Raw genomic sequence first — 72,089 nt, 5'->3', positions numbered from 1 at the left:
AATTCCTAAGCACTACGAACGTCAACCCTTATGGGTGTTCGCGTTGTTAAGAAACTAGCTCAAACGAGCTAAGACCGTTAAAAAAGGTATTTAATGCATCATGACCGTCCAACTTAGCCATCCTAGTTGGACGGTTAAGATCTTCCCTAGAATGATCAAAGAGGCGCCTACATGCACATTGGCGTCCCGACTTTCCCATTCTCAATCGACCTTCCCACGGAAATTTCATAGAGCAGTAAATCGATTGCCCAAATTAAGGCAAACGCGCTTGTTTCCAAAACCCTAATTAGGGTGCGGCGGTAATATATTGTCGCAAATCGATCGTGACCACTCGTTTTCGCCAGCCAAACCCAGTGGCTTAGATATGATTTTAGATGACCCGAGAGATGTCAACACGCTCACTGGAAGTTCTTCATTACATATGGCCAATCGGCCTACTCGAATCAGCACACGACGCTTGGATTCTATTAGTTAAAACAGGGTGGTCGTGCGGCCAACAAACCCTAAATCAGCGACAGCTGATCGCTGTCTCAAAGCCATCTCGTCCGTCCTTCTTCGCCGACTTGGCCGAATGGCTTAGATTGAGTATTAAGCGATCTATGGGGCATGGCAATGATCGTCGGCCACCCTCCTTCCGCAAGGAATAATCTTCCAAGCTATGCCTTGCCCGTGCGGCTCCGGACGATCGCCCAAAAACGACCCCTCGCGCTGCTTCAACAGCACCCAGTAACTGCCGCAAATCGTCTCGACCACTCAACTTGGCCAGCCGATTTGAGCGATCCAGATCTAATTTAGATTTACCGTTAGGATTTTAGAATGATACCATCTTCCACTCGCTTATAGGGAGCGATCGACTAAGCAATAGCTCATCCTTGGAGCTACCAAACGATCGCCCAAACATGTCCGGTCACGCTCTTCTTTTAAGACGATCGACTCGCGACTAACTTAGACGAGCTTTAAAACAACGATGCTTCATAGATTATATTGAGTTGCTTAAAAGCGATGCTTTACGTGCATCGAGTACATACGATATCTTATATCGGCTTCACAAAAAACTTAGTTCTTTAACCTAATAGCGTCACGTGCTATTCTTTGCGGTAAGTCCCACGACTTGTCCCACAACTTGACCCACTTACTCGAGACATCAAACATGTCACAAACTGGTGGATGCTCACTGGGGTGTTGGTCTGGCGGTTTACAGCGTGCGGCGTGCAGCGCGCCCATTACGAGAAAGTGTTAGGAAAATACGGACGATCAGTAGTAATGAGAGTAGTGGGTGAAAGAGTGACCGATTTTCCCTCATAATGGAAACGTGACGATCACCACCACCTACAAAACCCCACTACTCCATTACTCACTCTCTTTCACTTCCTATGAGATCAGAGGTTTTCGCTCAATGACTTGTATAAATAGGCTTTTAGCTTATTTCAACAACAACACAGAAAACCAAGTTGTTGTTAACAACGTATCCAGAAAACACCCATAACTGATAGCTTACATTATGCAAGCCAGTTCAACATTATGATACAATTCATAAACATCCACACCTTCATAATTCAACATTCTGATCTCAAACACCTTCTTCGCTTCCCTCCCTAAGATCAACCCTTCTCCACTTGGTGATTGAATTGAATATGGAACGACCATTTCTTGGTTTAGGCCAGAGTCTTACAGATTGATCTCTCGAATATAAAAGTACTCCCGTGCAGTGCATTGTTTAGGGTTTGAATTCGTTTCTCATTAACACACCCAAATTTACCAAAAACAGCAGAACCAGTTTTTACCCTCAAACAATTGGCGACCACAGTGGGAGGTTGATCTATCGGTTGCAAAAAATCGATTTCAATCTTCATTTCAATCTTCCTAAATTGAGAACGGGTAGATCTTAGTTCTAAAACTCAGTCATTAACCTGATTTCATTCCAATCACTAATCTCAATTTAAAACTCAGTCCTTAACCTGATTTTATTCCAATCACCAATCTCGATTTCCGCTCCGTGGTGTATCCCTACCAGTTGAATTCTCCGAAAATCACAAGTGATCAGAATCCAATCACTATGGAAGACATGGCCAGGATGTTAGAAGATGTTCTCGTGAATCAAGCTAACATCGCCGAGCAGCAAGACGAGATGCTTCATATTCTAAGGAATGTAAACTGATTTTCGGAGGAATCGGCAAGCTTCCACCTAGCAAATTCCATCAACAATGCATACATCAGACATGATAAGAAAGGAAACAATCCACAAGATTCAATCAACAGCAAGGAGCCGAAATAGTCTCACGGGGAAACGACTCGCCAAGAGAGTCATGGTACCGGCGAGATAAAAGATAAGCACCCAGCTTACGAAGATTTATTAAAATATCTGTATATAGAGACCCTCGTAGAAGTCCGGAAGGTTATTCAACAATGCGCAGCCTCAACTACTCATATTATGACAGAAGCACCTGAAGAAGGAGAAACCAACCAAGGCCTTCAAGAAAATAAAGATTGCACTAATGAACGGTGCTTAGTTCCACCACCTCATAGTGATACTGTTACCAATGCAGAGTCCTTGAGAAAAGATATGCGTCTACAAGATCGCCGAGCTAAACGGTATGCATTTGCATCAACATACGCTCGCGTCTCTACTCCGCCCTTGAAACGAGCTTCGTACCAAAGTCTGCGGGAGTTCTCAAAATGGAAGCCGTTAACGCAAGAGAAACCAAATCTGGAATACCCGCACTTCTCATTTCCAACAAGGAAGATTCTGGAATTACTAGAAGTTTGGGTGCGAGACGGGGAAGTTCAATTACCTCCCATATGGTGTCCTCCAAATGATTAAGAGATGACTGATCCGAGGTACTGCCACTGCTACAGATTCATTCATCGCTCTACCAGTGAATGTAACGGCCTGAAGCATATTCTCCAAAGGAAGATTAACTCAGGAGAGTTACCCCTTTCTCCGAAGATTAACGTGCGCAGTTTCATCGAACCAACTACGGGTTTCTCGAGGCGAGCCATAACAACAACTTGGATTCGAAGTGATCACCTTTGGAGAATTCAAGTCTCGTTCAACCGAGATCTTGTAAACAAGTAAGTTTCTTAAACAATTTTACATTTTAAAATCATGATGAGGCCTTGACGCATGCGTCCCACATCGAGGAAGGGAGTCAATGATGAAGTTGTTCTTAGACACCACATTATCTTTCTTTTACATGGTTCCCTTTTTATGCAACATTTGCAATTTTTACGAGATACTTAGAATGATCGAATTCAAAACTAGAATGCCGGCTTTCAGCGGATTCAAACATAATTCCTTTCAGGAAGTCATTCATAAAATCATCTTAAAAATAAACCAATTCAAAAATTCAATCACCTAGTAATTCAAAAACTAGAAAATCAAACTATGAAAAGAATTCCTCGCATCACTCAAAACACCTAAAAGGGAAATATAGAAGAAAATGCGCAAGTATTCAAGGGAAGTCTTTCAGCAACAACTCGTTCTTTTTGGAAAGCGCGCCTTTCATTTTGTGGAGAGCGACCTGCTTCAGCTTCAATTCCAAGGATAGCCTCTCGATCTCCTCATCTTGCCGAATGAATTCCACGGAGGGAACTTCGTTTATTTCATTTTGCAGCTTCTGGATTTTAGAAGCCCTTCATAGAACCAGAAAGCATTAAATTCAAACTTCATAAACACATCTAGGTGGAACTCCTAGTTTGAAACTACCTCCTCAGAAACAGTGCACCCAGTCACGCTGCTCATGACATGAATGGAGGATAAAGCTTCTTCGACACGTCGTACCAACAGGCAATACAACCTTCAACCTTCTGTAAGGTTTCATTGAAGCGGCAAGAGAAAAACCACCGAGATACAACATCCTGCGCGTCCAAAATCGCCCACTTCAACTCTAGTACCACATGCGACTGCCACAATGATAAAACAACGTCCAAAATATTCCATATCTGGCTCGACGGCAACAACATCTATGAGGGGCGCTTCCATAATTTCGTCTCCCGTAGAAGAAGTAGTTGCGTTACCAAAGGAGGTTGCGCCTGGGATCTAAGAGGTACATACAGACTCTCCATGTAAAGAGCTTCATCATATTTGCAGAGCCTATTAGTTAAGTCATTCGCATGAGGGAACTTCCCAACTCCTCAAAGACACGATCCAAAGATGATAAAGGCAAAGGAGCGTCGAGACTACTTAGCACTACCCATCTCAAAGATGCTGAATTTGGAGAGACGCAAGACCGTCGTCATTATGATTCCAAGATGCCCGAAGACGTAGACATATTCAAGGGAGCAGACGTATTGTTTAAATACCATCGATATGCCGGGATGTTTATGAAACAGAACGTAGACACAAAGACGGCCTCATGATCAGCAACTCGTACGATCCTCATCAACATTGAGTTCAACTCCAACTCTCATCCAAATTATTTCTTCAGAAACCCAGTGGGACAAAATCTATTAAGATAAGATGAAAGCTCAGTAGATACTCGTGAGCAGGGGACTGTCTCCCTCTTCTCCATTCCATGAGGAAACACCAAGGAAGCTATCGGTTCCATCATCAGCTTCTCCCTCCAATAACGAGACGATCTCTACCATTATATGAAGACTACCAAGTTCGTGCAAGTAGCTACCGCGCCTCTCCCTGCCGGTCTATTCTGATCACATCTGTTGCCAAGAATCGTTGTTGCTCGTTGATTGATACCAACCATCTGATCATGTGAATGCTATTAAAACACTTTGGAGTGGTAGAGTGATAGACAACAAGGTTTCCATACCTGATAGTGAACATGATGTAGTTCACCCTTCTGAACCCAACCCACAGCTGCTAGTTCCAACTAAGAGGGAGTCCAATTTTAATGATATATTGGAGGTTTTTAAGCAGGTAACTATCAACCTTCCACTACTAGATGCAATGAAGCAGATTCCCTCTTATGCCAAGTTTCTCAAGGATATGTGTACGCGAAAGCGAAAGCTTAATGTCCAGAAGAAAGCCTTTCTAGCTAGTCAGGTGAGTTCTATTATTCAGAATACCACTACTCCTAAGTATAAAGACCTAGGTTCCCCTACCATTTCTTGCACAATAGGTAAATATCGTGTTGAGAAAGCGTTGCTTGACTTAGGAGCTAGTGTGAACTTACTACGATATCATGTGTACCTTAAGCTAGGACTTGGTGAGATGAAACCAACCCAGATGACACTTCAGTTAGCTGATAGGTCCGTTAAAATTCCTCGTGGTGTGATCGAGGATGTTCTTATAGAGGTTGACAAGTTTATTTATCCAGTGGATTTTGTTATCCTAGATACCCAACCTGTCCCTGACCCAAAAAACCAGATACCGGTAATTTTAGGTCGCCCGTTTTTAGCTACATCCAATGCGATCATTAACTGTCAAAATGGTATTATGAAATTGTCTTTTGGTAATATGACTATTGATCTGAACACTTTTAATATTAGTAAGCTACCCTCTGAACTAGATGACTCGAACATAGAAGAGGTGAACATGATAGGAACATTAGTCGAGGAGTCATTACCAAACACTTTGTTAGAAAATCCATTAGAGAAATGCCTAGCTCACTTTGGGATTGATTTTGATGATGATAATGTGATTAATGAGGTGAATGCTTTGTTAGATTCAACCCCTTTGTTAGATACTAGTAATGGATGGAAACCTAAAGTCGAACCACTACCAGTTTCTAAGTCTACCATAGTTCCTTCGTTAGAAGAGCCTCCTAAGTTGGACCTAAAACCATTGCCAGATTCCCTGAAATATAGGTTTTTAGGCCCGTCTGAGACTTTACCTGTGATTATTTCTTCCGTCTTGGATAGTGACCAGGAAAGTAGGCTAGTAACCGTCCTTCAAAACAACAAGGAAGCTTTAGAGTGGACCATAGCTGACATTAAGGGGGATAAGTCCCACTGTTTGTATGCATCAGATCTATTTAGAGAGTGATACCAAACCTTCTAGGGAGATGCAACGTCGACTAAACCCTAATATGAAAGAGGTAGTTCGAAACGAGGTCCTTAAGTTGTTAGATGCAGGAATTATCTACTGTTATTATATGGTCAGTGATGAATGGTTCTTACGAACAATAGATATGTATTCTAATCCTGTTGACGCTTGGTAACGGCGAAGGATTCCTGGATCATCTATTTTATTTATATTTATCTTACAACCAATCCCCCTTTTGTTATTTACTTTATTTTGATGATCAAATAACCTATCAATTGCACAGCTCTCTGTGGGAATGATCTCTTACTACCATTATATTACCAGTTAATTAGTGGGAAATATATTTATTAATTTGTGGAGCCTACGACTGCCCATACAAATTTTGGCGCCGCTGACGGGGAGCAGCTGCGAATTGATTTGTTATTTGTTTAGCTTATTTTTATTTTTTAGGTTTTTGTTTTATTTTCTCTTTTACTCTTGTGAGTCGTCATGTTTCCTTACGGAAATAACATGTACGAAGCACATGACCAATCAACATATAATAGTGGTAATCGATATGGTTTTCAATCTCATTCATATGACAACTACCAACCATCTTATGGGTATAATCAGAACCAATCTTTTGGATATGATCAATATCCTATGAAACCTTACGGATATTCTCATACATGTCAACAACCTTATGACGGGCATGTAAGCGAACAATCATAAGGATGGGAGGATAGTAATGCTTCTAATCCTATTTCTTCAAGTGTTACAGGACAAAGGTGTACCAGGATGGAATATCTTTATGTGCAAATAGAAAAATAGTATGAAGGATTAAAGCAACGTCAACAAAGGTTCCTTACAATTGGACAGAAACAGTACGAGCAACTTCGGGAAATTCTAAGGGATGTGGACAAATTAAAAATACAAATGGCTCAACTCAAGGAGACAAGGAATGAAGAAGAAGTATGGTTCCAAAACCGAAACAATTCTGAAATTCCTATGGAAGATTCTGATGAAGAAAAGCACCCTTTTGAAAGTCCTTTCATTTCCCAATTCCAGATCATAATAACGATCACTCGCCTATTCAAAAGGAGGATATTGGGTATGACATATCTATTGTTATAAACGGTGTAACGTACTCAAACGAAGAAATTAGGAGTTGCATCAGTGAACTAGACGTTTTAGGACAGGATTCCAGTTCGGATGACGAGAGTGCTGACGAACCAATTGAAGAGATTGAGAAAGAAACAAATTGATTGATTGCGTGGAAGACCCAATTGAGCTAGATAATGATAGTTTTATAGAGGACCACGATATACTTGAGGTAAATAATTCACTGTTAATTAAGAAAGATGAGGATCCGAAACAAGGTTTGTCTAATCCTTTGCATAATTCTATATCTATTGATCATTTTCCTCTAATCGAAATAGAGTCTAAAAGAGTTGTTAACCAAATTTTTAAGAAAATACCTCACTTAGGATTGGAGTTGTGTGCTTCTAAAGTTTTAACGGATTATTTTGCTTCTAAGTATCCACCACTTGCTGTGTTTGATTCGAGTATTGTGCAGGTTCACCAAGCTGAGGAACCTTTGGAAGTTCCCGAATTTTATGTTCTCTATCCACTTCCGAGTGTAGAAAGAACTAATTGTGGGTGAAACTTCAATAAAGTGATAGCTTCAATATTTATATTTTGTGATAACGTTTTTGTGAAGCTATTATTTGAATTGCAGATTTTTATTTGGAAGGACTACCAAATTTTCAGATTATTGGTGTACAGACGATAACAATAACGTCGGGCTGACGACGTTAAACCAAGCTCTTGGAGGGAGGCAATCCATCGGTTTTTTATTTCTAACCCGTTTTGTTTTTAGTTTTCTTACTTTTTCATATCATATTTTTCCTTCCCATCTTAGATTTTACAAAGTCCTATATCTATAGTGAAAGTTTTGATGAATTCTTGTCAGAAAATTCTGAGTGCGCAGTTGTGACCAAAATAGCTCTCGAGACTTCATACGGAGTCCGATTTGAGTGGTTGGCCCCAAATTTTAAATAGGACAGACATACCTTTATTTTACAAAAATAAAATCTTAATTTGGAGTCTGTTAAGTTGGAGCGATAGTCCTGGACATTTGAGTTTCAGTATTTTATTTTTCAGAGTGCATGTCAGTCAGTCTGGAGGCCATAAAAGTCAGACCATTTTTCTAAATACTGTGCTCTTTTGACACCTTATAAAAAACTGTAGATGAACAACTTTCGTTTAGGATGTTTTTTCTAGTTCCATACTCATTTGTACAGTTTTCGAGTTTAATATGTTGTTGCGTCACAAATCAGAACTTTTGGTTTTGCACATTGAGGACAATGTTGAGTTTAAGTGTGGAGGAGTAGCTAAGCATGTTTGTCTTTCTTATAAAATAAAAAATAATAAATAAATCACACTTTTTGATTTCTTGCATTCTTGAGACTCCATTTTCTGGAGTTAATTATGAGCTATTTAGGATGACACACTAAATGCTTTTAGGTTGAAACAGTTCTTCCAGCTATAGATTAAGTTCCATTTATTTCAATCCTTAAATATATACGTTCATAATTGAATGCGAAAATAAGCTATGGTAGTCGTTTGAAAGATTCATCCTCGCAATTAATCATTACTGAATCACGTTCTTTTTATTTTTGCAGTTTTATGTTTCTCTAAAGTGATTTGGTGGGATCCTGATAATGTCGTGGATGTTGTAGCAAGGTAATCATTGGTTGAGTATATAAAAGTCCCATAGACAATTGTCTTTCACTCATAAAGAGTGAGCCGAAAATATATATATTATATAAATAAGGCTCCTCTTCATTTATCGACACTAATAAATGATAGCTCCGGAATTGCTGACTAATCATAGTCGATGAAAACAAAAACCATATCATCATTATATAGCAAGTCAAAAAGACTATTGATGAGGTTCTTGACACTTAGGTAGCAGTATGTGTGAAACGTTGTCCCTGTCTTCGTCGCCTAAGAAATCGTGGAATGCAGGATCCAAGGAAACTATCATGTACTTGCTGAAAAGGAACATGCGCTTAGAGTATCTAATCATGTGGTCGAGTTAAATGGGTGCTTCTCTCAACTATTGCGCTATAAATCGAATCCTTTGACGACATTCATACAAGTATTGTGGGTAACAACTTTCACTTTAATCAACATTTGCACACTTCACTTTTCTATTTTCATTCTCTTATCTATCCATGTGATTTCAGTATGCGAGTGTTGTGACAAACATTGCAACAACTACGATGACTATCTTAATAGAGTTTTTCAATCAGGTTGAATGACACACATAAGTAATTGCTAATATGTGATGATTGGAATGTATGTGGGATGTTTGCAGCTAAATAACATATGCAAGCTAATTATTTGGCTTTTTTCTTTGTATGTATCCTTAGTGGTTCTTCCAAGGCGAGAGATTGGAGTAGGTTTTGTGGGTATACCTCTTGTAAGCCCTCATGACAGGAAGTTGTTGTATTTAGGATTATTTTTATTTAGTTTTCTCAAGGACTAGAAAAATCTAAGTGTGGGGGAATTTTATAAGTGCATAATTCATATGATTTTTGTGTCCATTCCATACTTGCTTTAGTTATTATTCTTGCATATTTTCGTATTATTACTCTTGTTTTCTCTTATTTTCCTCCAATAGGTGAATCATCCAAAAAGGAGCTACAAAGTTCTGAAAAGATCTATGAAGAGAAGTATTTCAAGAATCCAAGTGCCCAAGTCCAAGAGAAGTGGAAGAAGTGCGACGAAAATGAGCAAAACGCTCAAAATGAAGATACGGGCCAAAGACGGATCTTAACTCATTCAAATTAAGGATTTCTCATCATCCTCTTGAATATAATTGAAAAATAAAAATAATGAAAAAAATTAGGTCATTCCGAGTTCGGATGAAGAAGTTGTGGCCAAAACAGTTTTCATCAAATACCGAAGACAGTGAAGTCCGCGAACTAGGTTCGCATACTGGGTTCGCAGACTTAATTCAAAAAAATTTTGCTGGGTTTTTAAGTTCCCGGACTGGGTTCGCGCACTTAACAAATGGGAAACGTGTATTCACACCTTGGAAGGCCTAAGGGCACGTTTGGTTTCGTTATGTCGTGTTTTCGGGCCGGGTTCTTGAACCGAACTAAATACTTGGACGCCAAGTAATGTAGACCTGTAAAAAGGTATTAGGTTGTGTAAAAGAATATCAATGATACATGTGTATCTTCCTCTCCCCGGAAATTAGTGATCCTCAAAACGAATTGAGGATAGAATTGTAATTTTGGGAAAGAATACGGATTTTTAGGCAGTATTATTAGATAAGGAAATATTCCTAGACAAGGTAACATTCCTAGATAAGGAAATATACCTAGAAGGGAAATGTTTCCTAGACAAGGTAGTATTCCTAAAAATGGAAATATACCTAGAAAAGGAATTGTTCCTAGATAAAGAAATAGATTCCTAGAAGGTTTGGGAAACCATTAAAGCTTTAAATAGAGATGTTTAGCTCATAGCTAAGACATCTGCAGTGTAGTTTGTGATACAAACACACTTAGATCTAGGGTGTGGTTCGTGATACAGACACACCTAAATCTAGAGAGTGTGGTTTTACCCCTAGAAAAGGAGGTTTAACACGCACACCTATAGAGGAGTTTGTGAGGAAATTGATTATTGTAAAAGCAAGCTTAGCAAACAGCTTAAGGTTGATCCACTGTTTAGAGAGATTGTGAGCGTAACAAAGAGAGAAAGTGTCAGGAAAATACGGACGGTCAGCAGTAATGAGAGTAGTGGGTGAAAGAGTGACCGATTTTCCCTCATAATGGAAACGTGACGATCACCACCACCTAAACAACCCCACTACTCCATTACCCACTCTCCTCCACTTCCTACGAGATCAGAGGTTTGCGCTCAATGACTTGTATAAATAGGCTTTCACCATATTTCAACAACAACACAGAAAACCAAGTTGTTGTTAACAACGTATCCAGAAAAAACCCAAATCCGATAGCTTACATTATGCAAGCCAGTTCAACATTCTGATACAAGTCATAAACAGCCACACCTTCATAATTCAACATTCTGATCTCAAATACCTTCTTCGCTTCCCTCCCTAAGATCAACCCTTCTCCTTCACTTTGTGACCGAAGTAAATCTGGAACGGCCATTTCTTGGTTTAGGCCAGAGTCTTGCAGATTGATCTCTCGAATCTAAAAGTACTCCCGTGCAGTGCATTTTTTAGGGTTTGAATTCGTTTCTCATCAACACACACAAATTTACCAAAAATAGCAGAACAAGTTTTTACCCTCAAACATCTGTGTGATACAGATTTGTTTATTAAAGTCTTCGACTTTGGGTCGTAGCAACTCTTAGTTGTGGGTGAGATCATCTAAGGGAATCAAGTGCGTAGTATCATGTTGGGATCAGAGACGTAAGAAGCGCAACTGTACCTTGGATCAGTGTGAGATTGATTGTGGTTCAACTACAGTCCAAACCGAAGTTAGTTTGTAGTAGGCTAGTGTCTGTAGCGGCTTAATACAATGTGTGTTCAATCTGGACTAGGTCCAGGGGTTTTTCTACATTAGCGGTTTCCTCGTTGGTGTCTGTGTTATTTCTTTTACGCATTATATTTTGTTATATAATTGAAATATCACAGGTTGTGCGTTGAATCGATCAATTGGGAAATCCAACCTTTGGTTGTTGATTGAAATTGATTGATACTTGAACATTGGTCTTTGGTACCGTTCAAGTGATTTCTCTTGTATTCAATTAGACTCGCATATTTCTATTTTCTTGAGTAAGTATTGAATCAAGAAAGAGAGATATAACTCTTTGATATACTTTTATTAAGATTGAGTCTGACTGTCTAGTTGATTCTCTTAAAAGTATCCTGGAGTTAGTCCATACAGATTGCTAATCAAAATATTGGGTGTGGTTGTTAGACCCCCTCTTTTTCAATTGGTATCAGAGCAGGCAAACACATTTAAAGACCTTATAAGTCTGTGTTTGTAGCGATCTGACTTTATGGACAATAGTGCTATCTATGATAAACGCATCACCATAAATAAAAGTTTTGTCTCGACTGTATCTATTAAAGAGAAAGATTCTTCAATCTCAAATATAGACGAACCTAGTGTTCTGGTGAGACAGACAAACACTGATATGTGTTGTTCCGATTACCCTTCAAAAGAGTCTATCTCAATTCCATTGTTCAATTTCAACACACCTTAGACTTAATTCTCAAAGGTGTAACTGACATTCGTATGTATAAACCAATTGGTTTTCGTACTTACCCCTATGTATGCTACCAGGAAAGTCAGTTCAACGAGTTTCTCGAATGCTCAAAAGCAGAACAGACGTCCTAACAAAAATCGTCTAAGGAAAGATCAAGTCGTTTCCTCTGGAGACAACATTACCTTTGATGTGAACGAAATACCAGGAGAAAGGAGAAAAAATGATGATATGAGAAACAATCTGAAGGAGATAATTGAAGGCTACAAAGAAATTGTCAACAGGTTTTCAACCTCCTCAAGTCAAAATTCTTTTGGTAAGAACTCGAACTATGTCTCATATTTTGATGACAGTAATTTTGATGATAATTTTTCACATCAAAAGAGATTTTTTCCTAGACTTGAAAGGAAAAGGAAACTCAACCATGAATTTCGTTCATCCACTGAGCTGAAAGCTCATTCTTGTGCTAATTAATCACAAGGGTTAAGCTTGTCAGCTAGTTTCACCTAACCATGTTGAACATAATCTATATACACGGTTCGATTACGGTTTACCTAAATATGGTGTATATCTTATATATGTGAATAAGATTCAAATCTTTCATCTAACGGTGAATATTGTTTGCTTGGTTCCAAAGCTATCTTAGCTTAAACCTAAAGCAACCTAGGCTTTAAGGTCTATATAAGGGTAACTCTTGGCAACTGGGATCTTTGAATCATGATACTACTTTTTGGCGTGTCCTAGTTGTATCTAGGTCGTCCTCTTCAGAAATAATTTTAGGGTTTAGCGACTACAAAGACTTCACTGGGATTCGTGAACCCATGTCCAGTTATCTTTTATCTTGATAACTTGTTTATCTTGATCTTGATTGTTTGTAGAGCCTTGCTCCATCAATCAAGATAGATAGTAATCAACAAAGTCTCTTCGTCTCATACTTTGTTGATTCTGCAAGTTTTATACTTGTGAAGTGAATAATAATCTAGGATGCACTTCGGGTTGCATAAGTCTGGATTTTTAGGATAGCCAGACTTTTTTCTAAGTTGCTATCGATTTCCATCACCTGGATCTATTGTTTGATCTGATCATTTGTTTATATCGTAAATAAGGAAATAAATAATAGGCTTAATTTGTGGGAGGTAAATTTGGTTTAAAGTCTTCAATTGAGTTGAAGAAACTCTTAGTTGGTGTGAGACCGTCTAAGGGAATCAATTGCGTGGAGTCCTGTTGGGATTTAAGAGGCATAAGGAAAGCGACTGTACCTGAATCAGTGGGAGGCTGAGTTCGGGCTCAATTACATCCCAGACCGAAGTTAATTGGTAGTAGGCTAGTGTCTGTAGCGGTTTAATACAGCTTGGTGTTCAATCTGGACTAGGTCCCGCGGTTTTTCTGCATTTGCGGTTTCCTCGTTAACAAAATTTCTGGTGTCTGTGTTATTTCTTTTTCCACATTATATTGGTTATCTTTATAATTGAAATATCACAGGTTTTACGCTGATCAATCACAATAGCTAGGTCCAACCTTGTCAATTGGATAAGACTTGATCGATTCTTGGATATTGGTCTTTGGTATCGTCCAAGAACTTTCTTTGTAGTTAGGTTCACAGATTGAATTATGTAAACGTTCTAACAACAAGAGAGAAAGAGATATAACTCTATGCACTTTCCTTGATTGAGCTTTTACTCTCGGAGTTGTGTTGAGTTTGTCCATACAAATTTCCTAAGAAAAAGTTTGCGGTGTATTTTGGTACCCCCTGCTTTTCAGATTTGACATGATAATTCTAGTCGGAACCCCGCCTATGATGGAAATTCATGAACTTATACCCGTAATCATGTAGAGTTCCTTGAATGTATAGGTCGACAGTTGAATAACCTAGTTGAGTATACATCTGAAGATGAGAGATATATCTACAATCTGGGATAGTGAGTTTACCCATTATATAGATAATTTAAAATTTATCTACATATATAGCTATAAGTAATGTTTTTTCCTTATATAAGGCTAGGTTCAACATTTTTCGACCTAGATATAATAAATTTTTTACTCTTGTTAAGGATTGGTTATAAGTTATCGACCTAGACATAACTTCATATTTCATTTTCCCGCGGTTTCCTTTCAGATTTATTGACTTATTCGTAGGTAACATATTTAATATTTTTTTTGACTAATAATCATTCTCAGTCCAGAACAGAAGGCTGAATCAAGTGCCTTCCATTCATGTGGTGGGGCGAATTTTGATGTTGTGTTATTTTTTGTAGATCTAGTTGTTAGAGCACTGCTTGGTCGAACTCGCAAGTGTTGTTATGTCAAGCTTGTTTGTCAAGTTTAGTTTCCAAAACTATAAGTCTTGATTTCTAGTCTACTTATAGGTATGTCTCGTATTAGGATAGGATGTGTAGTTGAGCTTTAGAGTTCACGGCGTTCATAGATTGAAGACGAAGAACTACTAAGGGGAGCTTGTGGAACTTCATCAACAAAAAGTATGTGGAGACTTGAACTCATCTATCACTCAGAAGTCTATTTCTATTCTATCTCATATTGAGACAAAAGTCGTATAGCTATATAGACTTTACTTTATACACATTTGATATTTTGAGATGAGTTTAACTCTCTTACATATTTCTCGAAATATGTGTTGGTAAGCTTTCGCTTTAGCCAAGTTCATCTTTGATTCTTGACTAAAGTCAAAAGATGATCATGTGAAAATCGCTTGGTAACATCTTACATGATTTGTATGAGACAGTCATTTGATGTAGACTCTGAAAGTTTCATATTGATCTATTGATCACTTGAAAATTTCTTTTAAGCTAATAGTTTGTGTGAGACAGCTATTCCCGTCTTCTAAGAATGTTTCAATGATTAAAATGAAGTTTAGAATAATTAACCATTGATTGGATATAACACAGTATGCGTACTTGTATGCTAACTATTGCAAGTTATTCCAAGTCCAGGAACCATATAGTATGCGTACCCGTGTGCGTACTGGTTTATCAGTTGAAGTCCGGGAACTTAGTATGCATACCCGTTGCGTACTAGCTTAACAGCTCAAGTCCGGGAATTTAGTATGCACACCTATTTGCATACTAAATCAACTGAGTTCGGTCATGAACGACGTATGCGTACCCGTTCGGAACTCTAAGTATGCGTACCCATTTGCATACTTGAGTGGGTTAAGTTCTAAAATCGGTTTATTTATAGTAGGGTAGAGTCTGTAGCGGCTTAATACAGTGTGGTGTTCAAATCTGGACTAGGTCCCGGGGTTTGTCTGCATTTTCGGTTTCCTCGTTAACACAATTTCTGGTGTCTGTGTTATTTCTTTTCCGCATTATATTTTCTATATAATTGAAATATCACAAATTGTGCATAGTTCAATCTATTGGTGAATTCAACCTTTGGTTGTTGATTGAAATTGATTGACACTTGGATATTGGTCTTTGGTACCATCCAAGTTATTTCTCATATTAATCCGGCTCACAGATTTGTATTTGTTCAATTGCAGAGTGATTTGAGAAATTGAGATATAAATCTTCGATATATTTTTCTTGATTGGGTTTGATTGTCTAGTTGATTCTCTTGGAATTATATTGGAGTTAGTCCATACAGATTTCCTAAACGAAATATTGGGTGTGGTTGTTAGACCCCCGTTTTTTTTCAATTAGTATCAGAGCAGGCAAACACGTTGAATACCTTATAAGTCTGTGTTTGTAGCAATCTGAATCTATGGACAGTAGTGTTATCTCTGAAAAACGTATCAGTAGAGACAAAAGTTATGTTTCTGTGAAATCTATTAAAGAGAAAGACTTGTCTATCTCACATATATATGAATATTTTGTTCCTACTAAACAAACATTATTGATATATGCTATCCTGATTATCTTACTGACGAATCTGATTCTGAAGTAAAAAGGAAAGCAGCCCGAAAGAGTGTAGCGATTCTAAAACTTGTTAGAATCCAAGCAGTTGAAATCAATAGGCTGAAACACAAGGTCAATACAATGGTTGGTATGATAAAAGATCGTGATTCCCAACTAAGGATTCTTCGTGAGGAAAATGTTGTAGTTTGTTCATCCTGAACCTTACTCGAGGCTAAACTCAAGGAAGATGCCCGTGAAATTGAAAGACTATTGAGTAATCTCTCTATTCAAGACAAAGGATGTTCTGGGAAGTCTGTCATACCAACTACTTCTGACTCTGTTGTGGTATTAGAAAACATGACTAATACTAATCATGTTTCTCTAATGAAACCAGATTCAGAAGCTAAACTAAAAGCCCTTCTGATGAGATTTTGTACAGTGGTAAATAAGGTTGTCGTTCACTCGGACGTTGTTGCGAATGATTTTAGGCTCAAATATAGAAAATACTAGAAATAAGAAAATATATACGCAAAATAGTAGCATAATGGAGAGATACTGGGATTCGAGATTTCACTATTTTTCATATACATGGGGTTTAAAATTTAATTCTAGGCAATAATGGCTAAAACAAAAGAAGTTGTGACTCTAATTCTTTGCCAATAATAGAATTCATAAAACATTAGTTGTAAGTTGTAAGAATGACACATCAAAAGTAATTAAAACTAAGCATGTGACATCAGACAAAATAACAAATAATTAATAGAATTCATAAAACAATTAAATTTTATGCAAATAGTTACAAAAGAATTAATTTTAATTACCACATGGACGAAAAACAGCTTCCTCCGTCGTCCCAATGATGGGGTCTAGCTCCACATCGTAAAAGCACATTCAAAAAGATAAGTCGCACCTCAAATAGTGTTTTTATTGAAGAAATGAGAGAAAAATAATAAAACCAGGATTTGTAACACTTATAATTGTTACAAATAACGGTTACAGTGAACGATAGAAAGAAATTGTCACAGTCACTGTAGCACAACGACTGTCTTTAATGGTCTATGTTCTTCGTTCTCTTCTTCAATGGCAGCAGCAGAGACAAGCTCTGCAACTCTGATTTCTCACCCTATTTCGTCCCCTAACTCTCTATGTCCCTTCTCTGTGGTCCGAGCACCTATTTTATACTCCACTGTATCATCGAATCTCTGTAATGAATCAAGAATATTTTCTTTTACTAGGGAATGATATTCTTCCTTATTTACGTGATTCTTCCCTTGTTTATCTCCTCCATGCATCTGTTTTATCTTAACACACTCCTTACACGTTGAACACAACTCGTAGACAAGAGTAGAACTCGTGAAAGCATGGTATATTCATGTAATCTCCTCGAACAAACTTAACAAAACCCCGTGAAATTCTCGTGCTCTATTTTCTCTAATCCACGTAACCATCCCACTTTCTTCGAAACCGAGACACATACCTTTCCTGTTTCAACCAAATAGGCCCAAACTAGTCCAAATCCCGTGAAGAAATCCGAGAACATCTCGGTCAAATCCAACCCAGGGAATTTCAACAACCCGTGAACCTCTGTTTTCTTCTCCCGGCTTATTTATCCCAACTAGATAAAATCCATCGAGCATAGCAAGCCTGTTTATCCCAAACAGGTCCTTTACGATCGATTCCAGAGATTGAATCTCTTTAATTCATGACTAAAACTTCAAGCCTAATTCTGCACTATTTTTCCGGCCATTTTCTGATTTCGAATTTGGGAATAAGATGTCCTCCCCCTAATCTTGTATGGGTGTCTCTTTATCACTTCCATTATGTTGTGTAAATAGTAAAGAAGGTGCCCTTTATCCGTTGAGGTGCCCCTTAGTAATTGAGGTGTCTTTTATCCAAAACTGAGGTCCATTTAGCAGTTGTCCTCCGGGGTTACTTTAACAACTTTTCGAGCCGATTTTTCCAACAATGTTTATTTTCCAAAAATACCTACAAACAAGTTTATTAGTGATAAAATGAGTCCCAGCTAATGCATTTATGAGTGAAAATGCCTCGCACTTTCGTGCTTATCACCTTCCTATTGCTAAAGAAGTGCTTGGTTCTTCCACTGATCATGGATTTACCACGTCTCATGGAAGGAAGAAATCTTCTAACGATGTTTCTAATGCTACACACTCTAATCAATCAAGGTTATCATAAAGTATGTCTTTTTTGTGATTCAAAAGGACATGTTCAACGGAAGAACAAACTGAAACAATTAGTTTAGTCGACTTCAACATACCTTAGATTTAATACTCAAAGGTGTAATTGACATTCAGATGTCTAAACCTATTGGTTTTAGTACTCTCCCCGTGAATTCTTCCAGGAAAGTCAGTTCAATATGCTTAACGAACGTTCGAACCAATTGTAGTATTAATACAAATCGTTCAAGGATATTTCAGAAAGGTTCTTCTCAATCTATTGTGAAGAATTATGTTCAAGATGTGAAAATGGTACCAATAGGTGGAAGCAATAGTGGATATATGAAGGACAACCTTAATCTGATAATTGAGGGATACAAGGATCTTATCAACAGGATGTCAAAATCCTCCATACAAACTTCTTCTGGTAAGGATTCGAACTTATTCTCATACTTGGATGATAGTAAGTTTTATGATACTTTCTCGCATCACAAAGGGTTCGCTCCAAAAATTAGAAGAAAAAAGAGGATCAACCCTGGACAATATTCATTTGATGAGCGTAAAGCTCATAATTATGTTAATTAATCATAAGGGTTGAATTCTTACTCACAAAAATCCTGTTGACTAAGATTTACTAATAATCAGGTATACTTATTGGTAAAATACTTTCTGCTTAGTTGAGTTATTTTCTTATCGTCCATAGCTAATTATTGTCTACAGATAAGCTTTGCCTAAGTATTGTTTGTGTCTCGAGAATCTCTTCGATGACCTTCTTTTTATTTTGAAAAAGTTTTTGTTGCAACTAAGTTTCCTGCTACTCTTATGCTCTAAAATTTTCTCCCTGTGGAAATATAAAATTTATTAAGCAAAAAAATTGTGAAAGAAAATCTTCATGTAGAAATTTTTTGTTGTATTCGTTTTACTTTGCAAAAGGGTACATTCCGATTTTAGTTGTTTTTTTTTTGGTTCGAGTTGTATTCGTACGGGTACCCATGGTTTACTTATCACGAGTTTTTTTTTAGAAACCCTAAAATCCACCATCCCTAAGAAACCATTTAAATACCAAACCTATCGAGTCACGTATGCGTACTCTAGGTTTTTTTTATCAAGAATGTATTCACCTTCTCACACTTGTGATTTTAGAAGAGGTTTTCTTGATAAAGGTATTGCTTTCGAGTCCAAAAGGAGGAAGAAAAGAACCCTAGTAGAAGTTGATGGTCAAAATCTTGATGTTGCATGATATTATGCCTATTATCATCAAGATATTGAGAATGATGAGATTGTTTCGGCTGAAGTGGTTCATGATTTTCTTAAATACTTTGAGGAAGAAAAACTGCAGCTCGTTGATACTATGAAGGGTCTTGATGTGTTAAGAACTGAGTTGAAAAAGGTTAACTCTGACATTGTTCTCATGAAAACACATGTTAAAGATCTTCTCAATGAGGATATCTTCTCTGAAGAAGCAGTGGATGCTATTAATCACAAGCTCAAAGGTCTCAAGACTCGTGAAGGTTCCGGAAAAGCTCTTTGATTTGACTTCATGTTCGGTTTTGATGGTTTAGGAGTCTTTTGGTTTTTAGCTTGTTGGTTTTTATTTTTGTCTAGGAAACTTCTTATGAGAATTTATTCTTGTCTTTTAAAAAGGATAACAAGCGTTTGGAATAGCCTATATTGTGATTACACATTGCTATTGGCAACGATTTTGATCTTGCAATATTTTTAGATTTATTTATTTAAATTCTAAAGTTTATTCGGAAGATGATTTTGCAGTATTAATTTTTATTGATTTTATATATTGCAAATAATGTTATGGGATATGTGTGTTTGCATCCGTTAACTATGATTGTCATTGTGCAAATATTGATGGAGAATAGAATGAACTTTTGATGACAAAGATTAAGTCTATTGAGTCATTATGCAAATACTGATGAAAAATAGAATGAATCTTTGTATATTCCGCAGTATTGATCTTTCCCTGATCCACTTATATGTGAAAGTACTGTATGGCTCCGTAAGTTCTCTTATGTTGAGCATTTCCGATTGAATTAATCATGGGTTCTCTTGTGGTTAGTTTAATTGAGTTTTCTGGATACAAATTCATGTTTCATGTATTTTGTTAATGTCCAAAGAAATCCTTCTTTTCTTGTGAAAGTAAGGTCGCTCTTGTTGTTCTTTTGGGAATTACATTTTATGGGGGAGACTTCTTAATTGAACTTGTGCTTAATTGCCAAATCTTGTGGGGAGTGCGACTGTGTAACATCGTAGGAGTTTTCTTGTATCTTTATAAACTCCTTGATGAATACACTAAGTTTCGACTACGTGAAATCATCGAAACAAAGTTGATATGTTCTCTTTTAGTCATGAAGTATCTCTAATGAGAATTTCATTATGATCCCGCTAGTTTTCGTACCTTTGCCAATTTATATTGACAAAAAGGGGGAGAATTATTGTGTAATTCACACTAAAAATACATATGGCTTACAGATCATCATGTAAGGGGGAGTGGTTTTCATTGTGAAATGAAATATTCACTAAAGGGGAGTGATACATATTATCGTAGTATTATTGTCAAAGTTGTGATACAATTGAACTTTGATGTTGTGTAATAATACTATGAAATTGTATAATAATAATTGAGAACAATGGTTTTCTTACTGTTATGTCTACGGATCTTCAACAACTATGATGCTGAGTTGAACACGTTCAGAATCACTGTAGTACTTGGAACTGACGAAGATTTCGAGTAATGTAGAAGAACCAATAAAATCAAGCATTTGGATGAGAAGCTACAAAGTTTATTTATTTTATAATCTATATGTATTGATAGTTTTGTCACTAAAATTGACAAAGGGGGAGATTGTTAAAGCACTGCTCGGTCGAACTCGCAAGCGTTGTTATCTCAAGCTTGTTTGTCAAGTTTAGTTGCCAAAACTATAAGTTTTTATTTTTAGTCTACTTATAGCTATGTCTCGGATTATGATAGAATGTGTAGTTGAGATTTAAACTTCACGACTTTCATCGATTAAAGACGAAGAACTACTAAGGGGAGCTTGTGGAACTTCATCAACAAAAGGTATGTGGAGACTTGAACTCATATATCACTCAGAAGTCTATTTCTATTTTATCTCCTCTTGAGACAAATGTCGTATAGATATATAGACTTTACTTTATACACATTTGATATTTCGAAATGAGTTTAACTCGCTTACATATTTCTCAAAATATGTGTTGATAAGCTTTCGCTTTAATACATTTCATCTTTTATTCTCGACGAAATTCAAAATATGATCATGTGAAAATCATATGGTAACATCTTACATGATTTGTGTGAGACAGTCATTTTATGTAGACTCGGAATGTTTCGTATTGATCTATTGATCACTGGAAAATTGCTTTGAAGCTAATAGTTTGTGTGAGACATCTGTTCTCGTCTTCTAAGAATGTTTCAATGATTAAAATGAAGTTTAAAATAATTAACCATTGATTAGATATAGCACAGTAAGCGTACTTGTATGCTAACTGTTGCAAATTATTCCAAGTCCGGAAAACATAGTATGCATACCCGTATGCGTACTTTATCAGTTGCAGTCCGAGAACTTAGTATGCATACACTTATGCATACTGGTTTATCAGTTCAAGTCCGGGAATTTAGTATGCATACACTTAAGCATACTAATTCAACTGAGTTTGGTTGTGAAGGAAAATATTCATATCTGTTCGCATATTGGCGGACATACCAAGTCCGGAACGCTAAGTATGCGTACCCGTTTGCATACTTGAGTGGGTTAAGTTCTAAAATTGGTTTATTCGTGAACAAATACATTTATATAATAAGGAATGCAATCTTTTGCAAATTGTGACTATAATGTTCATAAATTGATTCGAGTGAATCAAAGTCGATTTTGCTTCAATGGTGTCTTGTATACTTCTATGAGAATATAAACAATTGAACAACTCTTTTAACTATTTTCATTTGAGTCATTTGAACAAGTTGTGATAAAGATGAATAAGGTTGATATGAAAGTGTTCATATGGCTAACTTCGGTTAACTATTTTTGAGCCGACTAAGTGTACACGTTTAGATACGGTTACATATATCTAAATATAGGTACATTTCATTTGTGTATAACAAGCTAAGTTCAATCTAACGGTTATATGATATTAACTTGAATCTAATCAGGTTTTCATCTAACGGTGAATATTGAATGCTTTGTTACCAAGGTAATATTGATTGCAAACCCTAATTTGAAGACTATATAAGGGAGAACTCTAGCAACTGGGAAACCTAATCCCTACACCTCTTGTGTGATACTAATTGCGACTATAGTCGATTGTCCTTTAACCTAGGTTTTTTCTAAAACCATTATAGGTTAACGACTTAAAGACTTCATTGGGATTCTGAAGCCAGACCCAACTATTTTCTCCGTAGTTTTGTGTTCTGATCTTAAGTGTTCTATCGTATTGAGTACTATCTTCTCTATGATTTTCTCGAGATTCAATCTCCGATAGGTAAGATAAAAAATAGTCACAAACATCTTCGTCTCATCGTTTGTGATTTCACAATATCTTGTTCCGCTACCATACGGTTAAGGTTTTTCATTTCTTTCAATTCTTTTCTTTGACTTCTCCTTGCATTTTTGGTTTGTGGTCTACCGGGAGGATCTCCCTTTGTTGGATATTAACTTTGTGTTGTCCACGGGCGAGTAATTAGCCTTAGTTGGATCAACAAGACTTGCCGGATAGCCGAGTTTCCACGTGAGTAAGCTTAGAATTCCTTTGCCTCATTCGTATCCCATGGAATAATTCTTTTCCATTGAGCTTTTATCAAAAGCCTTCTTGATACTATCGAAATCACTCTTGGAGTATTGATCCATTGCCTCGGTGACCATAACCACGTCTCCTTGGTTAGACTCGAGGAGATATTTAAATCTACCATGAGCGGACTCTGTTACACTAGTTGCTTCATTCCCGTAGTGTATATATCGATTTCTCCATGCACGCACAAATTTTTCCTTGTACTTATCCAACCGTTGCTTCCGACAATATGAGACGGCAGTTTGATACACTTCGTTACAATTGACAATAAACATGTTCAAATTCTTTTCGTACGTATCCTCGGTAAGAGAACAATAAACTTTCTCCCAATCTCTTAGAAATTCCAACCACTTTTTATGATTTTCATCATATTCTTTGTCTACTCGTTGTTTAATCTTGCCTCTTTCATCTTCTTCTTATTCGGGTGATAGTTTGTTATTGCGAACATCTTCCTCTAGTTGAACAATCATTCTCTTCTTAATATCTGTCTTAGTAGGTTCAAACAAAGCATGACAATATTTTATCACATTTTGACGTATATGATATGTACATATGAAATTTTGTGCATCTGGGTAGACGCCGGATATTGCATTCATTAATGCATCGTCGTTATCGGTTATGATGACCCTCGGAAGATGATTTTCCTGGAAGAATAATTTCAATTATCGTAATGCCCAATTATAATTATAATCCTTCTCGTTTTCCATTAAACACCAAGCCAATGTGAATGATACCTTGTCCGATGTTTTGAACAATGACATATTGTATTTGTTTGTCTTGTAGGTGCAATCCATCATAAGAACACCAAAATACGTATGAGCCAATTTTACAAGCAAAGGATGGGAAATGAATATTTGAAGAGGCTTGTTGTCCGGCCTTCTTTTAATGATGCGCGTGTAGTTGTGATCCCAAGCTATCTTCTCAAATTCTTTCATAACGCTCCTACCTTCCCATTCCACCTTTCTAATAGTTGCTTGTACTCTATAAATTGTACTTAGACAAAAAACGTTCGTCCGATCCTTTTCCTTGAAGCCTCTGAGAATTTGTCCTGGTTTGATACATGCTTTGGTCAATATCTTTACATCCTCCATTTCATGAGGTTTAGCTTCACAACTAGGGAGTAACCAACAAAATCTTCCGGATACGGGTGGTTATGGCGGCCGAATCACATCATACAATCCCATTCATTGTCTCTTAAATGGAATACAAGCTTCAATGGGCAGTTATCCTACCCCGTACGAGTCTTGTATACCCTATTAGTCTTCTTTGGATATACATAACCCTTTCTCTCGTGGATATTCTTCTCCTTGTATACCCCACTTCTCTCGCAAGCCATCTCAAAACGAAACTTTGAACCTTGGGTATTCCTCATCAACACACACATGTTCTTAAGAGCCGTCTCTTTAGCACAAACAATTGCTTCCTTTTTAGATTTTATTCCCTACACAAGGACAACAATGAAAGATTATAAGTCTCACTATAAGCAATCCATTTGTACAGTTCAAGATACTAAGTGAAAAGTAGTCTTTGGTAACATACCGGTGGCATTTTATAGTATTCCAACATATCACGACCAAGCGGTCTTGCATTTGTTGGATCAATATATGTCACAATCTAAGGAACGAACGAAAAGAAAATTAAATTAGTTCCAAAAAAAAGTTTAAAATATTATGCTCGACCAAAGTTCCGGCATGGTCAAACTGAATCGAAACTGAAGACCAAATCTGAAATGCTTCTGGCATAAAAATGTCATTGGAAATCAATACCGGAAACTTTAGTACCGGCATGCTCATTACCTATGGTTCCATGCTGATACAAACTGCCGGCTTGGTCCATAATCAATCAACCACGCCGGTATTTAACTTTCAAACTCACTCACTCCTGTATGTTTTCTTGGAGGTACCGACATGGTAACGTTAGAATTGAACCGTGCTGGTAGCATATTCCGTAAAAAATTATGTAGTAGGTAAAAAGTAACTTTTGTACTGGCACGGTTTTTTGGTTGAATACAATGCCGGCTTGCATTTCAAAATGGGGGATATTATTGGCCGGCATGGCTGTAGTATGAATACTATGCCGGTAATAGTGCTACCGGCATTGTATTCATACTACGTCCATACCGACACCAAGCTATTTCAGCTGCAACAATGGTGGATTCAAAGAAAAAAACAAATTTTCAACACATTGTCACCTTTACCTGACTGAGTATTGGGAGTGATTGTATGTTGAACTTGTTTACTTTCTTGGGTTGGTTCTTCACGAAACACTCCATGCTCATAAAAATCCTGATCTAAGGGCGTTGGTTCCACAAATGATTGGAATTGTGAATTGTTTTCATTAGCAGAAGATTCAATATATGCTCCTTGTCGTGGTTGAGCTAAAGATTCAGTAGCAATCATCCACCATTTTCATCAAAAAAAGTTCTCTCTCAAATTTTCTCCCTCATTCTACTCTCACCTCACCCAAATAATAATACACACCAATCATTTATCAAATAATATTATAAATTTCCTAATAATAATTAACCTCTAAACCTGATTAGTGCGGGTAGATTAGGAATTAGTTAAAATATATAGATAAGGGGAGACCCTGATTTGATATTTAAATCCAGTTTTTGTCATTTTCCTCTATCCCCCAATTAATATAAGTATCTCCCAATTGCGCGTTCTTTTAATACATATATCCCTCATATTTCGAACAAAATAACTGCTTTTCTTAAACTTAGATGCCTTTTTTTATTTTCCTAATTTTATTTCACGTTACAAACCAATCTTGCATTCCTGAGATTAGACTTTTTCTCCATCAAGTTTTATTTTGTGGTGTATTTACAACATGAATCTTGAAGTATAGCAATTTCTTTCCGATTCGAATGAACTTTGCCCTATTTTAAAAAATAAAATTATTTGTATTTTTAATAATGATTTTCAAGAATAAAACATGCTCCTACTTAACATTGTTCTGGATTCACCGCTGGCCATACTCATGGGAAAAATTGTCTTAAAATGTAAAATGATTATTTGGGGATATTTTTGATTTTTTTCATAGCCGAGCTAAACCTAATCGTTTGTCTTGGTTAAATTGTTTTTCGTGGCCAAACCTGAATTTATTTTTTTGCATACAGAGAACGGATGCTTGACTAAGTCGTGAAAAAAATCCTAGATAAACCCAACATCGAGATTACCAAAAAATCATGCACTTTTGAGGTTAACACTTACTAAATTAATCAAGCTAAAACCAAAAAACAAAAACAAAAAAATACATAATTTGTTAGGAATTCTAAAAAAAAAGTAACTAATTTTATTTTATGAACCATTTTTGAGTTTTAAGACGATTAAATCGTTTAAGATTTGGAAGAAGAATAAGGAGGAGGAATACATAAACATGATTTTTTTTCTTTCTTTTTTGTTTGAATTAGACTAGGCTTTAGATAAAACATTAACCCATTCATTGGATGTAACTAGGACACTCGTATCCCTACACGGTTAATGGCATAATTAGAAAATAGTCCTCATATATGGAAAATGCAATGCCAATCTAGAATTAAATTGTTCATTTGGAAACTTTGTTCTAATTCTCTCCCCTTAAATAATAGATTGGCTAGGATTACACATAAAGTTTCACCCCTTAGCTGTCTTTGTAATAATGCTCAGATTGAAGATCCGCTTCACTTGTTTTTGTCTTGTCCCTTTTCATCTGCAATGTGGTTTGCTTTGTGACTGCTTGTTTTGTTACTAACTCAATGCAAAACTGGATTGAAAGATTATTTGTTTCTATTAATTGTTGAGAAGTGGCCGAGAAAGTGGAAACTATCGTTTGGTATATCTGGAAACATAAATCTAAAGTTAGTATTGAGAAGATATTACCCGATCCTTTATAAATTGTGAAGGACATAAAATTCCACTTATGATATTTCTCAATAAATGCACGCAAATGAGTGAGACTAAAATTTCAGGATTTATTTTTACCTGACGCCTCTTTTGACTTTTTTACAGGAGCATATGGGATAAGAGCCATCCTCATCGATGAAACCGAGAGATGCATTTATAGAAAAGCAATATCAGGCTTAAGTCTTATTCCTATGCACATGCCAAACATCATATTTTTCCATATATGCACCCACTATGGGTATACCAAAGTGCCAAACATATATGCATATATGTCAATTATAACGTATGGGCATACATGACAGACTTTCCATCGAGCGATAGAGTGTCCATCGCTAGATGGTCATAATATCGCTCGCTGGTCATTCCAGCGCTAGTCATTGCATCGTTCGCTGACTTGATCATCGCTTATCAGTTTCTCATCCAACAGCTACCATTTTTTCTCTCTATAAATACCAAATTTCAAACTCATTTCAACTCACGCCAGAATTTCTCAATCTCCATTTTTTTTCATCACTCTTTCAATTCCTCTGAGAGCATTGCTGATAATATGAACATGACTGAGTTCGTAGCAAACAAACATGCTGACGAAAATCAAAGAGTTCTTAATCGTGCCAATGTGCAAAGTGAAATTAGAAGAAGTCAATTTGGGAGGCGAAAACCAAAATTCACTACTGCGGAAGATGAATGTATTTGCAAGAATTATATTTCTTTTACTGAGACTTTATTCGGAGATGCATTACATCCCCAAACATTTTGGAAAAGGATTTTTGGGAAATTTCAAGAACAAACAATGAACCTCAACAATCGTGATGTTTCAGAGGTGAGTCAGCGCTTCATTACAATCAATCATGAAGTTACTGGGTATGTTGTTTTACTTCAGCAAGAAGGTCCAAATTTAAGGGATGGTGAAACCATGATGGAACTTCAACAAAGGGATCGTGCGGAATATCGTCGCATCTATGAAAAAGACTTCCAGTTTGGAAGTTGTTTCGAGATTTTAAGATACTTGCCCAAATATTGTCCAATATTATGTTTTAATTTCTCAATTGTCCACTTAAGTTCTTATGTTTTAATTTCTTAATTGTCCAAGTATTAAGTTTTAATATTTGTTTAAACTATTAAATGTATCTCTAATTAAAATGTAAGATTGGATTAAGAATATAATTAAGCTTAATTTTCAACAATACTCGTCAAATTTTCAAATTCATTAAAATTCTATATAATCATTAATAGTCATTTTACAAGACATAAAACTAGACAATAATAATTTGAAATATAGACTTTAAAATAAAAATTTGGGACAATGTTCTTCATCTTGTTAATCTTCTTCATTTCACCAAACTTCCAATCAATGCGCTCATGAACAGAGTTTCCTTTGTTTATCTTCTTCTTTGGCTTCAAATTTGTTTTGCCTTGATTTTCCTTTCCTTGAACTATTCTTTGCCTTTTCTTAGTTGCAGTTTTTACTTGGTAAATATCCAAAACATGTAGACTTCTTTGCCTCTTACCTATTTCTTTATAAGTAACACATATCTTCTTAACGACACCTTCAAGCACTACTCCGGAAAAATCAAGTTGTGTTGTCGAATCAAGTTGGGTTTGAAATTTTGCCATTTGGGAAAATAAAAAAAAATAAATTAGGTTGAGGAAGAGAGAAATAGAGAAATTTAGATTAAGAAAGAGGGAATTAGAGAAAAAAATTTACACAAAATTTTTGGGTAAGTTCTTGATTTGAAAATTACCTATTTATAGCGATAAAGAACTAGTTGTTGGCGCTAGAGTCAATACCGAGCGATATTCATGGCAGCGCTGGCAATAAAGACTTTATCGCTGGCGATATTGTCAATAACGTTCGCTAGAAAATCTGTCGCTCCGTGGTTTTCTCATGGTGGTGCAACTCGTTTGTCATGCCACCTGGTATGCCAAACAACATTTTTTTTATCATGTGCATAAGAATAGGCCTAACCATATGACCCGAGGAAACCGGGTGCATTGCTCTTAAAAATTTATTGAGAAGACTAATAAATTTACATTGTGAGAGACTGTAAATATGTTTTAGAATCCTTGATGATTTACAATACCAATATTGGTTGGAGAGCTAAACAGATATTAGAAGTTTGTCGGTCGTTATTCGGTTGTTTCAGAAATTGTTTCAGAAGTTGTTTCAGAAATTGTTCCAATATTGGTTGGAGAGCTAAACAGATATTAGAAGTTTGTCAATCATTATTCAGTTGTTTTAGGAATTGTTCTACTATTTCCTTTAAGAGATCATATTAGTTTAGTTGATGTTTTATCCAAAAAAAAGTAGGAAGCCATTGGTGTCCTCTTATTGAACTGTGAACTTGTCACAAGGTGACACTATTAGTTTCTCCTAGTCTCTTTGCAAGGGACATTGCCCTATTTGGTTTAAGTAATGAAATTCCCTTTTTTCAAAAAAAAAAAAAAAGGAAAGACAAAAAGATCATCACCATTCTGTGAAAAACAAAATTGGTATCCCTTCTTACAAGTTTTTTTTTTTTTGCTAGAAAAGAAAGATATAGTGATATAGTGAGGATTACATCAGAGTTAGGCTAAATGGAGGATTACTGTCCAACCATTCACATAATACATTATATCTTCAAATATATTTAATTGCTTTATGAGCCAATCCACTAACATACTCAGTTTTTGCATAACCAAAATTACTAAGGAGAAAAAGGCAATCCTCTAAGACAGTATGATTGACCCAGCTAATATGGTAAATATTGTTATTACGAAAAGAAATAGCATTCTTAGCATCACTTCCGAGACAGAACTTCTAGCTTTGACCCACTCAATAGCTTCACATAGAGATAAATATTCAGATTCTTCCGGATTCATGGCATACCTGAGATTGTCTTGCATCCTTCGATAAAACATCCATTGCCCCGGACAAAATTTGTACCCCTTGTTAGCAGCCATCCTTCTCAAACTCCGAAGGTGCTACACTTCCCCTACTCCCTTCCCCCATTAGGTGTCATCTTTCTTAGCCCTTAGTCCCTGGATTGAAATTAGTAAGGGGTCCATTATTATTGGATTTAATCAATAGATGCTTGGCACATAAGCGGAGAAAGGAGTGGGGGAAGGGAGTGGGTGATGTATATCATATTCGCTTAGACTCGATATTTGCCTAAGAGTGCACAGGAACCGAGCCGGACCGGCGGACCGTCCCGGAACCGGTGGAACTGTACCTGTTTTTGTACCGAACCGAGGAAGGGGTACAGGTACCGGTCCCAAAATAGGAACCGGGGATAAGCAGGTACAGGTACACAATCCTGCCCTTGTCCCGTACCGCCCCAGACCGAAGTACCGAATGCTGCATGTGGGTCGGCTTTTGATCGCTGGTTTTGGTGGTTGTAATTTGTAAGACCATCTTCCATAACTCATGAGCTGCATGGAGTGGAGCTTCGAGGATTCAAGCTTGTGAAACAAAATTAAGGCTACGCATATTCTATGATCGTTTGTCAGTCTCGTGCTCAATTACTGTGACCCAGACGACCATGGAGTATTCTGTAGATTTCGAGGAGGATCAAGACTTTAGTCACTAGACTAATCAGGCAGCTGATTATTTAGCTGGTATTCATGGGAATGTGGAGTTTTTGCATATTCTCGAGAAATCAACTCAAATGACACCAACAATTAGTATACTATTAAACAAGAATAGGATAATTAATTAGTCAATGAGAAAACTCGATTCCACCATAATTTTTGATTTTTTTAATTGAGTTCCAGATCTGAGCTTATTGGTAAGTAAAACAATTTTGTTTAACCGTGCTCCACTAGGTCATCACAGATTCTTTTTAAGGGTTAAATCAAATCCAGGTCTGGATCAGAGAAATTAATTAACTTAATCATAATTTTGAGATTTATTAGCTCCCACTTTCCCATCCATTTTTATTCAATTCATCATCTTAATTACTGCAATGGTAATTGAAGGAATGTTAGAAAGCAGCGTAACTGGGATCTTGAAGAGCTTGAATTCTGTTGTTACTCAACATATTTTCTTAATCAAAAGATTTTTTTTTATCTCGTATCGAGACTAGTATCGGAACCGGTATTACAGTGTACCGAATGGTACCGGAACCGAGATACAAGATACAGATACCTGTCCAAAATTTTGGAACTGAGATTAGGAAGGTACTCGGTCTCGGCAAGAACCGAGCCGAACCGTACCGTGTGCACCCTTATATTTGGGGAAGCAAAATCTTTACTGCAGTATTTTATTCCGAGGAATCAGTTTTGGGCTTGGTCTGGGCTTATACTCTTCTTCGGTCCACCAATATATATACCAGCCCCGTGGATGCATTTCTAGATTTTTTTTCCCAATCCTGCAATTCACCAAGCAAAAGAGAATGAAACGAGCATTCGATGACCTAACCAGTGGTGGCGCCACCCCAATTTCCGCCACCAATATCAAGAAACCTGTCTTCTTAACCAAAGCACAACGTGAACAACTAGCAATTCAACGTCGTGAAGAGGAAGTAGCCGAACAAAAACGCCGAGCAGAACAATTAGCTCAACAACAACAAAACCCTAACTCCTCCTCCTCCAACAACCACCGCTCTGCTCGCGCCTCTTCTCCATCTCATGATTCTCGCCACCACCGTTCTCGTGACAGAGAACGTGATCGTGATCGTGAGCGTGAGCGTGAGCGTGAGCGTGATAGAGAACGAGACAACGAGAGAAGAAACCGAGAACGGGAAAGAGAAGAAGAGAGTAGATCTAGAGAAAAAAGTAGGGTTGAGAAACAAGTGGAAAGAGAGAAGGAGAAAGAACTTGATGCTATCAAAGAACAGTACTTAGGTACTAAAAAACCTAAGAAGAGAGTGATTAAACCTAGCGAGAAGTTCAGGTTTTCGTTCGATTGGGAGAATACAGAGGATACATCGAGAGATATGAATGCTCTTTATCAGAATCCACATGAGGCTCAGCTTTTGTTTGGCAGAGGGTTTCGAGCTGGTATGGATCGTAGAGAGCAGAAGAAATTAGCTGCCAAAAATGAGAAGGAATTGCGAGAAGAGATTAGGAAGAAGGATGGTATAGAAGAGCGTCCCGAGGATTTGGCGATGCAGAGACAGAAAGAAGAAGCTGCTGATTTATACGATACCTTTGATATGAGAATTGACAGGCATTGGTCTGATAAGAAGCTTGAGGAAATGACTGAAAGAGATTGGAGGATTTTTAGAGAGGATTTCAATATATCGTATAAGGGTTCAAAGATTCCCAGGCCTATGAGGAATTGGCGTGAGAGTAATTTGAGTACTGAGTTGTTGAAAGCTGTGGAGAAAGTTGGGTACAAGACTCCGTCCCCGATTCAAATGGCTGCAATTCCTTTGGGCTTGCAGCAGCGTGATGTGATTGGGATTGCCGAGACTGGTTCCGGTAAGACTGCTGCTTTTGTACTTCCTATGTTGACTTATATATCTAGGTTGCCTCCTATGAGTGAGGAGAATGAGGCTGAAGGGCCTTATGCTGTTGTTATGGCGCCTACTAGGGAACTTGCACAACAGATTGAGGATGAGACTGTGAAATTTGCTCATTATTTGGGCATTAAAGTTGTTTCTATTGTGGGTGGACAGTCTATTGAGGAACAAGGGTTTAAGATTAGGCAAGGCTGTGAAGTTGTAATTGCAACTCCTGGACGTTTGATTGATTGTTTGGAGAGGCGTTATGCTGTTCTGAATCAGTGTAATTATGTTGTTCTTGATGAGGCTGATAGGATGATAGATATGGGTTTTGAACCGCAAGTGATGGGAGTTTTAGATGCGATGCCTTCGAGTAATTTGAAGCCGGAAAATGAAGATGAAGAACTTGATGCCAAACGTATTTATAGGACCACTTATATGTTTAGTGCTACAATGCCGGCTGCTGTGGAGCGGTTGGCTAGGAAGTACTTGAGGAATCCTGTGGTGGTCAATATTGGAACTGCTGGTAAGGCTACTGAATTGATAACTCAGAATGTAATCATGATAAAGGAATCAGAGAAAATGCCAAGGCTGCAGAAGCTGCTCAATGATCTGGATGACAAGACCGCAATCGTATTTATCAATACTAAGAAATCAGCTGATTTTCTTTCCAAGAATCTGGACAAGAACGGTTACCGTGTGACAGCTCTTCATGGAGGGAAGTCTCAGGAGCAACGTGAAATTAGTCTCGAGGGATTTAGGAACAAGAGGTTCAATGTTCTTGTTGCGACAGATGTGGCTGGGCGTGGAATTGATATCCCTGATGTTGCGCATGTCATAAACTATGATATGCCAGGGAATATTGAAATGTACACTCATCGTATTGGAAGAACAGGTCGTGCTGGTAAGACTGGTGTGGCCACAACATTTTTGACTTTGCACGACACGGATGTCTTCTATGATCTTAAGCAGATGCTTACTCAGAGCAACAGCCCTGTGCCACCTGAGCTGGCTAGGCATGAAGCTGCGAAGTTCAAGCCGGGGTCGGTTCCTGACAGACCTGCTCGACGAAATGACATGGTTTATGCCCAGCATTAGTGCCAGTTTAGCTGCTAGAGTCGATGATACTATTAAAAACTGATGGCAGATATTTATTTTGGGCGGAAAAGTCTGCATATAGAATGCATGATTTTCTGAGGTACTTTTTTTCGTTTCTGTCTTTCTAGTTATTAGTTTTAATAGTAGATTTTTAGTACTTATGCAGGATGTATGTTTCCTATAATTGTACGCTATGCATGATACTTGATCTTGGTCATGTGAAAACAATTTCGCTCTATCCATGGTTAATTGTTTTGAAACTTCTTACAACTGGGTAATTGTCCCCATCACCTCTCATTCCATTTATGTCTCTTCTTTGGGTTTCTCATTCTTGCATATATAAGCTGTGTATTATTCCAACCAAAACTGTGGAAAATTGCTGCATTGTAGTACACAACTTTAAATTATGTATAGAAGATGGGGTTATGGAATGCAAACAGCCCTATAACAGCATTTGTATTATACTCATGTGCCTTCGCCGTGATAGTTTGCTTAACTGCACCTTCTACGAGGGTGTTCTGAAATGGAAGTATTGTAACTGGTAGAAACCTGTCGACCAACTCATCTTTTGCTACTGCAATTTTGTATACTTTCTAGGTGGAATGGAAGGCCGAAAAGTGAGCAGACTTGTTTTATGAACTAATAGTCCTTTAAAAACCAGTGCATGAAAAGACTGTATTTATCTATATTGGAACATGCTTTTGGTCAAATTCAGCTTGCAGTCTTGTTGTGTTTAGAGGTTACTCCGACATTTCTAATTAATCTAGTAATGAAAACCTATAGACAGTCTTTTGGATTTGCTTATAGTTTCAATCGATACAATACAAAGGATCAAGTCATATGTTGTGTTCTTGAACAAGTCTTCATAAATGCCGTCGTTGCATGTAGGTCCACACTGACGTTACCCGCCCATTCTGAACTAATGGCAGATCTTCCCTTCGGATGGAAAGATATTCATCCTGAATGCATGATTTGTTGAGGTACCTCTTTTATTTCTGCCTTCGTAGTTAGTTTGATAGTAGATGTTTTGTACTGATGCAGGATAAGTGTTCATGATGATGATGATGTGCATGCTAGCTTAATCCCCAATTGAGCTTAGCTTCAGTAAAAGAAGGCTCTGAAAGTAACCCGCTTTGCTATCCCATAACCAATGTATGAGCTTGTTTCTGAAGGTGATTTTTCGCTGTTTGGCAGAAAGTTCCAATTCTTGTTGATATGTAAGTAGTCTTGGTACCTTCATTACTTTTACTGCTGACTTCTTTATTTTGGAGCCGTAAAAATATCCCCGTGTTAAATCTTTTAGAGTTGGTAACAATTTTGTTTTTGCTGTCTCTTCTGTTTTGCGAACTCAGACTTTTTTAATGATCCTGGGTCTATCAATTATCTTGAGCATTTTCTCTTCAGTGTTTTGTGGAACAATAGAGTTGGTAACAATTTTGTTTTTGCTGTCTCTTCTGTTTTGCGAACTGGGTCTATCAATTATCTTGGGCATTTTCTCTTCAGTGTTTTGTGGAACAATAAAGCATCTAGCATCGTAGCCGGCAAAGGGTACCCAAAGGCCTAGTCTTCTAGGGTGAAGAAAGGGTGATAGACCCTGATTGTAGGGCGTGTCAGCAAAGTTTACAGTCTAGTTGGACTTCTAGATATTTATATCATATTTTTCCCGGAAACTGCCTAGCTGATTTTTCCTCAGCTTAGTTGTTCATGGCTTAGTTATACATGTTGCTCAGCATACAACTGAACGTGGCAGTAATTTTGGTAGTGATGAGAATGATCAGCATAATATTTAATGAAACAGTTTGCCCTTCGATGGACAAGTTTCTCTGTATGTTTGTGAAAACTGGATATTTTTAGTTTTGGGTTCTTACAAGGAAACAGAAGAGAAGACCAGTTCTGCAATTGGCCTTTCTTTTTTTCTTTGGAATGTGGAGGCAATGTTGTGTATGTCATAGTTTTTAAATAATTTTGAGTATTTGAATCTTGGATTCTACCAACTGGTATAAGACCTTACAAAACTCTGATTGTATAACAACTGGTTGCTCAAACCGGTTTCTTCATTCAGCAGAAAAAGATGAAAAACATTGTTGTCCTTCCATCAGCCTTGATGGGAACAGCACGATAGGCAAAAACCTGTGTATATATAAAATTCGAGTCTACTGACTGGCCGGACCAGACTTGCGCAAATTTTTTCATTATTCGGCATGACCGTTGCCCAGGAGAACTGTTAGTGCTTGCTCAGCCAAATTTCCCCCCTCTAACTTAGGGTCTCCAATTTAGGGACCGTGAGGAGAACTGTTAGTGCTTGCTTACAAACAAAACATTGGAGTTCCAGCTTATTATTATTCCTAATGGCCTCGATGATGCTGTTTGGGTTATTATCTAACCAATTAATTTTGTTCACGAAAATCTCTTACCGAGTGAAAGCATCTCCACGCATGGTATCAGGAATGGTTTTGGATTGGTCGTTGTTGAAGTCCTGGATATGAGCAATCTTCCTGAAAAATGATTTGTTGATGAACTTGTCAGATTCCTCCATCACAAGCTCTGGCTCCTCCACCTCTGACAATGTTTCTCTTCTCTTCTTCTTCAGTCTCACAGCTGGGTTATGACTTAACTGCTGGTCAATAGTGTGCACTCCTATTAGTCCTGCCAGCAATATTAAACCGGCTGACACGTACACTGGTACGTAATCCCCTTTAACGCTCCAACTGCTGCTTGGTTTAGATGAATTCAATTGTTGACGTTGCTGTTGAGAATAGTGATGATCGTATGTCCCAGTAGCTGGTTTCATTTTCGGTGCAGATGATGTCACGAAAAATCTCTGCTGCCTACCAACTCCCACCATTGATTTCACCATGTTCCTCTGCAATTCATTCATGTAACAACAACAGAACTTAAAATATGTACTGTTAATCCGTTCATGCTAATAATGTAAAACAAGATAACAAGTTAAAACTTTAAACACTTATTGCCCTTGAAGCCATGATCACTTCCAACGCTTTCTAGCATGTTAGTAATATCATTCCCAGTACTAGTACTCCGCAACGCAAATTAGCTTTAGTTACGATGAGATAGGTGAACTTGCTTCTTTCCCGACATCAATGACTTGGGGGATATATACAAACTCGGATGGAGAACCAAATATCCAGGTGTTCACAAAGTATCAATTTTCAAGAAACACGTGGTACTTCATGCAAAGTGTATTACCTATTAGCGCTCTCTGCAGATGACACATCATGTCATTCTTTAACAAAACTCAGCACAAATCAAAGCCCAGCATCATGCATGTCAAGCACCCGTATGACAATGCCCTGAAGATCTCTATCCACACGTTTGTCAAGCACGTCTGGTTTCATTTTTTCTTTATTTTACTTTTTTGTTGTTCACTTTTTTTTTCCTCTACTTTTTTGTTTTTGGTCGGCAAACATATGGGTGGTAACGAGTTTCAAATTCAAATCATTGGAATTATTACCAAGTAACTTTACAATCGTACTATAATGATATTCGGTAGTTTCAATTTTTACGTCTTCACAATGAAAGATAATTTCTAGGGATGAGGTCCCAAAAGTTGAGTTAAAGCTCGAACACTACGGTTTTTTGCTCCACCAGAAGAGATTAGCTAGATCAATGACATTTGTGGGTTTCGTTATTTTTTTTAATTGTTGCTTAGGATCTTCCTTTGTCTTAAAATTTATTTATGGTTGTCAAAATTGTACCATGTTTATTAGATTTAGATAATCATAAAAAATCATTTTATGATCAGGTTCAAAGTGTACGTTGTCGAATTGATAGAGTGTTGGTTTCTGCAGATTGGGAATGCAAGTTTCCTAATGTGACAGAACAAGCTCTTGCCATGCCATGTTCAGATCTCAGTCCTTTTGCTCCAATCTGCGACGGTGTCAAAGGAGGTCCAGGTCCTTTTCGTTGTGAAACTTTCTGGTATGCACATCCTGATTTTTCACTTTCATTCAAAATTCTTGGTCTTCTTTTACTGTGACAGGTAATGCGGGTTTCGTGATGTGTAAAAAGCTTCAGTTATTGAAGCCTTTACTTAAAGTCTAGGCTAAGCAGGAGTTCGATGACATGGAGCGGAGACTTAAAGAACTTGAGGAGATTTTTGTCAAGCTAGATGCAGAGGAAGATATACATAATGGCCTGAGCGAAAATCAATGTGTGCAAGGTTAAGAGCTCGCCAGGAATATTGCAGTTTAGCCATAGGAAAAGCTAAAAATGGAGGAGTCATTCACGAGTCACTCATATGTTTCAGAATGAAAAAAATACAAAATACTTCCACAGGCTTGCATCTGGTACAAGGAGAAGGAATTTCATTGGTGCTATATGTTGGAGTCTTGCAACAATAGAAGAAACGTCAGATGTATCAAACAATAAATATAAAGAACCGTATCAAACAACTCTACCACGAACAAATTGATGAGGGCAGAATCACAGGTTCAACAAGTTGTCTTTAACACATTAGTTCGCTGGTATGCTCTAAAGTAATACTAAACCCCAACGTGCGAAGATGTGTCCAGGATAAGACTGCCCGATATAACTTGTATTAGCACAATACAAGTTACCCACTCTTAAACTCAGCAACGGGGATGAAAGTAAAACGCCGCATGAAAATAAAAGCAAGAAGATGAAGAAAAGTAGACCTAGAAATGGTCGTTGCTTGTGTGTTTTGAAAAGAGATTTTCGAGTTGTATTTATAGGAAAATTAACTTGCAAATCAAGTTAGGTTTAGGTTTTTTCTTATAAAACAAGTTTTGTTTCTTGTAAAACAATTAACCACAAAAAAAAAAAGAATTTTTCATAAATAAAACTCTTAAATAAATTATTTATCAAGTTAAAAACTTGCAAAAAATAATTTCAAGTAGACACGGACTTGGTGCTTGGTACACGCGCATGGGCATGGGTCGAAACATGTATTTTTCGCCCCACCCGCATTGTTTTACAACATATCCATGAGAACATGGTAATATAGTAAAGCACCTCTTTAGTTTTCCACAATGTTGGATTAAAGGTTCCATTTCATTCACTCAAAAATGAGTGAGTATCCTTAGATCCTTAGGTCATGAGATCAAACCACACCGAGACCAAAAAATCATTTATTAAATAACTCATTTTCTCCAACAATCCCCCACATGAATGAAATCTCGGTAAAAAACGAAAAATCTGAGTACGGAAAATACCATTTAGGCAAAGATGTCCATGAGGTCTTGAACCTTGCTTAGAGAGAAGTTACCGGAACTACTAGCTAGACAGTGAACTATGTCTTGAACTGCTAGCGTTTGGTGTAATTCTAATAACATCCATGCATGATATCTTCCAAGTGTTGCTAAGTTTGTGCCGTTTTGTCCATTTTGGCCCTGGACATATCCTGTTTCTCAAAATGCTTTAGAGAATCGGCTCCATTCTCATTGGAAGCGACCCACTTCCTCATTCAGATAGGTGAGTTCCATCAAGAGTGTTTACTGCTACACCCCACTTCAATCTTAAATTGAAACTATAGAACTCATTAAGACTTAATTAAAAGTCATCCTCCACATGCAGTCACACTATCACATCAACACCATAGGGAAGGGACAGAGAATGAATTTCTCTGATAGTGTTTACCTTTACCGACCATAAATTAGTTGTCTCATTCGAAACCTTGTTATTGGAATCTCCAGTCAGCAAGTTTGAGTATCCTTCATGGCAAGTTTAATTATTTGAGCCTAAGCCCCATCCCCTTCGATGCTTTACTAACTATCTCCTTGGGCAAACCTTTCGTCAAAGGGTCCGCGATATTCTCCTTGGACCTTGTACAATCTATGGAAATAACGTCTGTGGAGATTAGTAATTTCAAAAAATCATGTCTTCTACACATATGTATAGACTTTCCATTGTAGAAGCTATTCTTAGCTCTACCTATTGCAGATTTGCTGTCACGATGTATAGATATAGCTGACACAGGCCTATGCCAGAGAGGAATATCTTCTAAAAAGTTTCTTAGCCATTCGGCCTCCTCTCCTGCTTTATCTAACGCAATAAACTCCGACTCCATAGTTGAGAGAGCTATACATGTCTGTTTGGAACTCTTCCAAGATACAGACGCACCTGCTAGAGTGAATACATATCCACTCGTAGACTTAGACTCCTCTGAGTCTGCTATCCAGTTCGCATCGCAAAATCCCTCAAGGACGGTCGGATACCCTTCGTAATTCAAACAAAAGGTCATTGTGTACTTCAAGTACTTTAGCACTCTATTAAGTGCATCCCAATGTTTCTGCCCTGGATTACAAGTATACCTGCTTAACCTACTCACATCATAAGCAATGTCTGGTCTCGTACAATTCATCAAATACATCAGACTTCCTATGACTCTCGAGTATTCAAGTTGGTTAACACCTACATCCTTATTCTTCATAAGTTTGCAAGAAGAATCATATGGAGTGCAAACAGGTTTACAGTCAAACTGATTATATTTCTTAAGTATGGATTCAACATAATGAGACTGACTCAGACTATAGCCATTAGGAGTTTTTCTAATCTTCATCCCTAATATGACATCAGCGGGTCCTAAGTCTTTCATGTCAAAGTTCTCATTCAACATTTTCTTAGTGGTATGAATAACATCCATGTTTGTACCTAGTATAAGCATATCATCAACATACAAGCATACAACCACACAGGCATCCTTGACAAGTTTAGTATAAACATACTTATCAGATTCATTAATTCTAAAACCACTAGAAATCATCACATGATCAAACTTCTCATGCCACTGTTTAGGTGCTTGTTTCAATCCATACAAAGATTTCTTTAGTTTACAAACCTTCTTCTCACAACCTTTAACTACAAAGCCTTCGGGTTGTTCCATATAAATTTCTTCATCTAATTCACCATTCAAAAACGTTGTCTTTACATCCATTTGATGTATATGTAGGTTATGGACAGAATCTATAGCAATTAACATCCTAATGGAGCTAATTCTACTTACTGGTGAATATGTATCAAAGAAGTCTATACCTTCTATCTGTTTATAGCCTTTCTCTACCAACCTAGCCTTGTATTTTTCAATAGTTCCATTTATATTACGTTTTCTCTTGAAAATCCATTTACAACCTATGGCCTTAGACCCTGGAGGTAAATCTACAAGTTTAAAAGTATTGTTTTCTCGAACGGAATCCATTTCACTAATTGAAGCTTCTTTCCACCACGGAGCTTCAGGACAAGTCATGGCTTCTTTATAAGTCTGAGGATCAGACTCGGCTAGGTATGTAATGCAACCAGGATAGGTTTTCTTAGTTTTAACCCTTTTACCTCTTCTAGGTTCTATTTCTGATTCATTTTCCTCTAAAGGTAATGACTGACTGGGTGATGGAAATTCCAGGGGATCATCTAAACATCTCTTTCGAGAATCACGTTTCATAGGAAAAACATTCTCAAAGAACTCAGCATCCCTAGACTCCATGATAGTATTCAACCCTATGTCAGAAATTTCAGAACTCACAACCATAAACCTATGAGCACTAGAATGCTCAGGATACCCTATAAAAACACAATCAACGGTTTTGGGTCCTATCTTATTTTTCTTAGGAGGAGGGATGGCCACCTTTGCCAAGCACCCCCACACTTTGAAGTAATCATAAGATGGTTGTTTACCTTTCATAACTCACATGGAGTTTTATCTGATCCTTTAAAGGGTACTCTGTTCAGGATGTAATTGGCTGAGAGGATAGCCTCCCCCCACAAATTCGAAGGTAATCCTGAACTAATCAACATGGCATTCATCATATCCTTAAGGGTACGGTTCTTACGTTAAGCTACACCATTGGATTGAGGTGAATAAGGGGTTGTAGTTTCATGTATTATGCCATGTTCTTCACAGAAATCTCCAATAGGATTTAGATACTCACCACCACTGTCAGACCTAAAAAGTTTTAATGGTAGCATTCAATTGGTTTTCAACTTCACGTTTATGTATCTTAAAGGCTTCTAAGGCATCGTCCTTCCCTCTAAGCAAATAAACCTGACAGTACCTCGTACAATCATCTATAAAAGTGACAAACCATTTCTTACCACCTCTAGTTTGAACTGACTTCATGTCAACTACGTCTGAATGAATCAATTCTAAGGGTTTAGTGTTTCTCTGGACATTCTTCCTGAATGATTTCTTAGCATGCTTAGATTCTACGCAAATCTCACACTTATGACTTTTATCTAAAGTGAATTTGGGTATGCAGCCTACGCTAGCCAGTTTATGCATTGATTTGTAATTTACATGACCAAGTCTACCATGCCAAACATTCGATGACACACACATGTAAGCAGAAGAATCATTCAATTTCACTTCAGGACAGGTTACATTAAGTTTGTAAAGACCCCCAGTCTTATAACCCTTACCCACATAATCATTGCCCTTAGTTACTATAAGTTTTCCAGACTCAATTGAAACTTTAAAACCCTTATCATCTAAAACAGAACAAGAAACAAGATTTTTGCAGATGTCTGGAACATGAAGAACTTCATTCAATGTGAGAGTCTTGCCAGATGTGAGCTTCAGACCGACCTTTCCTTTTCCTGCAACCTCTGATGCAGATGAGTTACCCATATAGAGTTTCTCGCCTTCCCCTACCCTCTGGTAGGAGGTGAACAGGTCTCTGTTCCCACAAACATGCTTGGTAGCTCCAGAGTCTACCCACCAGTCCATCACATTGGTCACCAAATTAACTTCAGACACTAACAGAAAACTCATCCTTGTTCTTTTCAACCAAGTTAGCATTATCCTTCTTGTCCTTACGATGTCTACAGTGAACTGCCATATGGCCAGTAACTCCACACGCATAACAGCACCCTTAATTTTAGTAATGCTAGACTCTGGTTTTCGAAACATACCTTTCTTGGGAGGACCACGCTTAGAGTTACGATTGTTACTCTCACCTTTTCCAGCTTTGGAAGATCTATGTTCAGTCATATGAGCTTTATTACTCATGTCCCTTGCAGAAGACACGTTCTTATCTTTGGAGCACAACAACTCTTCCACTTGAATCTTCTTCCCTAATTCAACCAGTTGATCTCGCCAGTTTCATGTCTTAGCTTTTTCTTGTACTCAGACCAGGAAGTTGGTAACTTCTCAATTACCGCAGATACTTGAAACGTCTCATCAATGACCATACCTTCAGCAAGAATCTCATTAATAATCTGTTGAAATTCGAGGAATTGATCAACAACAGGCTTATCATTCGTCATCTTGAAGTCCATAAACTTCGCCACCAGAAATTTCTTGCTCCCTGCAGTCTCCGCTTGATACTTTGCTTCTAACGCAGTCCACAAATCATAAGCACTGAAATTTTCTTTAGCATTGTAAAAATCATACATCGTATCTTCCAAACCATTCATGATATGATTTTTCGCCAGAAAATTACACCGCTTGTTATACTCGATCACCTCCTCAGTTAAAGCTTCAGCATTCATCAATTCATCATGTGGAACAAGTACATAATCCAGTTCATGATGGCTTAGATAAAACAACATCTTGGATTGCCATCTCTTGAAATCCTTTCCATTAAACTTCTGTGGTCTTTCAACGTCGTTCTTTCCCATTGTTACAAGGAATAATAATGTGTTAAGATTGTTGGAGTCTTGCAACAATAGAAGAAACGTCAGATGTATCAAACAATAAATATAAAGAACCGTATCAAACAACTCTACCACGAACAAATTGATGAGGGCAGAATCACAGGTTCAACAAGCTGTCCTTAACACATTAGTTCGCGGGTATACTCTAAAGTAATGCTAAACCCCAACGTGCGAAGATGTGTCCAGGATAAGACTGCCCGATATAACTTGTATTAGCACAATACAAGTTACCCACTCTTAAACTCAGCAACGGGGATGGAAGTAAAACGCCGCACGAAAATAAAAGCAAGAAGATGAAGAAAAGACCTAGAGATGGTCGCTGCTTGTGTGTTTTGAAAAGAGATTTTCGAGTTGTATTTATAGGAAAATTAACTTGCAAATCAAGTTAGGTTTAGGTTTTTTCTTATAAAACGAGTTTTGTTTCTTGTAAAACAATTAAACACAAAAAAAATTTTTTCCATAAATAAAACTCTTAAATAAATTATTTATCAAGTTAAAAACTTGCAAAAAATAATTTCAAGTAGACACGGACTTGGTGCTTGGTACACGCGCATGGGCATGGGTCGAAACATGTATTTTTCGCCCCACCCGCATTGTTTTACAACATATCCATGAGAACATGGTAATATAGTGGAGCACCTCTTTAGTTTTCCACAATGTGGGACTAAAGTTTCCATTTCATTCACTAAAAAATGAGTGAGTATCCTTAGACCCTTAGTTCATGAGATCAAACCACACCAAGACCAAAAAATCATTTATTAAATAACTCATTTTCTCCAACAATCCCCCCACATGAATGAAATCTCGGTAAAAAACGAAAAATTAGAGTACGGAAAATACCATTTGGGCAAAGGTGTCCATGAGGTCTTGAACCTTGCTTAGAGAGAAGTTACCGGAACTACTAGCTAGACAGTGAACTATGTCTTGAACTACTAGCGTTTGGTGTAATTCTAATAACATCCATGCATGATATCTTCTAAGTGTTGCTAAGTTTGTGTCGTTTTGTCCATTTTGGCCCTGGACATATCCTGTTTTTCAAAATGCTTTAGAGAATCGGCTCCATTCTCATTGGAAGCGACCCACTTCCTCATTCAAATAGGTGAGTTCCATCAACAGTGTTTACTGCTACACCCCACTTCAATCTTAAATCGAAACTATAGAACTCATTAAGACTTAATTAAAAGTCATCCTCCACATGTAGTCACACTATCACATCAACACCATAGGGAAGGGACAGAGAATGAAATTCTCTGATAGTGTTTGACCTTTACCGACCATAAATTAGTTGTCTCATTCGAAACCTTGTTATTGGAATCTCCAGTCAGCAAGTTTGAGTATCCTTCATGGCAAGTTTAATTATTTGAGCCTAAGCCCCATCCCCTTCGATGATTTACTAACTATATCCTTGGGAAAACCTTTCGTCAAAGGGTCCGCGATATTCTCCTTGGACCTTGTCCAATATATGGAAATAACGCCTGTGGAGATTAGTAATTTCAAAGAATCATGTCTTCTACACATATGTATAGACTTTCCATTGTAGAAGCTATTCTTATCTCTACCTATTGTAGATTTGCTGTCACGATGTATAGATATAGCTGACACAGGCCTATGCCAGAGAGGAATATCTTCTAAAAAGTTTCTTAGCCATTCGGCCTCCTCTCCAGTTTTATCTAACGGAATAAAATCCGACTCCATAGTTGAGCGAGCTATACATGTCTGTTTGGACCTCTTCCAAGATACAGACGTACCTGCTAGAGTGAATACATATCCACTCGTAGACTTAGAATCCTCTGAGTCTGCTATCCAGTTCGCATCGCAAAATCCCTCAAGGACGGCCGGATACCCTTCGTAATTCACACAAAAGGTCATTGTGTACTTCAAGTACTTTAGCACTCTACTAAGTGCATCCCAATGTTTCTCATGCCACTGTTTAGGTGCTTGTTTCAATCCATACAAAGATTTCTTCAGTTTACAAACCTTCTTCTCACAACCTTTAACTACAAAGCCTTCGGGATGTTCCATATAAATTTCTTCATCTAATTCACCATTCAAAAACGTTGTCTTTACATCCATTTGATGTATCTGTAGGTTATGGACAGAATCTATAGCAATTAACATCCTAATGGATCTAATTATACTTACTGGTGAATATGTATCAAAGAAGTCTATACCTTCTATCTGTTTATAGCCTTTCTCTACCAACCTAGCCTTGTATTTTTCAATAGTTCCATTTATATTACGTTTTCTCTTGAAAATCCATTTACAACCTATGGCCTTAGACCCTGGAGGTAAATCTACAAGTTTAAAAGTATCCTTTTCTCGAACGGAATCCATTTCACTAATTGAAGCTTATTTCCACCACGGAGCTTCAGGACAAGTCATGGCTTCTTTATAAGTCTGAGGATCAGACTCGGCTAGGTATGTAATGAAACCAGGATAGATTTTCTTAGTTTTAACCCTTTTACCTCTTCTAGGTTCTATTTCTGGTTCATTTTCCTCTAAAGGTAATGACTGACTGGATGATGGAAATTCTAGGGGATCATCTAAACATCTCTTTCGAGAATCACGTTTCATATGAAAAACATTCTCAAAGAACTCAGCATCCCTAGACTCCATGATAGTATTCAACCCTATTTTAGAAATTTTAGAACTCACAACCATAAACCTATGAGCACTAGAATGCTCAGGATACCCTATAAAAACACAATCAACGGTTTTGGGTCCTATCTTATTTGTCTTAGGAGGAGGGATGGCCACCTTTGCCAAGCACCCCCACACTTTGAAGTAATCATAAGATGGTTGTTTACCTTTCCATAACTCATATGGAGTTTTATCTGATCCTTTAAAGGGTACTCTGTTCAAGATGTAATTGGCTGAGAGGATAGCCTCCCCCCACAAATTCGAAGGTAATCCTGAACTAATCAACATGGCATTCATCATATCCTTAAGGGTACGGTTCTTACGTTCAGCTACACCATTGGATTGAGGTGAATAAGGGGTTGTAGTTTCATGTATTATGCCATGTTCTTCACAGAAATCTCCAATAGGAATTAGATACTCACCATCACGGTCATACCTAAAAGTTTTAATGGTAGCATTCAATTGGTTTTCAACTTCACGTTTATATATCTTAAAGGCTTCTAAGGCATCGTCCTTCCCTCTAAGAAAATAAACCTGACAGTACCTCGTACAATCATCTATAAAAGTGACAAATCATTTCTTACCACCTCTAGTTTGAACTGACTTCATGTCAACTACGTCTGAATGAATCAATTATAAGGGTTTAGTGTTTCTCTGGACATTCTTCCTGAATGATTTCTTAGCATGCTTAGATTCTACGCAAATCTCACACTTATGACTTTTATCTAAAGTGAATTTGGGTATGCAGCCTACGCTAGCCAGTTTATGCATTGATTTTTAATTTACATGACCAAGTCTACCATGCCAAACATTCGATGACACACACATGTAAGCAGAATAATCATTCAATTTCACTTCAGGACAGGTTACATTGAGTTTGTAAAGACCCCCAGTCTTATAACCCTTACCCACATAATCATTGCCCTTAGTTACTATAAGTTTTCCAGACTCAATTGAAACTTTAAAACCCTTATCATCTAAAACAGAACAAGAAACAAGATTTTTGCAGATGTCTGGAACATGAAGAACTTCATTCAATGTGAGTGTCTTGCCAGATGTGAGCTTCAGACCGACCTTTCCTTTTTCTGCAACCTATGCTGCATATGAGTCACCCATATAGAGTTTCTCGCCTTCCCCTACCTTCTGGTAGGAGGTGAACAGGTCTTTGTTCCCACAAACATGCTTGGTAGCTCCAGAGTCTACCCACCAGTCCATCACATTGGTCACCAAATTAACTTCAGATACTACAACAGAAAACTCATCCTTGTTCTTTTCAACCAAGTTAGCATTATCCTTCTCGTCCTTACGATGTCTACAGTGAACTGCCATATAGCCAGTACCTCCACACTCATAACAAGAACCCTTAATTTTAGTAATGCTAGACTCTGGTTTTCGAAACATACCTTTCTTGGGAGGACCACGCTTAGAGTTACGATTGTTACTCTCACCTTTTCCAGCTTTGGAAGATCTATGTTCAGTCATATGAGCTTTATTGCTCATGTCCCTTGCAGAAGACACGTTCTTTTCTTTGGAGCACACCAACTCTTCCACTTGAATCTTCTTCCCTAATTCAACCATGTTGATCTCGCCAGTTTCATGTCTTAGATTTTTCTTGTACTCAGACCAGAAAGTTGGTAACTTCTCAATTAAGGCAGATACTTGAAACGTCTCATCAATGATCATACCTTCAGCAAGAATCTAATTAATAATCTGTTGAAATTCGAGGAATTGATCAACAACAGGCTTATCATTCGTCATCTTGAAGTCCATAAACTTCGCCACCAAAAATTTCTTCCTCCCTGCAGTCTCCGCTTGATACTTTGCTTCTAACGCAGTCCACAAATCATAAGCACTGAAATTTTCTTTAGCATTGTAAAAATCATACATCGTATCTTCCAAACCATTCATGATATGATTTTTCGCCAGAAAATTACACCGCTTGTTATACTCGATCACCTCCTCAGTTAAAGCTTCAGCATTCATCAATTCATCATGTGGAACAAGTACATAATCCAGTTCATGATGGCTTAGATAAAACAACATCTTGGATTGCTATCTCTTGAAATCCTTTCCATTAAACTTCTGTGGTCTTTCAACGTCGTTCTTTCCCATTGTTACAAGGAATAATAATGTGTTAAGATTGTTGGAGTCTTGCAACAATAGAAGAAACGTCAGATGTATCAAACAATAAATATAAAGAACCGTATCAAATAACTCTACCATGAACAAATTGATGAGGGAAGAATCACAGGTTCAACAAGTTGTCCTTAACACATTAGTTCGCGGGTATACTCTAAAGTAATGCTAAACCCCAACGTGCGAATATGTGTCCAGGATAAGACTGCCCGATATAACTTGTATTAGCACAATACAAGTTACCCACTCTTAAACACAGCAACGGGGATGGAAGTAAAATGCCGCATGAAAATAAAAGCAAGAAGATGAAGAAAAGTAGACCTAGAGATGGTCGCTGCTTGTGTGTTTTGAAAAGAGATTTTCGAGTTGTATTTATAGGAAAATTAACTTGCAAATCAAGTTAGGTTTAGGTTTTTTCTTATAAAACGAGTTTTGTTTCTTGTAAAACAATTAACCACACAAAAAAAGAATTTTTCCATAAATAAAACTCTTAAATAAATTATTTATCAAGTAAAAAACTTGCAAAATATAATTTCAAGTAGACACGGACTTGGTGTTTGGTACACGCGCATGGGCATGGGTCGAAACATGTATTTTTCTTATCAAGTTAGGTTTAGGTTTTTTCTTATAAAACGAGTTTTGTTTCTTGTAAAACAATTAACCACAAAAAAAAAAGAATTTTTCCATAAATAAAACTCTTAAATAAATTATTTATCAAGTTAAAAACTTGCAAAATATAATTTCAAGTAGACGCGGACTTGGTGTTTGGTACACGCGCATGGGCATGGGTCGAAACATGTATTTTTCTTATCAAGTTAGGTTTAGGTTTTTTCTTATAAAACAAGTTTTGTTTCTTGTAAAACAATTAACCACAAAAAAAAGAATTTTTCCATAAATAAAACTCTTAAAAAAATTATTTATCAAGTTAAAAACTTGCAAAATATAATTTCAAGTAGACGCGGACTTGGTGTTTGGTACACGCGCATGGGCATGGGTCGAAACATGTATTTTTCTTATCAAGTTAGGTTTAGGTTTTTTCTTATAAAACGAGTTTTTTTAATTGTAAAACAATTAACCAAAAAAAAATAATTTTTCCATAAATAAAACTCTTAAATAAATTATTTATCAAGTTAAAAACTTGCAAAATATAATTTCAAGTAGACACGGACTTGGTGTTTGGTACACACGCATGGGCATGGGTCGAAACATGTCTTTTTCTTATCAAGTTAGGTTTAGGTTTTTTCTTATAAAACGAGTTTTGTTTCTTGTAAAACAATTAACCACAAAAAAAAAGAATTTTTCCATAAATAAATTATTTATCAAGTTAAAAACTTGCAAAATATAATTTCAAGTAGACACGGACTTGGTGTTTGGTACACGCGCATGGGCATGGGTCGAAACATGTATTTTTCTTATCAAGTTAGGTTTAGGTTTTTTCTTATAAAACGAGTTTTGTTAATTGTAAAACAATTACCCACAAAAAAAAAGAATTTTTCCATAAATAAAACTTGCAAAATATAATTTCAAGTAGACGCGGACTTGGTGTTTGGTACACGCGCATGGGCATGGGTCGAAACATGTATTTTTCTTATAGGTTTAGGTTTTTTCTTTAAAAACGAGTTTTGTTAATTGTAAAACAATTAACCACAAAAAAAAAAGAATTTTTCCATAAATAAAACTCTTAAATAAATTATTTATCAAGTTAAATACTTGCAAAATATAATTTCAAGTAGACACGGACTTGGTGCTTGGTACACGCGCATGGGCATGGGTCGAAACATGTATTTTTCTTATCAAGTTAGGTTTAGGATTTTTCTTATAAAACGAGTTTTGTTTCTTGTAAAACAATTAACCACAAAAAAAAAGAATTTTTCCATAAATAAAACTCTTAAATAAATTATTTATCAAGTTAAAAACTTGCAAAATATAATTTCAAGTAGACACTGACTTGGTGTTTGGTACACGCGCATGGGCATGGGTCGAAACATGTATTTTTCTTATCAAGTTAGGTTTAGGTTTTTTCTTATAAAACGAGTTTTGTTTCTTGTAAAACAATTAACCATTAAAAAACAGAATTTTTCCATAAATAAAACTCGAAAATAAATTATTTATCAAGTTAAAAACTTGCAAAATATAATTTCAAGTAGACACGAACTTGGTGTTTGGTACACGCGCATGGGCATGGGTCGAAACATGTATTTTTCTTATTAAGTTAGGTTTAGGTTTTTTCTTATAAAACGAGTTTTGTTTCTTGTAAAACAATTAACCACAAAAAAAGAATTTTTCCATAAATAAAACTCTTAAATAAATTATTTATCAAGTTAAAAACTTGCAAAATATAATTTCAAGTAGACACGGACTTGGTGTTTGGTACACGCGCATGGGAATGGGTCGAAACATGTATTTTTCTTATCAAGTTAGGTTTAGGTTTTTTCTTATAAAACGAGTTTTGTTTCTTGTAAAACAATTAAGCAAAAAAAAAGAATTTTTCCATAAATAAAACTCTTAAATAAATTATTTATCAAGTTAAAAACTTGCAAAATATAATTTCAAGTAGACACGGACTTGGTGTTTGGTACACGCGCATGGGCATGGGTCGAAACATGTATTTTTCTTATCAAGTTAGGTTTAGGTTTTTTCTTATAAAACGAGTTTTGTTTCTTGTAAAACAATTAACCACACAAAAAAATGAATTTATCCATAAATAAAACTCTTAAATAAATTATTTATCAAGTTAAAAACTTGCAAAATATAATTTCAAGTAGACACGGACTTGGTGTTTGGTACACGCGCATGGGCATGGGTCGAAACATGTATTTTTCTTATCAAGTTAGGTTTAGGTTTCTTCTTATAAAACGAGTTTTGTTTCTTGTAAATAATTAACCACAAAAAAAAAGAATTTTTCCATAAATAAAACTCTTAAATAAATTATTTATCAAGTTAAAAACTTGCAAAATATAATTTCAAGTAGACACGTACTTGGTGTTTGGTTCATGGGCATGGGTCGAAACATGTATTTTTCTTATCAAGTTAGGCTTAGGTTTCTTCTTATAAAACGAGTTTTGTTTCTTGTAAAACAATTAACCACAAAAAAAAAGAAATTTTCCATAAATAAAACTCTTAAATAAATTATTTTTCAAGTTAAAAACTTGCAAAATATAATTTCAAGTAGACACGGACTAGGTGTTTGGTACACGCGCATGGGCATGGGTCGGAACATGTATTTTTCTTATCAAGTTAGGTTTAGGTTTTTTCTTATAAAACGAGTTTTGTTTCTTGTAAAACAATTAACCACAACAAAAAAAAGAATTTTTCCATAAATAAAACTCTTAAATAAATTATTTATCAAGTTAAAAACTTGCAAAATATAATTTAAAGTAGACACGGACTTGGTGTTTGGTACACGCGCATGGGCATGGGTCGAAACATGTATTTTTCTTATCAAGTTAGGTTTAGGTTTCTTCTTATAAAACGAGTTTTGTTTCTTGTAAAACAATTAACCACAAAAAAAAAGAATTTTTCCATAAATAAAACTCCTAAACAAATTATTTATCAAGTTAAAAACTTGCAAAATATAATTTCAAGTAGACACGGACTTGGTGTTTGGTACACACGCATGGGCATGGGTCGAAACATGTATTTTTCTTATCAAGTTAGGTTTAGGTTTTTTCTTATAAAACGAGTTTTGTTTCTTGTAAAACAATTAACCACACAAAAAAAGGAATTTCTCCATAAATAAAACTCTTAAATAAATTATTTATCAAGTTAAAAACTTGCAAAATATAATTTCAAGTAGACACGGACTTGGTGTTTGGCACACGCGCATGGGCATGGGTCGAAACATGTATTTTTCTTATCAAGTTAGGTTTAGGTTTTTTCTTATAAAACGAGTTTTGTTTCTTGTAAAACAATTAACCACAAAAAAAAAGAATTTTTCCATAAATAAAACTCTTAAATAAATTATTTATCAAGTTAAAAACTTGCAAAATATAATTTCAAGTAGACACGGACTTGGTGTTTGGCACACGCGCATGGGCATGGGTCGAAACATGTATTTTTCTTATCAAGTTAGGTTTAGGTTTTTTCTTATAAAACGAGTTTTGTTTCTTGTAAAACAATTAAGCACAAAAATAAAGAATTTTTTCATAAATAAAACTCTTAAATAAATTATTTATCAAGTTAAAAACTTGCAAAATATAATTTCAAGTAGACACGGACTTGGTGATTGGTACACGCGCATGGGCATGGGTCGAAGCATGTATTTTTCTTATCAAGTTAGGTTTAGGTTTCTTCTTATAAAACGAGTTTTGTTTCTTGTAAAACAATTAACCACAAAAAAAAAGAATTTTTCCATAAATAAAACTCTTAAATAAATTATTTATCAAGTTAAAAACTTGCAAAATATAATTTCAAGTAGACACGGACTTGGTGTTTGGTACACGCGCATGGGCATGGGTCGAAACATGTATTTTTCTTATCAAGTTAGGTTTAGGTTTTTTCTTATAAAACGAGTTTTGTTTCTTGTAAAACAATTAACCACAAAAAAAAAGAATTTTTCCATAAATAAAACTCTTAAATAAATTATTTATCAAGTTAAAAACTTGGAAAATATAATTTCAAGTAGACACGGACTTGGTGTTTGGTACACGCGCATGGGCATGGGTCGAAACATGTATTTTTCTTATCAAGTTAGGTTTAGGTTTTTTCTTATAAAACGAGTTTTGTTTCTTGTAAAACAATTAACCACAAAAAAAGAATTTTTCCATAAATAAAACTCTTAAATAAATTATTTATCAAGTTAAAAACTTGCAAAATATAATTTCAAGTAGACACGGACTTGGTGTTTGGTACACGCGCATGGGCATGGGTCGAAACATGTATTTTTCTTATCAAGTTAGGTTTAGGTTTTTCTTATAAAACGAGTTTTGTTTCTTGTAAAACAATTAACCACAAAAAAAAAGAATTTTTCCATAAATAAAACTCTTAAATAAATTATTTATCAAGTTAAAAACTTGCAAAATATAATTTCAAGTAGACACGGACTTGGTGTTTGGTACACGCGCATGGGCATGGGTCGAAACATGTATTTTTCTTATCAAGTTAGGTTTAGGTTTTTTCTTATAAAACGAGTTTTGTTTCTTGTAAAACAATTAACCACAAAAAAAAGAATTTTTCCATAAATAAAACTCTTAAATAAATTATTTATCAAGTTAAAAACTTGCAAAATATAATTTCAAGTAGACACGGACTTGGTGTTTGGTACACGCGCATGGGCATGGGTCGAAACATGTATTTTTCTTATCAAGTTAGGTTTAGGTTTTTCTTATAAAACGAGTTTTGTTTCTTGTAAAACAATTAACCACAAAAAAAAAGAATTTTTCCATAAATAAAACTCTTAAAAAATTATTTATCAAGTTAAAAACTTGCAAAATATAATTTCAAGTAGACACGGACTTGGTGTTTGGTCATGGGCATGGGTCGAAACATGTATTTTTCTTATCAAGTTAGGTTTAGGTTTTTCTTATAAAACGAGTTTTGTTTCTTGTAAAACAATTAACCACAAAAAAAAAAGAATTTTCCATAAATAAAACTCTTAAATAAATTATTTCAAGTTAAAAACTTGCAAAATATAATTTCAAGTAGACACGGACTGGTGTTTGGTACACGCGCATGGGCATGGGTCGAAACATGTATTTTTCTTATCAAGTTAGGTTTAGGTTTTTTCTTATAAAACGAGTTTTGTTTCTTGTAAAACAATTAACCACAACAAAAAAAGAATTTTTCCATAAATAAAACTCTTAAATAAATTATTTATCAAGTTAAAAACTTGCAAAATATAATTTCAAGTAGACACGGACTTGGTGTTTGGTACACGCGCATGGGCATGGGTCGAAACATGTATTTTTCTTATCAAGTTAGGTTTAGGTTTTTTCTTATAAAACGAGTTTTGTTTCTTGTAAAACAATTAACCACAAAAAAAAAGAATTTTTCCATAAATAAAACTCTTAAATAAATTATTTATCAAGTTAAAAACTTGCAAAATATAATTTCAAGTAGACACGGACTTGGTGTTTGGAACACGCGCATGGGCATGGGTCGAAACATGTATTTTTCTTATCAAGTTAGGTTTAGGTTTTTTCTTATAAAACGAGTTTTGTTTCTTGTAAAACAATTAACCACAAAAAAAAGAATTTTTCCATAAATAAAACTCTTAAATAAATTATTTATCAAGTTAAAAACTTGCAAAATATAATTTCAAGTAGACACGGACTTGGTGTTTGGTACACGCGCATGGGCATGGGTCGAAACATGTATTTTTCTTATCAAGTTAGGTTTAGGTTTTTTCTTATAAAACGAGTTTTGTTTCTTGTAAAACAATTAACAAAAAAAAGAATTTTTCCATAAATAAAACTCTTAAAAAATTATTTATCAAGTTAAAAACTTGCAAAATATAATTTCAAGTAGACACGGACTTGGTGTTTGGTACACGCGCATGGGCATGGGTCGAAACATGTATTTTTCTTATCAAGTTAGGTTTAGGTTTTTCTTATAAAACGAGTTTTGTTTCTTGTAAAACAATTAACCACAAAAAAAAGAATTTTTCCATAAATAAAACTCTTAAATAAATTATTTATCAAGTTAAAAACTTGCAAAATATAATTTCAAGTAGACACGGACTTGGTGTTTGGTACACGCGCATGGGCATGGGTCGAAACATGTATTTTTCTTATCAAGTTAGGTTTAGGTTTCTTCTTATAAAACGAGTTTTGTTTCTTGTAAAACAATTAACCACAAAAAAAAAGAATTTTTCCATAAATAAAACTCTTAAATAAATTATTTATCAAGTTAAAAACTTGCAAAATATAATTTCAAGTAGACACGGACTTGGTGTTTGGTACACGCGCATGGGCATGGGTCGAAACATGTATTTTTCTTATCAAGTTAGGTTTAGGTTTTTTCTTATAAAACGAGTTTTGTTTCTTGTAAAACAATTAACCACAAAAAAAAAGAATTTTTCCATAAATAAAACTCCTAAATAAATTATTTATCAAGTTAAAAACTTGCAAAATATAATTTCAAGTAGACACGGACTTGGTGTTTGGTACACGCGCATGGGCATGGGTCGAAACATGTATTTTTCTTATCAATTAGGTTTAGGTTTTTTCTTATAAAACGAGTTTTGTTTCTTGAAAACAATTAACCACAAAAAAAAGAATTTTCCATAAATAAAACTCTTAAATAAATTATTTATCAAGTTAAAAACTTGCAAAATATAATTTCAAGTAGACACGGACTTGGTGTTTGGTACACGCGCATGGGCATGGGTCGAAACATGTATTTTTCTTATCAAGTTAGGTTTAGGTTTCTTCTTATAAAACGAGTTTTGTTTCTTGTAAAACAATTAACCACAAAAAAAAAAGAATTTTTCCATAAATAAAACTCTTAAATAAATTATTTATCAAGTTAAAAACTTGCAAATATAATTTCAAGTAGACACGGACTTGGTGTTTGGTACACGCGCATGGGCATGGGTCGAAACATGTATTTTTCTTATCAAGTTAGGTTTAGGTTTTTTCTTATAAAACGAGTTTTGTTTCTTGTAAAACAATTAACCACAAAAAAAAGAATTTTTCCATAAAAAAACTCTTAAATAAATTATTTATCAAGTTAAAAACTTGCAAAATATAATTTCAAGTAGACACGGACTTGGTGTTTGGTACACGGCATGGGCATGGGTCGAAACATGTATTTTTCTTATCAAGTTAGGTTTAGGTTTCTTCTTATAAAACGAGTTTTGTTTCTTGTAAAACAATTAACCACAAAAAAAAAGAATTTTTCCATAAATAAAACTCTAAATAAATTATTTATCAAGTTAAAAACTTGCAAAATATAATTTCAAGTAGACACGACTTGGTGTTTGGTCATGGGCATGGGTCGAAACATGTATTTTTCTTATCAAGTTAGGTTTAGGTTTTTCTTATAAAACGAGTTTTGTTTCTTGTAAAACAATTAACACACAAAAAAAAGAATTTTTCCATAAATAAAACTCTTAAATAAATTATTTATCAAGTTAAAAACTTGCAAAATATAATTTCAAGTAGACACGGACTTGGTGTTTGGTACACGCGCATGGGCATGGGTCGAAACATGTATTTTTCTTATCAAGTTAGGTTTAGGTTTCTTCTTATAAAACGAGTTTTGTTTCTTGTAAAACAATTAACCACAAAAAAAAAGAATTTTTCCATAAATAAAACTCCTAAATAAATTATTTATCAAGTTAAAAACTTGCAAAATATAATTTCAAGTAGACACGGACTTGGTGTTTGGTACACGCGCATGGGAATGGGTCGAAACATGTATTTTTCTTATCAAGTTAGGTTTAGGTTTTTTCTTATAAAACGAGTTTTGTTTCTTGTAAAACAATTAACCACACAAAAAAATGAATTTATCCATAAATAAAACTCTTAAATAAATTATTTATCAAGTTAAAAACTTGCAAAATATAATTTCAAGTAGACACGGACTTGGTGTTTGGTACACGCGCATGGGCATGGGTCGAAACATGTATTTTCTTATCAAGTTAGGTTTAGGTTTTTTCTTAAAAACGAGTTTTGTTTCTTGTAAAACAATTAACCACAAAAAAAAAGAATTTTTCCATAAATAAAACTCTTAAATAAATTATTTATCAAGTTAAAAACTTGCAAAATATAATTTCAAGTAGACACGGACTTGGTGTTTGGTACACGCGCATGGGCATGGGTCGAAACATGTATTTTTCTTATCAAGTTAGGTTTAGGTTTTTCTTATAAAACGAGTTTTGTTTCTTGTAAACAATTAACCACAAAAAAAGAATTTTTCCATAAATAAAACTCTTAAATAAATTATTTATCAAGTTAAAAACTTGCAAAATATAATTTCAAGTAGACACGGACTTGGTGTTTGGTACACGCGCATGGGCATGGGTCGAAACATGTATTTTCTTATCAAGTTGTTAGGTTTAGGTTTTTTCTTATAAAACGAGTTTTGTTTCTTGTAAAACAATTAACCACAAAAAAAAGAATTTTTCCATAAATAAAACTCTTAAATAAATTATTTATCAAGTTAAAAACTTGCAAAATATAATTTCAAGTAGACACGGACTTGGGTTTGGTACACGCGATGGGCATGGGTCGAAACATGTATTTTTCTTATCAAGTTAGGTTTAGGTTTCTTCTTATAAAACGAGTTTTGTTTCTTGTAAACAATTAACCACAAAAAAAAAAGAATTTTTCCATAAATAAAACTCTTAAATAAATTATTTATCAAGTTAAAAACTTGCAAAATATAATTTCAAGTAGACACGGACTTGGTGTTTGGTACACGCGCATGGGCATGGGTCGAAACATGTATTTTTCTTATCAAGTTAGGTTTAGGTTTTTTCTTATAAAACGAGTTTTGTTTCTTGTAAAACAATTAACCACAAAAAAAAGAATTTTTCCATAAATAAAACTCTTAAATAAATTATTTATCATTAAAAACTTGCAAAATATAATTTCAAGTAGACACGGACTTGGTGTTTGGTACACGCGCATGGGCATGGGTCGAAACATGTATTTTTCTTATCAAGTTAGGTTTAGGTTTCTTCTTATAAAACGAGTTTTGTTTCTTGTAAATAATTAACCACAAAAAAAAAGAATTTTTCCATAAATAAAACTCTTAAATAAATTATTTATCAAGTTAAAAACTTGCAAAATATAATTTCAAGTAGACACGTCTTGGTGTTTGGTACATGGGCATGGGTCGAAACATGTATTTTTCTTATCAAGTTAGGTTTAGGTTTTTCTTATAAAACGAGTTTTGTTTCTTGTAAAACAATTAACCACAAAAAAAGAATTTTCCATAAATAAAACTCTTAAATAAATTATTTATCAAGTTAAAAACTTGCAAAATATAATTTCAAGTAGACACGGACTGGTGTGTTGGTACACGCGCATGGGCATGGGTCGAAACATGTATTTTTCTTATCAAGTTAGGTTTAGGTTTTTTCTTATAAAACGAGTTTTGTTTCTTGTAAAACAATTAACCACAAAAAAAAGAATTTTTCCATAAATAAAACTCTTAAATAAATTATTTATCAAGTTAAAAACTTGCAAAATATAATTTCAAGTAGACACGGACTTGGTGTTTGGTACACGCGCATGGGCATGGGTCGAAACATGTATTTTTCTTATCAAGTTAGGTTTAGTTTTCTTATAAAACGAGTTTTGTTTCTTGTAAAACAATTAACCACAAAAAAAAAGAATTTTTCCATAAATAAAACTCTTAAATAAATTATTTATCAAGTTAAAAACTTGCAAAAATAATTTCAAGTAGACACGGACTTGGTGTTTGGTACACGCGCATGGGCATGGGTCGAAACATGTATTTTTCTTATCAAGTTAGGTTTAGGTGTTTCTTCTTTAAAACGAGTTTTGTTTCTTGTAAAACAATTAACCACAAAAAAAAAGAATTTTTCCATAAATAAAACTCTTAAAAATTATTTATCAAGTTAAAAACTTGCAAAATATAATTTCAAGTAGACACGGACTTGGTGTTTGGTACACGCGCATGGGCATGGGTCGAAACATGTATTTTCTTATCAAGTTAGGTTTAGGTTTTTTCTTATAAAACGAGTTTTTTCTTGTAAAACAATTAACCACAAAAAAAAAAAATTTTTCCATAAATAAAACTCTTAAATAAATTATTTATCAAGTTAAAAACTTGCAAAATAAATTTCAAGTAGACACGGACTTGGTGTTTGGTACCGCGCATGGGCATGGGTCGAAACATGTATTTTTCTTATCAAGTTAGGTTTAGGTTTTTTCTTATAAAACGAGTTTTGTTTCTTGTAAAACAATTAACCACAAAAAAAAAGAATTTTTCCATAAATAAAACTCTTAAATAAATTATTTATCAAGTTAAAAACTTGCAAAATATAATTTCAAGTAGACACGGACTTGGTGTTTGGTACACGCGCATGGGCATGGGTCGAAACATGTATTTTTTCTTATCAAGTTAGGTTTAGGTTTCTTCTTATGAAACGAGTTTTGTTTCTTGTAAAACAATTAACCACAAAAAAAAAGAATTTTTCCATAAATAAAACTCTTAAATAAATTATTTATCAAGTTAAAAACTTGCAAAATATAATTTCAAGTAGACACGGACTTGGTGTTTGGTACACGCGCATGGGCATTGGTCGAAACATGTATTTTTCTTATCAAGTTAGGTTTAGGTTTTTTCTTATAAAACGAGTTTTGTTTCTTGTAAAACAATTAACCACAAAAAAAAAAGAATTTTTCCATAAATAAAACTCTTAAATAAATTATTTATCAAGTTAAAAACTTGCAAAATATAATTTCAAGTAGACACGGACTTGGTGTTTGGTACACGCGTATGGGCGTGGGTCGAAACATGTATTTTTCGCCCCACTCGCTCCACCCACATTGTTTTACAACATATCCATGAGAACATGGTAATATAGTGGAGCACCTCTTTAGTTTTCCACAATATGGGACTAAAGGTTCCATTTCATTCACTCAAAAATGAGTGAGTATCCTTAGACCCTTAGGTCATGAGATCAAACCACACCAAGACCAAAAAATTATTTATTAAATAACTCATTTTCTCCAACACTATAAAGGTTGAGGGAGTGATGACTTATGATGTTGAAGAAGTTAAGCAAGGTATTATGGAATTTTTTCAAAATATATTTCAAAATCAAGTCACCAGAACTGTTTCTCTTGAGTTAGTGCAGTTTAATAGTATTTCTGAAAACTTGAGTAATTGGCTAGAGTTGGAGGTTGAAGAGAGTGAATGTTTGTCTGCAATCAAATTGTTGGGTCAGAATAAGGCGTCTGGACCAGATGGTTTTTCCATTAGCTTCTAGCTTCTTTGATGGGAGGTGATCAAGGATGATATTATGAAGATGTTCCAGGAGTTGCAAGATAGGAATTTCCTAGATTGGAGGTTAAGAAACACTTTTATTGCTCTAATTCCTAAGAAAGACACAATTGAAGAATAAAAACGATGTGTGTCTAATTAGCTTGGTTCATGGAGTATATAAAATTATCTCAAAAGTTTTAGCAGCAAGAATCAACCTTCAGTTATTTCTTCAGAGCAAACAACCTTCATAAAAAAAAAGACAGATTTTGGATGGAGTTTTAGTGGCAAATGAGTTGATAGACTCCAGAATTAGAAGTGGTAAATCTGGGTTATTATATAAAGTAGATTTCGAAAAAGCATTTTATCATGTTAATCGGAATTTCCTAGATGAAATTATGAAAAAGAGTGAAATGGAGGAATTGGCTAAGATGATGTGTTGAATATGTGAGGTTTTCTGTTCTTACTAATGGGTCTGCAGCTGGATATTTCAAGAATAAAAAAGGGATTAGAAGGGTGATCCTTTGTCCCATTTTTTATTTTTTATTTTAGGTGAAGCTCTTTCTTATACGATAAAAGAAGCAAAAGATCAAGGTCTCATTTACGGATTCCAAGTAGACGAAGGAGGTAAAATGGTTAGTCATTTGCAATTTGCAGATGACACTCTTATTTTCTTGGATGCAGATATTGAGCAAGTGAAGCACTCAAGCTTATTCTCCTCTCTTTTGAGATGCTCACTGGCCTTAAAATAAATTTTGCAAAGAGTCATATTTATGGTATGGGATATGATGGAGATTTAACTCAATTTTCTAGCTTGTTGGGATGACAATAAAGGAAAGAAAAAGAAGCATTTAGTTAAGTGTTCCGTTTTGTTGAAGAAAAAAATTCGGAGGTTTGGGAATTAAAAATCTAAAAAAAAATGAACCGTGCTTTGTTAACAAAATGGATTTGGAGATATGCGAAGGAGGGAGATGTTTTATGGAGAAATCTTACCGCTGAAAAATGTGGTCATGATGGTGCAGAATGGTCGTCAAAATATCCAAATGGTACTTTTGGCAGAGCAGTATGAAAAGGTATCATGAAGTGCAAACAGACTTTTGTAGGCAACATCAAATTCAAAATTAACAGGGGTACAAAGGTAAGATTTTGGTTGGATAATTGGTTACTGCCAGCACATTTATGTCAAGTGTTCCCTAATTTGTATCAAGTCTCCAGAAGAAGAAAAAAAGTTGTTTGGTTTCAGATTGTTATGACCCAGATTCAATTAACTTCAAATGGTCGTTGGGACTACGTAGAAGATTGAATGCAAACGTCAGAACTAAATTTGAATGGCCACGAAATGAGTTAAATGGTGTAACTTTAAATCAGGAGGAAGAGGATTGTTTAGAGTGGAAACTTACCAGCAAAAAGAATTTCTCTGTAAAGTCAACTTATGATAAGTTAGTTAATTCAGAGATGGAGCTACCTGTGCAGGGCCTTTCAAGTTAATAGGGAGTTTAAAAGCTCCCCCCAATATTGGATTTTTCTTATGGATGATAGCTCATTCAAGTTTGCCTACTAGAGATCTTTTAACAAGAACATGATTGGATGTCCCTACAACTTGCTTATTCTGCAGCGAGGATGAAACTATAGATCACGTATTTATCCATTGCAACTTTGCTAAGAGGATTTGGGTCCATTTCATTGAGAAATTAAATTGGTTTTTATATTATGTCCCCGAATGTCATTTCTTTGCTGTTTGCTTGGAATCTCCCTGATTTAAGCAAAGTTCAGTCTCATGTGTGGAGTATTGTTCCAGCTGTCATTCTTTCGAATATATGGAAGGATATAAAATTTAAGAGCTTTCAATGGTAAGGTGAATACTACAGCTACAGTCATCAACAAAGCTCATCATGAGATGTTTACTTGGTGCTTAGTCTTCAAATAGTTTGATAATATCTCTTATTATTTTCATCCTCCTCGATCCAGGAAGTTAGTGATAGTTTTTTGGATTAGGGAAGTTTTTCTCTATTTCTTTAGACAGTTTTGCTTTAAGCTGTTCCATCCTAGTACTTTCTTTGTACTCTCCTGCGGGTGTTGCAAATCTTTTATACCCTCGTCTTTTGATCAATAATATCTTTTCTTTACCGATAAAAAAAAATAATAATATCATTTTTAATATGGCTTGTATTAAATAAGAATTTATTTTGAATAAAATTGGCATTGAAATAGTTAGAATCTAGCTATTGGAGATGAATTCTCATGAGTAGGAGTCTAAAATCATATATATGAAAAATGAAATCTACACCTTTTGGAGATTTTCTAAGCTTACTTGCATGTTTCCTTTTTCCTTCATCATCTTTCTTTCTCATAAAACTTTACACAGCTAAAAATATACTTTCTCCCTGATTGTCTTACGACATAAAAACTAATATGACAAGGGTTTTGCTGGGTTCTTGATAACAATCGTAATAATATTAGAGTGAACCATTTTGGTCTATTCCACCGGTTGGTTTTGTGGTTTTTTTATTGATTCTATATTTGATACTTCTCGTGATAATATTAGTTACTACTACTGATAACGGAGAAAGAAAATTATCATGTTCCTCATCGTGATCAGTTTTAGAATTATTGTTCGAGGTAGAAGATTAATAGAATCTGGAAGGTATTTGTGAAGTATTAGTGTTTTACGACGGGGAAGCTTATAATTCTTATTCAAAATTTTCATTCAGATTTTGTATACCCTATTGACGAGGCATTAAGATCTAAGGTTTCAACAGGCTTTAGTGAATTAATCCCTTGAAGAAGATAAAGATTATCTTTAGTACTCATCAACCAAAATGATGAAAAATTATACATCTAATGCCTCCAATTTTCTATCTCAAATTTATTGTCATAATAATCATTCGCTTTGGTTTTGGCTTTGAATATGTACAAGGGATTCTGATGGTGCCAGATAACCTAGGTGAAAGACAGAGACTATCTTGGAGGAAGAAAACTTTATACAAAATTATTACACCAAGGTGAGTATTATGCAACCTTGAGTAACATGATTCACCGTATAAGCGTAGCCACGGTTGCTTGCTTGGTTTCAATCAAAATGAATGAAACTAGAAAATTTGATATTAGCATTCCTTTTTCCCCATTGTCAATCAAACCCTCGTTCAAACGAAGGAGAGTATATGTTTCAATTTTATGTTTGTTATAAATTTGCACTAATTATATATGCACCATATTCTATATCCTAAGCCTAAACAGATAGTATTAATACAACGTCAAACCCGGGTCCATGTTCATGAATACTATAAAATGTATATAACTTAGCAAATGTAAAGAAGGTTGAGATTTTTCAGAGTGGTAGGAGAGATTGAGTGAACATTGGTGAATCATATGAAAGAGAGATGAAATGACGAGGGTAACGATAACACCACAATCTTTTCGATATCAACCTATACAAGCACACCTTGTGTAATTCTACCAAAGCATGGTTAATAAATTACTCTAACACGATACAACTTGGTGTATAGTCAAAGTTCTTAACCGAACTAACTATTGGATCGTACCAAGTGGATTAACGTACAATTACAATTACTTAATTATAATTATAATATGAAAATTAAAGTAATGGCACAACGGACATGTACCTGGATAGCCCGCATCTATCATGTTGGGTGTCCTAGCACACAAAGTTGTTAATTAGTTTTTCATTTTATTAATTATGTTTTAGTTTAATTAAATATTTAAGTAGTTTTTAGCAGTAGACGGTTGTAATAATCTCACGTGTAGGGCAGATGGTTTTGAAATACTTTAGGGTCTCTAGCCTCAGGTTATTTAATGAACATGATGTAATGTCTTCTCCCTTATCAATGAATAGAAAAAAAGGATGGCTATGAGGAGTTCAATATTTATCTTAGATTACAAGCTCTGGTCATTATCAATCCCTCCTCTTAGTAATTCATTCTATTATAATTGATCTCATCAAGTAGTCCTTCACCATGACTGGAGGTCCTTCAATCAAAGACGTAAAATACAAAAACCAAAGATTTGAGTAGTTTATTAAAATATCTCTCTGAAAATCACACCCGTGAAGCTGCTACTCGTATTGTTGATGCTACATCACAGGGAGAGAAGTAAATGCTATTTGTACTAGTTTACAACAACTCACTTCTGCAACTACATCCACAAACATAAATATGGATACTTATTGAAATCTTATCCTTTCAACACACCCCCAAGCCATTTCCTTCTCACACCACGCCTCCATTTCCTTCTGCATATACTTTTCAATCTCACTCTTCTTTCACATCTGGTGGTCCTTCAAACTCTCAGCTTAAACCACCAAAAATAGATCTACCTAAATTCAATGGGGAAAATCCTAGGAGATGTAATGTGAAATATACTCTTATATCAATCTTATTGAGGAACCACCTAAGGTGGGTTTTGATTCTTTGTCTCTGGAAGGTAAAGCAGATTCTTGGTTCTTTGATTTTTCAGCTGGTAAACCTTTTATATCTTGGCTTGACCTTGTAGCGGGTATTTGTTGACGTTTTGAGGATGTTGCTAACGATAACTACATTGGTTATTTTAATAAGCTCTCACAACTTACCACAGTAGAATAATACTTTGAGAAGTTTGAACTATTAAAAAGCATGATTAATAAAAACTCATCTCAATCAGAAGAATACTTTGTTATAAGTTTTATCCGCGGACTCCAGGAGGAGTGAAATGACGAGGGTACCCTAGTACACCACAATCTTTCCGTCTAAACCTATAAGTCTGATACCTTGAGTGATCGTCTATAGACAAAGTCGAGACAATATGAATTCAAGATATTCACTTGATAATATTTGCGGTTCAAAACCGATTTACTATAGGATCAATATCAAGTGAGTAGGATTAAAGCGCAAGTGTATTTACTTTTAATGATAATAAAACAATTATAATTGCGGAATGTAAAAGTAAATCACACAACAAGGTTTTTTTTAACGAGGAAATCGCAAATGCATAAAAACCCCGGGACCTAGTCCAGTTTTAAATACTCTCAGAATTAAGCCGCTATACAAAGAACAAATCCAACTTCTTTAGTTGAGACCAAGTAATCTACCTATAGTTACTTAGTTCCTTTAGTATCCCTATCATAATAAAATGCTTGTTTGGATCCAAGAGAATCAGCAACGTGCAAAAAGAATCAAAAATATCAGAAACTAGAAGAAAGAAGAAAGTCTTCAATCTTTAAAGTAAGCGCTGCACGGATAACTTTATTCCACTATTGACCAACATATGAAAAAATGAGTATGTTAATATCGATTGATCAATAGTGTTATCTACATATCTTGAATCACTAAATCTATAATAATCGAATTCCAAAACAAACTTGAGTTTCCTTATATCGGAAGAGGACCATAGAATAAAAAAAATTGATCTATCAAGGATGACTATATTGTTAGTTCTTAATCAAATCAATTAATCCAAAAAATAAAATAACAATACGATTTAGTTTCCCACCAACAACATTCTTGATTCCAAATAAGACTTTAAACAAAGGCAACGCAAGATTTTTCACCTAATTAGGTTACTCATATCTCTTAACAAGTTGGCATCCCACATGATTACTTAGATGTGTGTCAAGGGATAAGTTTGTAAGAATACAAGCTCCAGTATTATGAAGAAGGCTTGAGTGGATGAAAAGGTATTACCAAATCCAAAAATTGTTAAGATATGCAATGATTTTATTTTTTATTTTTTTGAATTTAACAAATACCAACTGTTCTCTGACCAATAAGCCGAAATCACTCATAATTGATAACTCATATTAACTAGAACACATCCATGAACTTTACTAATATAGTAACAAGAAACATGAAAACCTATGGAATATGGTAAGCATATACATTTAGATATCTAAAAGATATTGAAAATTCGGTTTCAGGATCATTCCTTGAGTATCAAGGAAAAAATACTTTGATTTTTGCAGAAAATCTAAGGTAGTAAACTTATCGAAAATGTAAGTTTCGGTGAGACATATAAGGTTCGGTCCTAACTTAGATCTTTGCTAGGGATATGTCCTAGTTGAGATCCTTATTAGGGATCGATACTTTGAATAGATTCTTGAATTACCTTTTCAGGTACGAAACAAGTTTCATAAGTCTACTCCCTTAAATTATGTAGTTAAACATAATTCCAAGGTATAGATTCATCTTCATCAGGAAGTTCAACACACCAAATAATAACGAATTACCAATTAGTGAACTTACTTGTAATCATCTTCAATTCATAGTGAAATCACCCTATGGATGTAGGTTTTTAACATCGAACCACGTAAAATTGTTTGTGTCTTTTACTTGAAAGTTCATTTTTCATAGCCTTAGGATTTCATATAGTTCTTGTATAGTCCAACGGTTGAGATACTTTGGATATTATTACGGGTTTTCCTGCAGTTACAATTACAACTACATATAATGTCTGGCATTTTTAATAGTGACGTGACTATAAGTAAAGTCTGCATCAGTAGTGATGCAAGGAGCATTATTAGTTATTTTCTAAATATGAACAATGATATCATTCTGTTTAGTAGCAAAATTATGGATGAATGTACGATTATTTTAAATGACTTCTCTTTCTCTTCAGAAAATTAATTATGCTAGTAGAAATTATTACTCTTTATCAATGGTTGATTTGGCATCTAAACATTGCAGAAAGTATAACACTAGTAGGAATGGAAGGATATTCATCCTCTCTTCCTACAATATGTGGTGTAACATATTTTTATCTTATGACCAAGATTTATGAGATTGGAACTCTCATTCAAACTGAAGGAGTTTGATCAAAAAATACCAAATTAGGTGTTATTATGGAATGAGAATACTCCTGCATTCAACTAAAATCTTCCTACACTCATCCAAGTGAAAGAGTGCTTGACTTGGAGATTAAACAGTTGATATTCAGCCGCTTGGAATACAAAGACATCTTGAGCGACTGATGACATACCTCTCAAGGAAAAGTTTTTTGTCATCTAAAACCTGGACCCGGGTCCAAAGTTATTTTATTATTATAATAAATAAAAATAAATAAATTGTTATAAACCATTGTTTATTTACTAAGATGCCCCAGTGTCTAACATTAGGGTTTCTTCTATCTATATAAATAGAGGCCTAATCTCTTATAACACATTAATAAAAATTCTCTCTGCTTCTTCTCCCTATTTTCTGTCTCCTTCTCTTTCCACAACACGTTATCAACATGAAGCTCTAATCACTAAGCGTTTTATTATGATTTTCTTTACAAATAATAATTAAGAATTTTTATTAAAACCCTAACTTTACATTTTTTGGGTCTTATATTTTTCTTTCTTGTTTACATGAGATCAAACGGTGACATATACTTATGTGTATTGTTTAGTTTAGCCTGTAATCAAATGTTTTTATTTTCTATTTGTTTATTTAAGGTTTTCAAAACCAAAAAATCACATGTGATTTACTTCTGAGGTCTCCCATGATTTTTTTCTTGCTCACGATTATATTATTGTCCACTATTTATCGTCGTTACAACTATACAATACTATCTATTGGTAACAATGGTTGGATGTCGTACAATTTACATATTGACTTGTTTATGTCGCAATGATAATACACCAATTGATTTGCTTAACAATTGAAAAAAGTTCTTTTTTTAATCATATTTCAGAAACAGTTAAACTTCCTTTTGATTTATCTAGTATTATATTAATTAATTTTAATCTATGGTGGATGTTAATAGCATACATCATGCGTAAAAATGGAACATATCAATGCTATTAAGGCTTAACGCAGATATACATGGGCAATAGGTATGATTTTGAAAAGGGGGAAGATTTGGTATAAATATTACTATTTATTAGTATTAAATAAAAAACATCACTTTTTAGTGATTTTAGGGTTTGTAAATAATGTTGTTATTCTGTTTTCAATTGATTTCATCTCTTCTAATGGCTTTTCTGTGCTAATTGGATGTTTCTTATATCTTTAAGGGCGCTTCGTATGATTGTCACAATCTTATCAAATGCATCATCACTGGCGATTTTCCGAAAGTGGTCATGGTTTTACAATTCTTTGAAGATCAATGGATACAGAAAATTGTTATAATGATGAAACGGGAAGATTACTCCCCTCTGGGACATTATACTCTTATTGAAGAAGACAAATCTCAATGGTAGAATTTTATTTCTAAAGCCATTTTTCAAATATCAGTTTCCTCTGTGAAACAAGATATATGTAATTTTTATTATTCTCATCTTTGATGTATTTGGTAATCATGTATTCAATTTTACAATATTAACGAAATCAAGATGTTTTCCTTCAAAAAAAAATTTTGAAAAAGGAGAGGCATGAGCTTCTCTCTGACTCCGTAGGCAACAAATTAAAAAGTTTTATTTTTCTTTCTTACTGTCTATGTGATTGACTTTTATATTTGTATTTTCATAATCTTTACATTATTAATAATAAATTTTTCCAAATGATTATTTTCTTCTTTAATCCTTTTCATAGACTTTTCATAAAGAGAAGAAAAAAAAATCCACCGAAAGATGGTTTACGGTTTCTATTCCCCTAATAAAACTGTAATCACCAAAAATTGGTGTTTTTCTTTCTTCTATAATATTTCCATAAAGAAAGAAAACACAAAAATGATTTATAGTTTCTCTTCCTTTAATGAAACTATAATCGCCCAAAATTAGTGTTATCGCAATTAATTACCTTTACAGTAACTAATCACTGCATAGTTGAAAAACCTAAGGCCAATTAGCTTTGGTATCTTTTTCCATTAGATAAGGATCATGTAATTTTTCCCTATGATATCTATCTTTTTTTACAAGAAACCATTATTCTACCACAAAAAGGATTTTTCCTTTCGATGATTAAGACGACAATATTTTTCTTTTGTCGACACGATTTAGGTTAATCGTAAAAACCATTATTTTCTCAATCTTTAGAATTGGAGAAAATATATTGGCATATTTTCTAATTTTTTTGCCAATATGGTATGATTTCGAAAACGAAATTCTATATATGATTTCATAAAATAATCAGTCATTGGTTTCTATTTCTCCAAGAAACCATTCATCACCATAATATGGATATTCTCTAAAAAGAAAAAATAACGACATTAAGCCCATTAAATAAGTTTTTCCTATAGATCTTAAAAGGATAAAGAATCATTATTGTGATATTATTGCAAACACCAATTAAAAGAGGAACTGCTGCATTCTTAAGGGATATGGAGCAAAAAAAAAATCCTTATGGTAAATATCCAAAATCCGGACTGTTACACTTTTTGTTGGAATATGAATGGACACAAAAGATAAAAGGCAAAATATCGTTTGGTCCTTTTTTAGGTGGTCCCAAGTCTGTTTGGTCCTTTCAGAAATCACCTTTTCCGTTTGGTCCATAATTACTTAAAAATATTAAATGGACCAAAGTACCATTCCGTATTAATTCCTAATTATTTTTTGTAGCAGTTCATTCCGTCTGATGAACTTCGGAGTTCATTCCTTCAAATGAATACCTAATAAAAACCTAAAAAATTCTGTTTACTTGTTTTTTGTAGCAGTTCATTATGTTTGATGAACTTCAGACCTCACTTTCAAATGAACACCTAATAAAACCTAAAAAGTTCTGTTTACTTTTTTTTTTTGTAGCAGTTCATTCTGTCTGATGAAATCCGGAGTTCATTTTGTAAAATGAAACCAAACTAAATCCAAAAAAAAATTGTTTACTTATTTTTTGTAGCAGTTCATTATGTCTGATGAACTCCGGAGTTCATTCTGTAAAATGAAACCAAGCTAAATCACATATGAAAAAGAGATCATTCTCTAAAATGAATAAAAAAATACAATACAAAACTTCATTATTATGACAAAAAAAAAGTTCATTCTTTCAAATGAACTCCTAATAAAACCTATATGAAAACCGAGTTCATTCGTAAAAATGAACTGCAACAACATCATCTTCATCATCTTCGTCGTCTTCAACAGCAGCAACAAACATCATCATTTTCAACAGCAATAAATCTTCATCTTTAACACGAGCAGCAAACATCAAAATCAAGATCTTCAACACGAGAAACAAACATAAATCACCATCAACACGAAAAACATCAACAGTCGAGATCTTCAACACGAGCAGCAAATAAAAGATCATCATCTTCGTCTTCAACACCAACAGAAAACATCAAAAACAGTAGCAAAAAATCAAAAAAACATCTTCATCTTCGTCATTTTCATAATCTTTATATGATTCATCGTTTCTATCATCCCTGCAAATCAAAACCCTTGAAAAAAACACAAATCTTCATCGTTTCTTGCAGCAGCAGAAAAAGAAAAAAAAAATGGAGAGGAAAGAAACTAGATATGAAAATAGAGAGGAGAGAAAAAGTAAATCTGAGAATGAGATATTTTTTTTATTGATTTTTGTGCTCCCAAAAGGGTATTTCTGCCACTACAAAATGACAAATACATCATCCATGACGTCACCCTAGGACCAAACCATAATTTCTAGGACCAAATAGTATTATATATTTTAAAAAAGGACCAAACAGAAAATTGACTAGGTCAACTGGACCAAACTCACTCTAATATATTATACCTAGGACCTATTGGTATTTCCTACAAAGATCAAAGGGTGTGCACTCGGCTCGCTAGCCAATATTATTAGTTCTTGTAGTGACTATTTTGATCTTAATTAAATTTACTTTCGACAAAGAAAGTGTCCATTATTCATTCTAAAGCAATTGTAGTGACTATTTTGATCTTAATTAAATTTACTTTCGACAAAGAAAGTGTCCATAATTCATTCTAAAGCAATATCTAATTGACCCTTGAGGTCACAAAGTTCTGGGAGATTTGTTCGCATATTTTCAATGCTTTTGGTTTTGACATATAATTATTTTATTTTTATTTTTTTTCCAAAAGCAATCCATGTGCCGATGATAAATATGATGTCTATTAATACTATATTTATTTATTTTTCATGTCGAAATGCATATTTCATAGTAAGTATATGTCGCGAATTAATCGGATAATACAATACGAAACTTGTATGAGATGAAAATATTTCCGCCATAATCAGGGGGAGACTATACACTATCGAACGTTGGTGTTCATTAACTTAAAATTTATATTAATTTCCCTCCCATCACAATTAAATCGATCAAAGATGTCATATATGATTTCCGTGAAATTTCTCATTTTGCTTTTATATAAACTTTTGCCTCTTAAGAGGAAATCCAATCACATCTAGCAAATAAGTTGCGTTTTGTAAGAGGCTACAGGTAGTGCTCCAATTAAGTGTACCAAAATCACATTCTCAAATATAATATCTTCTCACATGAAAATAGGAGATTATAATGCTCGCGGGCGCTGGTATCAGTAATATATCAAAATATGCATAAATTTGAGAATCGTGTGGACTCGTAGTAAGCCAATTATTTTTGAAAAATTATTTATAAAGTAGCTACTGAAACAATACAGATGGCGGTTGTTAACCTCTCTGCAGAGGAATATCGACATATGTGATTGGTTTACATACAATCCAAATTAAATTAATGAAACTTTAGATCCAAGACTTAACACCTTAAAATTTCCAAGCATATTACTTACAGGTTGGTGTAGTCGATAATATGTTGTACGAGAAATATGTTCGTTGTAAAACCGATTTGAGGGTTCTATTTTTTTTCTCAGACCCGAGGATTGATTCAATACATTTTTGTTCTCCATGTATGATAGCTTTGGCGTGGTATTCCTTGAAGGACTCGTACTGCATTTACACAAGAAATGTGGTTGGGAACATATTCAAATTTGTAATCCCTGTAGGATTCAAATTATATTATGGCAGCCACCTGACTCGATTATGTCAGGTTGAACAATCCTCTATGTGTTTTTAGAATTTGGTATAAAATCAAGAATCCGGATTAATTAGTTGATGCTATCAACTTTATGGGTCTCTTGCGGAGTCCTTAAAAACACAAAAATCCACGCTTTAGCAGCATAATTATTATTTTTCTTTCTTTCTTAAATCTGCAGTTAGAATTATGCTAGCTTGAACTCTTCTTTGAGATAGACTACATTTATTATTTTGATGCTTATCTTCTGTAAAACTCATATAGTTGGGTTAGCATCCATATTTACGTCAAAAGTTGTACTCTTTTCCCTTCGTTTCAGGTTATGTCCCATGTGATTTTCCTGACAAGGTTTTAACGAGGCAACACCTCGTTGAAGTTTAAATTTCTTTCATAATGTTGATATTTGTGTTCTTTTTCCTTCGTCCAATTTTTTCCCATTGGGTTTTACTGGCAAGGTTTTAGTGAGGTAATTTATTCAACATGGTGATAGGACTAGAAAGTTAGCCTACAATTGTGAT

General features: G+C 35.1%; 2 protein-coding genes and 1 long non-coding RNA gene across 6 annotated transcripts; 2 read left to right on the top strand and 1 right to left on the bottom strand.

The window, feature by feature from the left end:
- Positions 1 to 31,239: 31,239 nt before the first annotated feature.
- Positions 31,240 to 36,149, top strand: LOC113271422 (DEAD-box ATP-dependent RNA helicase 21-like). 4 transcript variants are annotated; one of them, XM_026521282.1, is made up of 3 exons: positions 31,240 to 33,523; positions 34,465 to 34,640; positions 36,014 to 36,149. In XM_026521282.1, exon 1 carries the CDS (start codon positions 31,273 to 31,275, stop codon positions 33,421 to 33,423), a length of 2,151 nt encoding a protein of 716 aa, XP_026377067.1. In that variant the 5' UTR covers positions 31,240 to 31,272; the 3' UTR covers positions 33,424 to 33,523; positions 34,465 to 34,640; positions 36,014 to 36,149. The 4 variants fall into 4 exon arrangements, with proteins under 4 accessions (XP_026377067.1, XP_026377066.1, XP_026377064.1 ...); XM_026521281.1 differs by lacking the exon at positions 36,014 to 36,149 and adding an exon at positions 34,927 to 35,410; XM_026521279.1 differs by lacking the exon at positions 36,014 to 36,149 and having other exon boundaries at positions 34,465 to 35,410.
- On the bottom strand, positions 35,710 to 36,301 carry LOC113271423. The gene has a single exon (XM_026521283.1). It carries the CDS (start codon positions 36,299 to 36,301, stop codon positions 35,834 to 35,836), a length of 468 nt encoding a protein of 155 aa, XP_026377068.1. The 3' UTR covers positions 35,710 to 35,833.
- A 31,082-nt stretch (positions 36,302 to 67,383) lies between these two features.
- On the top strand, positions 67,384 to 68,044 carry LOC113274507. Its single transcript, XR_003323031.1, has 2 exons — positions 67,384 to 67,525; positions 67,706 to 68,044. It is a non-coding gene; the product is annotated as an uncharacterized LOC113274507 (long non-coding RNA).
- The last annotated feature ends 4,045 nt before the right edge of the window (positions 68,045 to 72,089 follow it).

This window comes from Papaver somniferum, chromosome 4, assembly GCF_003573695.1.
Source record: "Papaver somniferum cultivar HN1 chromosome 4, ASM357369v1, whole genome shotgun sequence".
Taxonomy (NCBI): domain Eukaryota; kingdom Viridiplantae; phylum Streptophyta; class Magnoliopsida; order Ranunculales; family Papaveraceae; genus Papaver; species Papaver somniferum.
This window is presented reverse-complemented; position numbering and strand designations above follow the sequence as displayed.

Excerpts from the sequence above, each read along its gene's own strand:
- LOC113271423 (XM_026521283.1), bottom strand. The coding sequence starts at position 36,301 with ATGAATGAATTGCAGAGGAACATGGTGAAATCAATGGTGGGAGTTGGT.
- LOC113271422 (XM_026521282.1), top strand. The coding sequence starts at position 31,273 with ATGAAACGAGCATTCGATGACCTAACCAGTGGTGGCGCCACCCCAATT.